Genomic DNA, 63,634 nt, shown 5'->3' on the forward strand with positions numbered 1-63,634 from the left:
CTTTCTCTTGGGACTAGTGATATAATGCAGAAAAAGAGAGAAATATGAGATCTATGCTTTTTTTTAGGAGAAGACAAGAAAAGAAAATAAGGAGGTGGCTGAGCAGATTTAGATGTTTGATTGATAGGTAGTACAAAACAAAAGTTCAATCAGTATCAGCTGCCTGAGGCAACCCAACCATCTTCCTCTTTTTATTATTTCACTTTTGAAACTAAGCTTTCCTTGTTTCCCTTTTCTCAATCCTTTTGCTTTCCTCTTATTTTCGTTTTCTCAATCAAATCTTGTTACATGGTTCTAATATAGTGTTCTATAACTAAGAGACACATTCAAGATTTTTTTTAGATAGATGGTGTCTGAATCAACTTGCACGTACTTTTATTTTCGAGTAGTCCATCGAGTAGTTGCTAATCTAGACCAACACACATATCTCAGATAACTATGTCGTAAAAGCTGAGAATAACAATAAGGGGATACTAGGGACATCACTACAAGCAATTCACTTTTGAGCACTTCCCAGTAAATTTTGAGGTAACACAAGCTTTATGTTTCAAACAAAAGTTAGTTATACAAATTTCTTATGACACTGTATAGTCATTCACAAAATAATAATCAAAAATATATATTTTTTGTGTATGTATACATTTCTAAATGTTATATATAAAAATATATAATTTTTATATATTTTTGCGGCTACCGGATATAAATAATTTCAATTGCAGGCTAAAAGTGAATTCATCAGTAACGTATTTCCAACAACATATTATAACTAATGCACACTGATGAACATTGAGCAACAGATGGGAAAAAAAAACATTTAGCAATAAATACAACAACATTAAGAGACAACAATGAGAGGTGAAATAGAGGCAGAATCTTAAACTCAGTAGTATTATTTCCCATGATAAGAAGATATATGAACAAAAGAAAATTGGTAATCTCAAGGAAGCCATAGCCTTTCTTAACCTATACACTTTTGCTATTACATTCTTATTGAATGAAAATATAGATGCTCAAAAAGGTCTGCAAAAAAAAGAGTCCAAAAACTTTGACTAGACTTCCATTGAATACTGAGTAGTAAACCAGGGGCAAAATTGATCATCTTCCATTATACCACATGTACTCCAGTTTGAACATTAATATTTAAGGGCTTCCCTCTTCCCATAGTGAAACCTTTGGTCCCATCTGGCATTCTTGGTCCTTTTGTAGCCTGTTTCATAGGTGCTTCAAATGGACCAGAGTTGCTGCTTTGTGGAGACGAGGCAAGTAGGCCGCGACCATTGAACATTTGATTTCTTTGTCGTGCTCTCACACGGCCTTTACCCCATGTTTTCTTTGTTGCTAAAGTCTCTTCGACCTAACAACAAGGGGATGAAGCGAGAGAAATTTGTATATTTTAGCATGAACAAAGATGCATGTTTTAGTATATGGTTGTCAATAACAGGATATTGAACACTCCAAAACCAAATGTTTGGTTTAGTCATGACCATACTTACATTGCTATCCGCTATTTCTGACTGATTAGTGTGATTTGAGTCATCTGTCAGTTCAGAAGCTAACCAATCTTCATCGTCGAAACAGCCATCAAATGCAGACTTCCTGCTCTTTAGAACAGACTTTGGCTGCAAATTTAGCAACATTTTTAAGAATAATATACCAAAAAATGAAACAGGAGCTTATAGAAGCACAAGTACGAACGTGAAGTAGTTGGGGGAGATATTAAATGGTCACATTCATAGAAATCTTTAAGTAACATCGTTTTAATGATTTTAAGATCACAAATTCTAAATGAATCAAACATATTCGGATCAAATTAGTTATTGTGAATGAAAACAACAAAATGTACTTAGTGGACTGAGATCCGAATGATTCAGATTCAGATCTCCATTAAGTGAAATTAGACTTACTGAACGCCTGAGCAGCAACTTCACTTGTAGGCCTTTTCTCCAGTTCCTCTCATCATTTAGTTTCTCCACCTGATTAGGTTAAGGTAAAGAATAGATTTAGGTGATCCAAATTAGTTTTAACTAAAACAATATAATGAAGTTAAAGAAAAAGAAAAGAACTTCAAAGGAAGCACAAAAATAATGACATACTGCTTTCTCAGCTGCTTCTGGATGCTCGAACTCGATCAGTGCATGGAGCTTTCGATCAAAAAGCAATAAGAAAGTAAAACAGAAGGAATTAGATCCTGATATAAAGAGGGAATATCGGCTTTTTAAAACACAGAACAATTCAGGTTTGTACTCAATACCTTACTGCTGATGCCCAAGTCTCCTCTAGTTCGTGTGTTAGGATCTTGAGGATGGCATACTCGGATGGTTTTGACACTTACAATAAGAACCATAATATGTGAGTTGGAAACAAATAAATGTAGCAGAGATAAAATGTGTCGAGAAGATTCAAGAATATCACCTTCCTGCAACATTAAATATTTTCTCAATGTTGTGATGAGAGTGATCATCTGGTAAATTTTCAGCCACCACAGTGCGCAACTGAAAGGAAGCAAACCAAATAGAGTAGTAGTATTAGTACTATGAACATATCAAAACCATAGATCAATATATATATGAGAAAAGAAATGTACCATCAATTCCTCTTTATCCTTGTCAGTAAATGGGATTTTTCGTTTGACCTTCTTCCCATCATCGCTTACAATCTTCAGAAAACAATCAAGTATATATACAAAATCATAGTTGTCAATAGATACTCAATAAGGAAATTAAACACAGCGACTAGAATTCAAAACGTACCAGCTTTGTAGAGGAAAGGAGGGCATGAGAAAGAGTTAATTGGTTGTTGGTGATGAGGGACTTGATTTTCTTTGTAGCCGAAACAGAAGAAATGGGAACTGTACATAGTAATTAAACATATTTCTCAAGAATTTGTCAAACTGATGAATTGAAAATCTGTAGACTATTTCTTTAACTATGTATCAATAGTACTTACCAAAGCCTTTAGGATCCTTATTCATTTGTTTCAACAAGCTCTCATTTGCGAGCAAGCTCATGTCACTAAGTTGGTATTCAACCTATCAAACATATAAACTATCACATTTTAGTTACAAATCCTCAAAATGTAGTAAAAAGGCAATAAAGATTGCAGTGATAAACCATGCTAGAAAAAAATTAGAGCAGAATGTTACTATTCTTATAGCAGTGTTTATGAAGAGTTATGTAACAGAACAAAATCTGCAGTTGTATTTATGAGATTTAGGCTCTTATTACATACGCAAACATCCCTCATTTAGCGATTAACTGTCAAGCAATAGCGAACAAGTAAAGAAGGAATGATAGGACGAAGTTGCTCAGGCTGCAACGCCCTTTCTGCTTTAAATAGATTACATTACATATGTTTTTCATACTCCTTTTGAGCCCGATTTTCTCCCCACATCAAAAACTAATTAAAATCCATATTTGTTATCATAACCTTATTTTTCTATTTTATCAAAGCGTCCATCTGAATCAGACATGTTGATCAATATAAAAAATGACCGGTCAATAAGGACATAAATTGGAATACAGTCAAACTTCTCTATAACAATCTCGTTTATTCAGATATTTTTTGGCCGTTATAGTGAATGTCTGTTATATGAGGATGCTATTATAGAGAGGTTTGACTGTATAAAGAATGATAACCAATGACCAGAACTCAATGGCAATTTGATCCAAACACCATTAGAAGGGAAAACAAAGAACGTTAACAAGATCAAATTGTTGAGAGCTTAATATCTTAATGACATGATCACGCACTTCAACATGGTATCGAAGCATACAAGAGGTCTTAGATTCAAATCTCACTATCTATTTGGTGCATGAAAAAAAAATATGCTCAAAACTCGTGTAGGGACATAATAAAATTAAGTATATATGAGACCACTTTACACAAATGAGAAGAATTCAACTCAACAAAAGAGAAAAGAAGAATAGATGACCTGTTTGATGACTTTTAGCCTGAGTTCTTCAGGAAGGATATCCTTCTGAGACAAAGTTGAAACAAAACTTGGTTCTTGAACAAAGGAGATAGTAAGATCACCCCCAGATATCCAATCATTAGTAGTAGTTGTTATTGTTGTATTAACATACTGAAAATAGGGATAAATATATCCTGAAATGGGGATTGTGGCATGTGATTTCGGCACGAATTCGGGGGCTTGAACATTGAACTTGAAAGATCCACCATTAGTATTGTAGGCAGCAGCATTGATCTGCTGCTGCTTATTATTATTGTTCTTGGCCAGCTTCTTGTTATAATAAACTTTAGCAACAAATTTTTCTGGAGTAGATTCTTGGACACTAGAAGCAACTTTTTCAGGTTGCATTTGTGCCATTATTATGAAATAAAAAATGGGGTGCTGATCAATTCAACTCCTTGTATTCTGCCTCTTTCTTGTTTTTTTTTTTATTTTATTTTATTTTATTCCCCTAATTACAAGTCGATGTTCTTTTGAACATGCACACAACATCATTTGTGTTATTATTTCATACCTTTGTGTTTTTTTGGAGTTCTTTTTCTCTCTCTCTCCTTTGATTTTGTCTAATGGTAGAGCGAAGGAAGTTGCTTAAGTCACTCCTAAAGTTTAATAATAAACAGTATTTGTAAAGGTTGAGATTGAAAAGAGTGAATGAATGGTTTACTGCAATCCGTGTACAAAACTAGTTTAGTTATTATATACACCTCATGTCTTTGGAATTTTGACCAATTAGTCATAGGAATGCACTAAAATATTGAAAATATAAGAGTTGCCTCGTAATTATGTAATACATTTATGGGAAAATAAAAGATTAAATAGGGTATTAAAATGCAATATTATAGGGATATTTTGATCTGTCAATATTTTACTTGTGGTCTTCATGTTTTATTAATAAATTAAATGTACTAGCTAGATATAGGTAAATAGACATAGCTTATTCTGTTTAGAAAGAATGACCGAATTCAGAATACTATAGTCAATTTCTTTTTCTTAAAATAAATCTTCTCAATGTTTTTGAAATAAAATAAAATTATTCAAAAATATATTGAAGTATGGAGAAATGTTTGAATTTTTAAAAAAATAGTTATTTGGTTCTCTGATTATTAGTAGTCTTGTACAAATAAGAGAAAGCCAGTATTGTATTTATTCTAACATTTGCTCATTAGACAATCTTTAACCAAGACTGTGTTGGATTTACTATTTACTTTTCTAGCTGGTATACATAGATTATACATTAATTATATATTATTATACACATATTATATATAAATCGGCTATTTTTTGTTTAAGTAGTTAAGTGGACGATCATTTAGGTAAATTCTTCAAATTTTAGTACTCTATTTTGGGCTTTGAGGTTAAACTTCGAGTTTGCTTTATTCCATCCAAATTCTTGGCTGTCAATTTCAAAATCATCTATACATTTAGAGAAAATAACCAAGTAGCAGACTCTTTAACAAACTTCAGTTGTGAATCTCTATTTGACCATACGTTTTCCTCTATGATTGCAACAACAACGACAACAGTAACAATCCAGTGTAATTTCATAAGTGGGGTCTAGAGATGGTAGTGTGTACGCACCACTACCTTGTAAAAATAAAAAGGCTATTTTCGAAAGACCCTCTATGACTGATCTTCTTTAATAAATTTAGATTTTTTTCTCTAAAAAAAAACTGGGCTCATTGGATATCGTATTGGTTAGGCTTTGCGCCTATTAATGGGAGACCTTCTTTACCGGGTTGGGTACTTCTCGGGCTAGCTCTTTCATGAAATGGGCTCATTATTGCAAATTCACCTTTAAAAAATAAGTTTGTTATCTTGCAAGCTCCTTTTGTTTGAGCCCAAAATATTATGGCTACATTTGTCATCCTAGCCTTTCAAAGGAAAAATTGGCATCCTATAACAACACATAATAGAAATTGGTAATTTTTTAGCCTTGTATTAGGTTTGATAAAGATAGCCCCAAACAATTGGCATTATATAGTCAAATCATAAAAAATAAAAATAAAAACTATTCTTTTATACTTCTCTAAAAAAACTACACGCTTATTTTGGCTTCCCTCCCCCTTTCTCTCCTTGTATTTCTTCTTCTATCTCTTCTCTTTTGCTCTCATAGTTTAGCAAAAATTCTTGTAAATTATGCAAAAAAAAGTCAGTAGGATGAAAAGGTAAGGTTGATCTCACATCAGAGAAAATCATAAGCAAAAACTAAGAGAGAAAAAATGTATTTCAACATTGTTTTTCTTCTCTCTCTTTTTTTTTTTTTTTTGGTTGGATTGAATGAGTGGGTGTGAATGAAATTGGTTGAAAATAGCTAACGAGTCTATATACAAAATTTGAGCAAGATTAGCAAAAACTAAGAGAGTAAAAATATATTTCAGCTTTATTTTCTTCTCTCTTCCTTTTTAAGTTGGATTGAATGAGTGAGTGTGATTGAAATTGGTTGAAAATACCTAAACGGGGCTATATACAAAATTTGAGCAAGATTAGAAGTGATTTAAACTGGTTTCAGGTAAAAAATCAGACCTAAAAATCCAACTACGATATGTGTATATAACGTTATATATCGTGTACACCAGTGTATATCACACACAAGTTTTTAAGGATGTCTGTGTATAATACCTTTTATGGACGCCCATGTATATCATATACAACAAAATTCTTTTATATCATATTGTATATCATATATGTAACACAAATTTTCATGGATATACACAGATACACATAATATACATGAGATATTACTGATATACATAAAGATACAAACGAATTACAATAGGGGATACACATGTGGAATCGTCTTGAACTTGAGTTTTCAATCTGAAATGTGTTACACAAAGAAGGAAAATAAAATTTTAATAATTTTTTTATATACACATTATTATTATGTTATACACTGTGATATAAAAATAATATAATTATTAATTATTGATCAAAAAAGAAAAATAAATTTTTGATATAGCATGTTTAAGCAAGTTCTAAAATATAAAAATAATAAATATAATTGTGGGAGTAAATAATATTTTGGTATACAAAGAAAATTATTTTTAATATATATAAAGAAGAAAAATAAATTTATGATATCTATTTTGGTATACATATGTCCGATGTGCTATACACTGTGATATACAAATAATACAATATTTTTATTGTGATATACATTGATATAAAGGCAGCAATAACTATATATATAATTTTATATTATTGATATACAAAGAATAATATTATTTATATACAAAGAATGAAAATAAAATTTTAATATACATGTTGATATAGACAAAGAAGAAGAAAAAAGTTGTGATATGCATATTATTATTGTGATATACATTTATTGGTTATTTGATGTATTATTATTATTATTATTATTATGATATAAGGTAAAAGCTATTAGATGTCAATATCTATAACTAGGGCCATTTTCTGTCAATTATATGGGTATGTTGTTATAGGAATTTTTACCTCCTATAGCAAAGGTTAATACCTTATTTATTTTAAATAAATACCATTTAAAAAAATTATATTCTATAGATACCTTTTAAGGTTTATAGCAAAATATTTAATTTTGGTTACCTCCTAGCCCTAAGCCACTAAATACGCTATTTACTTACACTATTTTCTTTCTCTCTCTACTTTGACACATCTCATTCTCTTCCCCATCCCATTAAAATTTCCGTTCTCCTCCTCCTTCTAACCGCATCTTCTCAACTGAAAAAATCCAACAACTTGAGTGACAACGGTGTGTGGAATCCATCCACTAAAATGTTCCGGAAACTGCCGATTTGTCACGTTAACCCTCCACAAAATCATGGACTGAGAGAGGTTGCAGGGTTGAGCCAAATTTGTGGTGGTTTTGGGTATGATACTTCTGCTAATGATTATAAAGTCGTTAAAATAGCCCAATTTTATCACTTCTCTAGTAGTTCCTTAGTTACTGTTACAATGGTTTATAGTTTTAAGTTGGGTTTGTGGAAGAAGAAGGTTCAGGATTGCCCATACTGGTTGGTTAAGGAAGACAATGGCACGTTTGCAAGTTGAGAGGTTGTTCATTATCGATATCAGAAAGCAATTTCCACAGATCTTTGAGCAAATTCCAATATGGCTACCAAAGAAGAAGCTATTCGACGTCATACGACACTCGCCGACTAAGCTCTATTTCATTGTATTCATTGCCTTTTTCCATTATAATTCAATGGATAGTCAGTTGTATGCTAAGTTTTCGAAGTGTGAGTTCTGGTTGAGTTCAGTTGCATTCCTGGGTCATGTTGTGTCAGCAGAAGGTATTCAAGTTGATCCAAAGAAGATTGCGGCAGTCAAGAACTAGCCTAGACCAGCATCAGCTACAGAGATCCGGAGTTTCTTGGGTTTGGCAGGCTACTATAGTCGGTTTGTGGAGGGGGTTTTGTCCATTTCAGCCCTAATAACCAAGTTGACCCAGAAGGGTGTCCAGTTCAGGTGGTCGGACGAGTGTAAGGCAAGCTTTCAGAAGCTCAAGATAGCTTTGATTATGGCACCGGTGTTGGTTTTACCCATAGGTTCAGGGCCTTATATAGTTTATTGTGATGCATCTCGTATTGGACTTGGTGCGGTGTTGATGCAGGATGACAAGGTCATTGCCTAGGCTTCACGACAGTTGAAGATTCATGAGAAAAACTATCTGGTTCATGATTTGGAGTTGACAGTCATTGTTCACGCGTTGAAGATTTGGAGGCATTATCTCTATGGCGTGGTATGTGAGGTATTCACGGATCAGAACAGTCTGCAGTATTTGTTCAAGCAGAAGGAGCTAAATTTGAGGCAGAGAAGGTGGTTGGAGCTATTAAAGGACTATGACGTCACCATCTTATATCATCCGGGAAAGGCAAATGTGGTGGCCGGTGCTTTGAGTAGGAAGTCAGCCAGTATGGGCATCTTGGTTATATTTTGGTCGATGAGAGACCGCTTGCTTTGGATTTTCAGGCTTTCGCGAATTAATTCGTGAGGTTGGATGTTTCTGAGCCCAACCGTGTGTTAGCTTGCACGGTTGCTCGTTCTTCTTTATTGGAGCGTATCCGTGATCGGCAATATGATGATCCCCATTTGTGTGTCCTTAGAGATACGATGTAGCACGGAGGTGCCAAGCAGGTTACCTTAGGTAATGATGGAGTTTTGAGATTACAGGGTCGAATTTGTGTGCCTAATGTGGATGGACTCCGGGAGTTGATTTTAGAGGAGGCCCATAGTTCTTGGTACTCTATTCACCCGGGTGCCGCAAAGATGTATCAGGATTTGCGGCAGCATTATTGGTGGAGGAGAATGAAGAAGGATATCATTGCATATGTGGCTCGGTATTTGAATTGTCAGCAGGTTAAGTACGAGCATCAGAGGCTCGGTGGTTTGTTCCAGAAGATTGAGATTCCTGAGTGGAAGTGGGAGCGTATCACTATGGACTTCGTTGTTGGACTCCCACGGACTCAGAGGCAGTTTGACGCAGTGTGGGTTATTGTTGATAGGCTGACCAAGTCAGCACATTTCATTCCTGTGGCAGTCTCCTATTCTTCCGATAGGTTAGCTGAGATCTATATCCGGGAGATTGTTCGTCTTCATGGTGTGCCCGTGTCTATCATTTAGGATCGAGGTACGCAGTTTACCTCACATTTCTGGAGAGCAGTTCAGTGGGAGTTGGGCACACAGGTTGAGTTGAGCACATCGTTTCATCCTTAGACGGACGGGCAATCCGAGCGGACTATTCAAATTTTGGAGGATATTCTCTGAGCTTGTTCATTGACTTTGGAGGCTCGTGGCACCAGTTTTTGCCCTTAGCAGAGTTTTCCTACAACAACAGCTACCAGTCAAGTATCCAGATGGCTCTGTATGAGGCTTTGTATATTAGGCGGCGTCGGTCGCTGGTTGGATGGATTGAACCGGGGGAGGCTCAGTTGTTGGGTACGGATCTGGTTCAGGATGCCTTGGACAAAGTCAGGATTATTCAGGATAGGTTTCGTACAACTCAGTCCAGGCAAAAGAGTTATGCCGACCGTAAGGTTCGTGATTTGACATTCATGGTCGGGGAGCAGGTATTGCTTCGAGTGTCGCCTATGAAGGGCATGATGAGATTTGGGAAGAAGGACAAGCTTAGCCCTAGGTTCATTGGTCCGTTTGAGATTCTTGATCGAGTGGGAGAGGTGGTTAGACTTGCGTTGCCGCCGAGCTTGTCAGTCGTGCATCCAGTGTTTCATGTATCCATGCTTCGGAAGTATCACGGCGATCCATCCCACGTGCTAGATTTTAATACTGTCCAATTGGACAAGGACTTGTCTTATGAGGAGGAGCCGGTAGCTATTCTAGACCGGCAGGTTCGTCAGTTAAGATCGAAGAGTTTTCTTTCTGTTCGTGTTTAGTAGAGAGGTCAGCCTGCTGAGGCATCAACCTGGGAGTCCGAGTCCGATATGCAGAGCCGTTATCCCCATCTTTTCCCCGACTCAAGTACTTCCTTCTTTTGTCCATTTGAGGACGAACGATTGTTTTAGAGGTTGAGAATGTGATGACCCTTCACTTGTTTTAAAAGTAAATTCTACGTTCCGAGGCCTTAAAAATCTCTTTTTGTCTCACCTCGATTGGTGTGCGCAGTCCGGGCGCGTAGCCAGAAAGCCAATATGTGAAATCTGTGAAAAATGATAAATTTTTGCTATAAAATAAATTAAGTTGACTTCGGTCAATATTTTGGGTAAACGGACCCAGACCCGGATCCGTGATTTAACGGTCACAGAAGGTTCGTAGAAAAATATGGGACTTGGGCGCATGCTCGGAATCGAATTCCGAGGTCCCAAACCCGAGAAATGAATTATTAAAGAAAATTATTTTCTGAAATTATTTATGAGATTTGGAAATGAATTGTGATTAAAACTTGATGGTATCGGGACCGTATTTTGGTTTCGGTGCCCGATACAGGTCTTATATGTGATTTAAGATAAGTCGTGAAATTTGGTAAGAAACAGACTTGAAACGACGTGCATCGGATCATTTTTGAGAAAATTTGAAAATTTCATGATTTTGATGCTAAATTCATAGTTGTTGATGTTGTTTTAGTGATTTGAATACACAAGCGAGTCCGTATGATGTTTTTAGGTTGGTGTGCATGTTTGGTTTGGAGCCCTGAGGGCTCGGGGTGAGTTTTGGATAGGCCACGGGGTGGATTTTGAACTTGGTGAATTGCAGGTTTTAAGCTAGTGTGATCAGGTCTGCAGGCTTCGCATTTGCGATACTTGGCTCGCAAATGCGAGTTCGAAAATGCGAAGGCTGAGTCGCAAATGCGAAACAACCCAGTCCTGCTTTTCCTCGCAAATGCGATACAACCCTTTTGGGCCTGTTATCGCAAATGCGATCCTTTGTTCGCATTTGCCAACTCACAAATGCGAACATAGCAGAGGTCGGGTTCGCAATTCCGAACCCTGATCGCAATTCCCATATCTGCAACCTGCAATTTTATAACTTAGCTAAAAATCTTTCATTTTTCACACTCCTTCAAAATCAAAACACTCTTGGGCGATTTTTCAAAGATAACTCTTCTTCAAAATCGATTGTAAGACAATTTTAACTCGTTTTCTTCAATCATTAACATCTTTTCACATGATTTCAACTCAAAATCAATGATTTTCATGGGGGAAAATTGGGTGTTTTGGGTAGAACCTAGTTTTTTTCAAAAATTGGGGATTTGGACCTCGATTTGAGGTCCGATTTCAAAACAAATTATATATTTGGGTTCGTAGGAAAATGGGTAATCGAGTTTTGGTTCGAACCTCGGGTTTTGACCTTGTGGGCCCGGGGACGATTTTTGACTTTTTGGGTAAAACTTTAGAAAACCCATTTTCATGCATTAGAATTGATTCATTTAGTATTTATTGATGTAATTAAGTAACTTGTGGCTAGATACGAGCGAATTGGTGGTGAAATCAAGAGGTAAAACGGTATTAGAGGCTTGAATTGTGTTCGTGGCACCGAAGTAAGTGTTTGGTCTAACCTTATCTTGAGGGATTAGGAGTTTCCTATTTGCTATATATTATTTGTTGAGTACGATGTATATGCATGGTGGCGAGTATCTATACGTTGGTGTCAAGCATGCCCATGAGTCTTATACTATGATTAATGCGACTCCGTTTGTATTGTTCATGCCTTTGTGAGGATTTCTATTGTTGAACAAGTCTCGTGGAAGTAATATTAGAATTTGAATATTGAAGAGCGTTGACTCAAGTTGTAAAATGAATTGTGGAAGTATAATTGATAATTGAACCCTATAGAGCATTGGCTCAAGTTGTGAAGTGAGTTGTGAAGTAAATGTGAAAAGGAAAAGAGAAGAGGATTGTTGATATTGTTCTCTTGCCGGGATTTTATTGTGATTTCATTTATTTCCTTGCCCTTATTTCTTGTGATTATTGTTTTGGTAATAGAGTGTTAAAGTACGAAGGGTGATGTCGTGCACTTGTCCTTGATTTTCTTGAATCTTGTTGATAATTGAGTTATGTTGTCCTTTACGTTTATTTACTGATTTCCTGTTGTTACTTGATTCTATTATGTTGTTATTGATTCCCTTGCCGGGATTTTGTTGTTCCCTTGTCGGGGCTCCATTGTGATTGGTGTTGGATTGCATATTTGGATCGGGTTGCACGTCGCAACAATGTTATATTTGGATCGGGTTGCACGTCGCAACAATATTATATTTGGATCGGGTTGCGCGCTGCAACAATATCATATTTGGATCGGGTTGCACGCCGCAACAATATCATATTTGGATCGGGTTGCACGTCGCAACAATATTATATTTGAATCGGGTTGCACGCCGCAACAATATTATATTTGGATCGGGTTGCACGCCGCAACAATAATATAATTGGATCGGGTTGCACGCCTCAACAGTGATAAATGATATGAATCGGGTTGCACGCCGCAACATAGTTATTATATTTTGGGATCGGGTTGCGCGCCGCAACAATTGATAATACGAAGGGTTTATAGATTGGTTACGAGTTCCTTATTGTTTTGCCGTAAATTCTAATTTGTTCTTATGCTTTTCTCTTAATTTACTGTTGGTATTGATATTCCCCCACATCATGTACCCCCTCCCATCTTTACTCGTTATTCCTGTTTTATTTTTCCGCTGCCTATTATATAACTGCACAGGTTTATTTGGTAGTCTGGTCCTAGCCTCGTCACTACTTCGCCGGGATTAGGCCAGACACTTACCAACACATGGGGTCGGTTGTGCTGATACTACACTCTGCACTATGTGCAGATCCCGGAGCGGCAGCTTTTGGACCGTAGCATTGGGTGGTTACCTTCAGTTAAGTTAGAGATCCCGAGGTAGTCGTGCAGGCGTCCGCAGGCCCGACGTTCTCTTCTATCTCTATCTCTATGTGTATTCTGTTTTCATTTGCTTCCTAGACAGGTTTTACTTTCTTTTCAGACATTTGTATGTAGTATTCATAGACAGTCTGTGATATTGTGACACCGGATTCCGGGTAAAGATGTATGTTGGCATTGTTGTATTGTTTATGGTTAATTTACCATATTAAGTCTTCCGCTTGTATCTATTTATCGTTAATATTTCACTGTTAATCACATGTTAGTTTAAATTATTAAAAAGGCTAAATAAAAGAGTTAGAGATTCTATATTACGCGGCTTGCCTAGCTTTCACGAGTAGGCACCATCACGACTCCCGAGGGTGGGAAATCCGGGTCGTGACACAACTGATTAACTGGACTTCCCTAATTCACGCTTATTTTTGCTACTGTATTAATGAATACAATAGCTTAAATACATCAAATACATTTTATAACCATAGAAAATGTATCTATAATCCGTATATAGCAAATGGTATTTATAGATGACTAATAACTACTAAAAGATAGTGATTTATGAAAATTTTCCGTTGTTATACCATGCCAATAAATGTAGTGAGTGACTATTGAGTTCATTAAAGGGATTCTTTCATAACTAACCAGCTGTCCAAAAATATTATGTTTGGCTATTCCATTACAATATTGCAAACCAACGTCAAAAAATAATTTCACCATATAGTCAATTTTTTTTTTTTTGAAAAAAAACTCAACTTTTACTTACAACATGGTATATCTTTTTTTAATACTTTTGATTGCAATTTTTCACATCATGTGTCTTGGATTACATTTATTGGTATTTGATTTAAAAAATTATATAATATGATCTGACTTTTGGTGAAGACAATATAATTTGATTAAAAAAATTCTATAATATAAGAAGTCTTATTTTTTTTTCCCTTCATACTCTATCTCTCTAAATTTATGATTACACTTAAACAATGTCTTAGTCTGAAATATGGACCTTGTGGCCGTGAATTAATCTTTACAAAATGGAGCAACAAATTCAACATAATTTTTCTTCTTAAAATTGTCATAGTTTGGTATCGAAACCATCAACATAGTGCGAATAAAAATTGAATTCAAATTAATTGTTTGGAGAACTCGCATTGCTACTTCGTGGTACCCAAACTCCCTACTAAATGTTATTCCATTCCTAAGGTTACAACCCAAAATATCAAATTAAAGATGCATTAGTGTTTATTAGTGGTCTTAAGGTCTGTTTTTTTTTTTTTATAAAAAAAAAATCCTGTCCAATTCATATATGTATATTGGGGCCCTATTATTAATAGAAAAACTTACACAAATGTCCTAAATAAGTCTCAACTTACCAACCTCTAGTCATTAGTCATGGTCTTAAAAAATTATATAAAAATTAAAAAACCAAATAAAAATAATTGTTTCTCTCAAAGAATCGCATGCAAAAATCTCCTTCCATATTTTTAAGCGTGATTAACAACTTTACATGCAAGACGGAAATCATGGATGAGGTAACAAATAAGGTGATGAAATATAAAAACAATATACAATATTCCAAAAATCTAAGCAAAAAAGGAACTTTTTTAATGGGTATATTTAAAATTCATTGAAAACATATAGATAAGTCAATACAAAATTTGAAGAAGATTGGAGGTGATTTGGACTGGTTTTGTATAAAAATTCTTAATTAAATCGAGTTCAAAAAATTCTTCTGCGACACATGTATCAAACATATATCGCGCATATATCTCACACACATGTATACATGGATATACATGTGATACACAATTGATACTAATATAATACATATGTGATACATAAATGATACATAGTATGACACACATATCTTTTTTTTTTCATGTTTAGTTTTTACTTCGAATTTTCAATTCAAACCACCTCAAAACTTCACCAAATCATTCCGAAACTGAGATTCAAGCCCCTTAAGATGTACCCAATCTATCTAATAACACCCACTCAAAAGAAAGCAAAAAATTGATATTTTTTTGCTACAAACAACTAATTGGTTAATATTAGTAATATTTGGCTAGTATTAATAATATTTTATGAATTGACCAATTTTTATAATGAGCTATTTATAAATGGACATAATTGGTACTTTCCCTTATTAACATGAATAAGCATGAAAAATTATACTTTAAAGTAAATGATCCTACCAAAGGCGACCTATATCCCATACACTTGGATTACTTAGCTAGCGTTTGCATATAAATTTAGTTAAAATTTAATTACTTTTTTGAAGTTGTATTGATAAATTATTTTTGGAGGTTTGAAGTTGTGTTTGGATATGCATTGAGTTTTTTTCACTTTTAGCCCCCCGCCGAAAATTATTTACATTCCGTAGCCGAAAAAGTGTATAAAATTTGTATATAACATGTATAATGTATATACAAAAATATATATTTTTTCGGCTATTATTTTAAAGAAAAAATAACATTGTATAGCCGCTCTCAAAATAATAGCAAATAAAATAAAATAATGTTTTTTGTATATTTTTTTATATATACATTCTGTATGTTATATATAAAATTATATATTTTTTCGGCTACGAAATATAACTAGTTTCTGGCACGAGCTAAAAGCGAAAAAAGTCCTATTTTAAAAGCGGCTATACAGGGTCATTTTCTCAAAAATTTTAACCCAAAATTAGCACAAATTAGTTTTGGAACTGAATTTTTTTTTAAAAGATGATCAAATTTCAGGAAACAAATACTATTTTTAATATTTACGTGGAAAAAAAAAAAAATCTATGTCCAAAATTCCAAATAGAAGTTTGATAATTTGTCTGTCACCGGAGCTTACACTACTTCGGCAAACAAAAGGAAAACAGAAAAAAGCAGCAACTAAACTGGAAACCTATAGGCGCTAATATTGGTTTGCTACCAAATTCCCCAATTGAAACCTGTCAACGGCTAAACTCCGGCGTAGGCTCGACGAGTTTTTGTCACATCGACATTGCTGTTAAGAATCAATTTCTGCTTCTTTTTTACTGGATAATTACTCTCTTGAATTTCTATGAATTAATGTTATTTTTTGTTTTATTTGCAGATTCTAGGGTTGTGTCAAGATTGAACTGGGTAATTATCAAATTTACCAAAGGCTGAATTTTTATTGTAATGCCAATATGAACGGTGTTGTTTAGATATGAAAATTTGTTTTATTAGCAGATTCTTACCAAAGGTTGGATTTTTATTGGAGAATGAAACAGTAGATAAAAATCTATGACGGAAAAGTATAATGTTGAAGCTGCAGAAATTCTTGCTAACGAGGCACTGGTAACTGTTTAATCAACATAATTAATTAGGTTTAGGGGAGGGTTTAATTGTATGCATTCTTATTACAATTTGGTGTGTTCTTTGTATATAGCGCTTGCAAATTTCAGAAGCAGTGCCGATATATGAGCAACTTCTGTCCACGTTTCCCACTGCGGTGAGTCCTATATTAAGTACTGCTCGCTTGCTCGATTTATAGTTGAACAAGAAAGCTTTTGTTGCCAGTAATCCTCTCCATCTCTTAATTCTGTTTATGTTATTATCAACATTATTATTAATCCTTTTTTTTTAAGAAAACATATTAATTTATCTTGGTGTGGGGTGGAATGCAGTTGCTAGTTAGTCTGCTAATATAGAAAACAGAAGCTAATTGATATTTGATCTCGACGCAATTACTGAATAAAAGGAAAAGAAAAACAAAGTTAAATAACCCCGCTTCACTTGTTCGTCGTGGCTGTGCTCTTAGCTGGAAAAACGGCCACTTCACTTGTTCAAACCCATGACACACGCCTAACCCACACATCATGCACTGGGTTCTTACTACTAGAGCTAGACCAAAGCTTACATGTTTTCAAGTGAAATCTTTTCTTCATTCTACATGAATGTTTTGTTTCTCTTGCTGTAGCATATAGAAGGCTGGATTTATTGCATCCTTGTGTATCCAACCTCCATCGTTGGTGAAATGTGGGCAATTTTTTTGACAAAATTCAGTGGCAGAATTTGGATTAACTTAGAACCATGACAAGATATGTAGAATGTCTGTTAGGCTCTTCCTAATTGCCCAACTTTACCCTCTCAATCTGCTAGGTCAATGACCATTGGATAACGAATGCTCAAGAGGGGGATACCAAATGATCATTAAGAATTACACCGGTACAGATCAAATACATTAGGAATAGGAAACATTATGGTAATTTAGAATATTCCGTTCAGCGTAAAACATGTGAGTTAAGTCACTCACCTATTTTGATTTGGGAGTGAAAAGAGTGTACTCTAGGAGCTGGATGTGCCAAACTTTATTTAGGTAGTGCAATGGTGTTAGAATGTTCGACAACTTGGACGAGGTCCAAATATTTCCTTTGTTCAGTGGTTCTTCTCGTTCTCTATCTCTGCACGAGAAGGACAATTTGTTGACCATTTTTGTGCATGTCCTTGCCGAAGGGCAACACTAATCTGTTATGTATTGTTCCAATTTATCTGATGTCCCCAAAGGGACCTCACTCTATCTCTGTCTCAGACTAATATATCTATTTCCAATAAGCGTCAAACATAATATATCTAATTTGCTCAAGCTTTAATGAAGAATCTAGATTAACTGACTTTCTCAGTTTCATTACATGTGCTCGTCAATGAACTGAGTTTTTGCTTTTTTGTAACTGCACCTGTTTGCACTGGCTGGTACCTTCTGATGAAATAAAACTTTACGTTACCTGATCCAACAAAAAAGAAATGCCAAGCTTTAAGTTCTCAGATTTGCATATTCACGTGAAGTTGATTTCCTCCTAAGTGCTAGGAAAAGAAGTTATGCAATGCGAAATGTATGATTAGAAAGAGGTTTTTTGGTGCTTGAAGACGCCATCCCTTGCTGATGTTATCTTTACTTTTATCTAGGCAAAATACTGGAAGCAATATGTAGAGGCACACATGGCGGTAAATAATGATGATGCAACAAAGCAAATATTTAGTCGCTGTCTCTTGAACTGTCTACAGATTCCTCTTTGGTATGTTTATTCTGATGATATTTTATTTTCTTGGAGTTTCTCTTTTCCATGTTTCTTCTCGTTAGTGAATCTTTTTGCTCTCACATTTTGGTGTGGAATGGGGTTGGAAACCTGGGAGTTTCCATGGCTGTTCAACCCTTTGCACTTTCATGTCAATTAGTTAGGATTTAAAGTAACATGAATGATATTGATGGTGCGGGAAACTGCTTTGCTGGTTTAAAAGCCGTTCTAATTTTTTATTGCTGAAGTTCTAAAAGTTATTCCAACTTATACTGACTGGTGGTTTTACCTTTTCTCCTTGCCAAGAAAAACATGGACTACAGTGTCAAAATGTATCCATATTTATGTGGTTTGGCTGTCTGATGCTTCACATTTTAAGCTGAAGATCCTGTTATTTATTCACCATGACAAGATCATTATTCTTTCGTTGAATTTTCTTTGTCATGCATCAGCTCAAGAGTTTTCTTGGTGATTATTCAGGCGCTGTTACATCCGCTTTATCAGGAAAGTCAATGACAAGAGGGGGAATGAGGGTCAAGAAGAGACAAGAAAGGCTTTTGATTTCATGCTTAACTATGTTGGTATGTTATCTTTAAGAAATATTCCAAGAATGAAGAGACCAAATTGATGCGTCTAATTTTGCATGCTTATCCAATCTATTATGCTATATACTGCGTACATTCTTTCCCTTTACCCTCTTATTCCTTGCCAATAGTTAGACTGGTAGTATGGAATTCTGCTTTTAGTATTGGACTTACGTTGATATATTTCATCAATTTGAATGAAACTAGGTGAACTCTCCAATTTGCTTAATGTTGTGGAGAAGAAGGGACATGAAAAGAAAGTTGAACTGCCATTGTTTAGTTTACGAGGATAAGAAAAGTAAATAAAATGGAGTAGACTTCTCTTTCCTGTTTTTTTTCTCCTACCAACCATGGTTAGAAACTTTCTTTCACTTTCCCCTATATTTCCTCTTCATTTTTCTTTCTCTTTTCATTCTCGTTAGTCTCCAAAAAGATCCATAAAAAAATAAAAGCCCTTTAGATTAAGCATTTGACTTGACAAAAAATGAAGGATGGTATTAGCAATATCGAACTTTTGACCTTAATTGCTTCTCATCAGCAAGAGAAAATCATGGCAGTTTGATATTGTTGCAATCGGAAGGAGAAGCGAAGCTACTGTCATTATGCTGTACCTCAGTTAGTCTTCCCTCTACAGCTTCAAATATCTTGGACTTAATGACAACACATTTTTCGAGTTTATAACAGCATATTTAGACGACATCATGTTGATTAAATTGATGTTTGTTTATTAACTCAGGATTGCATTGGCAATTAAAGTATGAGATGTTGCATTTTTGAGATAGGGGTTACAGATATAAAGGTGTGATTTGGGTTTGGAACTCGTAATTTCTATTTTTACTTCTTCGCTACTCGTGCACTTCATATTTCCTATGGCATGATGTCTCTAGAAGCTTTACTTGCTAACACATGCATTATGGCTTTGTGATATTTCTGTTGTTTTTGCCAAGTGCTTCATTTTCCTAACCTACGTTTTAACAGGAGCAGACATTGTATCTGGTCCAGTGTGGATGGAGTACATTGCATTTTTAAGGTCTTCGCCTGTATGGGACACACTTTCTCAATAAACAATACTTTGTACATATAAACAATACTTCATATCTCTTATATATTGTTGTTATTTTTATTACGCATTTTTATGGTACTAATATATCATCTCCTATTGCTTTTTTAGCCGAGGGTCTCCTGGAAACAGCCTCTCTACCCTTCGGGGTAGGGGTAAGGTCTGCGTACATATTACCCTCCCCAGACCCCACTTGTGGGATTATACTGGGTCGTTGTTGTTGTTGTTGTTGTACAGACACACAAGCACAATTTATAAAAGTTGTTTTGTTAGTTATGTAGCCTTAAGGTTAAAGCTGTATGATGATGATGTAGGCTCAAACCACGCAAGAAGAATCACAACGAATGACCTCAGTGAGGAAAGCATACCAAAGAGCTATTGTCACCCCAACCCATCACGTGGAACAGCTTTGGAGGGACTATGAGAATTTTGAAAATTCAATTAGTCGAGCCTTGGTAGGCCTCTCCTCTCTGCACAAGTTCTCAGACTACTGTTAGTTGATTTTATATTGTTGGCCAGCAATGTAATGGGTCTCACTTTCAACGGAAAACTGTTATTATTACTTTTCGAAGGAAAAGACACTAATATTCACTTGATAAAAAAAGGAACATCCTCGTATTTTCAGTTACAATAATACATGTATGTGTTTGTGAAAATTGTGTGTAAACTCTAGTGAAAAATTTATTGGACTTTTGTGAATGAGTATTACTTTTTTGTGTATGCTATTTTAGGTGTGTTATTGGTTGATACCAAAAAAAAAGAAGTAAAGAAAAAGAAAAAACCTAAAAGAAAGAAGAACAAAAAAGCAGACCTGGAGACCATACATGCATGTGTTTTTTCCGACTATTTGGAAGGAGAGGACCCAGAGATGTTTCAAGGAGGGCATCATCAATACATGCCCTAAAGCATAGATATTTATGTAATTTAGCGTTTTGGTGTAACTTGTCTGATGCATATGATGTCGAAAAAATGTTAAGAGTACATTAATGCTTACAGAACCATTGACGTTGTAATCATTGAAATAGCTGTTTCATAATGCCTAGCACTATCTTAATATCCTTTGCTTCTGATAAAAAAATAACAAGAAACCAGTTGGAATATATTCTGTAAGTGTTGCTGATTGATTTTCTATTTGTCAAAATTAGATGGACTTACCTTCAAACTCATGGGCTGATTAGAATTTTCTCTCAGTGCACTTTATGATCAGCTTACTAGGCTATGTACCTTTTTCTTTATTTTAGTAAAACCCAAACCCCTCAAACCCGTCTCGCCAGGGGCAACAATATTTTCCCACTTCTGTCCTGGTTGACTGGAACTCCCAATCATTTGATTGAAAGTTTAGTGCTCTTATCCCTATAACAGCTTAACTTGTCTTTCTAGACGATTTACCTACTCTCTATGTGTGTTAGCATAAGATCCTAAATGGTTATTATTACACAATTTGTTGCTCCGTATTCTCAACTTTTTTTTTGAATTCTTATATTTATTGACTTGAAATATTAGGTTTTTACTTAAATACCGGAAGTAATTAATAAAGTAGCCAATCAAATACTTAACATAACATGTTTTGAGGTGAATGAAGTGGGAGGGGAATCATGAGCTCTCAAGTTCTAATCCCAATGGTCAGCAGAGACCAAAAAGACTAGGTAATTTTTTTCCATCTGCCTATGCCTTAGTGGCCGGAGACCTGGTACCTATGCTAATGGAAGCCACTGGTACCTGATGAAACAGTGGAGTGCACATAAGTTGGTCCAGGCACCACCGTCATAAAAATAAAAAAAGCAAAAAAGACACAACATAGTTTGAGGTTCTCAAAGGCTAAAGAGGTTGATGCTTGACTTGATGTGCTGGAGGCCTTGATTCGCACATGGATTATACTTTCTCTTGCTTTGTCATGCATTCTCCAACATTATTTTCTAAATTAGCTAGAAGAATAGCAGATGATCTTAGGAAATGACCATGTAGACTTTCTCGTAAAGCCATCTGAAGGTGATTTTTTTTCTTAGGCAAGAAGAGAAAATAGAGAAAGAGCTTCATATGTAACATTTTTAGTAAATCAAGCTGCAATCAAGCCAAATATCATGAGAATAGGATCAAAATATGTTGATTTATCAAAATAATAAAAGTCCATGCTGGAACTTTTCTTTTTTGATAAGATAAATAATTTTATTAACAATTATAATCCATATATCAAAAGAAGAGAACCTATACTATAATATGGTTCTCAACAAGGAAGGTCCAATCCTCTGTACAAATAGGGACCTCATGAGTCCAACAAAAAGAAATTAGAGACAAAAGGCTTCTTTGCAAGTTTACAAAATCTTGTTCCACCCCTTCAAATGCCCTCCTATTTCGCTCTTTCCAAATAACCCACATGATAGCTAAGGGGGCAACACTCCATGCCCTTGGACTTCTCTGTCCCCTCATGTGGGTCCAACTATGCACCGCCTCCTTCATGTGCCTGACATCACCCGTTGCACCCAAACAAATTAAGGACCACCCTCCACAAATGATTAGCCACTTGACAATTGCGGTAAAAGATGATCTACATCTACACCCGAGTTTTTGCACATGAAGCACCAACTAACATAGGTGATCCTCCTCTTTTTCAGATTTTTCGCCGTCAAAATCACTCCCCTTGCTGCCAACCACACGAAGAAACAGACCTTTCTCGAAGCTCTGGGGATCCAAATAGAGCAATGAGGGAAATTTCGTTCCTCTCTCACTAATAACCTCTTATAGTAAGATTTAACAGATGGACCTGTACTCTCCCGCCATCTCCATACATCCGATATATTGTTTGGTGTGTCCAATCCGTGCAAAATCTCAACCAAACTGTGAAATTCTTCCATCTCCCAATCTTGTAGGTTCCTCCTGAATCTCAAATCTCAATGAACTACCCCTTCATGAGACCTACAAATTTGTTGGATCATCATCCCTCTCTAGCAAGATACACTATATAGTTAGGAAAAACTTCCCTCAACTTGTTCTCCCCACACCATTATGATGGAACTTAATTTGGTTAATCTAATAAGTTATTTGGAATAATGCTTTAAGTTTCTGTACTTTTTCTTGTTCCTGAACTCTTCGTAGGAGGATAGATCTACCTTTTGTTTAGGCATATTCCACTTGGTTATCTGTAGAAGTCATCTACTTGCTCATATTAACTTTCAGAAGGTGGCATTGACATTACTTTAACCTTCTTTAAATTCTTTCAAAATGTGGCAATCTTTCTGGTATAAATGTTTGGCATGTATGCTGATAGTAGTAACTGGTATTTTGAGATATTCTCTGTTGATTAAATTGCAGGCAAAAGGGCTGGTCTCTGAATACCAACCAAAATATAACAGTGCGAGGGCTGTATACAGAGAAAGGAAGAAGTACATTGATGAAATTGATTGGAATATGCTAGCGATTCCACCTTCCGGCTCTTCCAAGGCATTTCCTTAAGTATCTTTAGTAAACTTTTAAGTTACACTTGAATCAGGCCAATTAGATTGCACATTTCACCACCCCATTAATTGGGCATGTTCAACATCGTCATGCATGCGAGATAGATGTTTAATGGAAATGTGTCATACTCACCTCAACTAGTTTCATGTTGAGACTCTCATGTAATGTAAAAGTGATGACATAGAAGTTTTACAGGATAGTTCTGTGTCTCTGCAAGTTGCACTTATACTTCTGCATGTTTGCTTACATCAATCACTTTTCATGTGTCTGCAGGAGGAAATGCAATGGATGGCATGGAAAAGACTTCTAGCCTTTGAGAAGTAAGGGACGGTCCTGTAACATCAGTCAGTCGGCTAGATTGTAATTTTGGCCTCATGGCTAGTTAAAAGACATTAGTTTAGTCGAAATTAGTTAGTTCCTCTCTGATTGTCTTTTTAGTCCCTAACATAATGCATAAGTCTGTAATTTCTTTTGCTTATTGATATTTCACTTGCTAATGCTTTAACCATGTAACTTGGAGTTATAACAGAGGCCCATATAAATTTTGTGTAGTTCCTTATTCCCGATGTTCACATCAACTGCTGAATTCACCTATTATACTTCTTTCTATTCTGGAACTAATGTACTTGTTTGGCGTGAAGACCTACCTGATTTCCGAGTATATAGATACTTCTAATATTTTTTTATTATAAAAGCAAGAGTTTATACTTTTCACACATGTTGCTGCTTTGTTACTCTCCTTTTCCTTTTTAAAAGTCAGTTCTTATCGTGGATTCTTTTCTTTTGAAAGTAAAATCGAAAATAGTTTCATCTAATTATTCTGGTCTTCATGTCAGAGCAAACCCCCAGAGGATAGACAGTGCTTCTGCTAATAAAAGAATTGTGTTCACATATGAGCAGGTATAGGAGACAAACATTAAAATATCATTGCCTCTTTACTTAGATTTTCATTCTTTCCCTTTCTCTGGCTGATGGCAATGTATAGTTTTATGTGTGTGGTTCCCATATGTTATATTCTTCTATGACTTATATAGTATCTTGAAGTACTTGCCTTTTTGATATGTGCTTTCAATAAAAAATTGAGAGACCTTTTGCTTAGCTACTGACCTTACTTTCATTTAGCAAATCTCTTCCTATTGGACGGGAAGCTCAATACTTGCAACCTGAGGCCTGAGGGTTCCTGGCTGGCTAGCTGTGGATTTTTTCTTAACTTTTCTGATACACGTTTTCTATGTGGTCGTGCACACATGTTTAATATGGCATAAGCACCTGACAAGAGGATCTGTAAAAACTTGTGGCTACTATTCGGTCGTGCCTGCATATGTTTAGTGGTAACATAAGCACGTAACAAATGGATCTGTAAAGATTTGCAGTGGTAGTAGCACAACCTTTTAAACTTTTGTTACCTATCAAAATAAATCATCTAAACATTTATTGTTAAGAGTAATGTTTTTAAAATAAACTTCTAAAAGTTCAGAGATTCTTCTTTGGATTAATCTAAAAGTTAATGATAATGTGACTTTTTCTTATGTATCTTTACTAGCATCCTTGAATTAGATAATCGGCTCCCAAATGTTCCATAGGGTCTATCACCCCCATTGAGTAGAAAAGCTCTGAATGCATTTACTTTATTTTTAAATTACAAGTTTGAAATCGCCTTGATGTGCTGAAGCGAGATAAAGAATCATATTGAAGACTATCATTAGCTCTCAGACAAAGGATTACCTTGATATCGGTGGAGTCTTAGTAAATTGTTGGTTCTGCATTCACACACAGTGTCAGGAGCTGCTTTAGTTTGTTTAAGGACTACTTTGTACTTCATAACTATGTCATCACATTAGTTTTATTTAGTTCTTTCTAGAATGGTGATTAGCCTCATAAAAAGCTTGTTTTTTCGGAGTCCTTTAACCGGATTAAAGACTTGTATCCGGTGCAGTGATAAGCGAATCAGAGAACTGCAAGTTTTAGCTCCTAAAGTTGCTGTAAAAGTCAAATTATTTTGTATTGGAATGAAATGGAACTCTGAAAGCGGAATGGATACATAAGATTTTCATACAGTCAACCCCAATTAATATAACATTGAGGTATAGTTGATTGATACATATGATATTCTTGTTTTTTTTTTTATTGAAGTGGTTTTGGGGTTTGGTGGCTATTAGTCTATGTTTGATTTCTATGCTCAAACAAGATTTACTGATCTGGATGTTCTATGACAGTGCCTCATGTATTTGTATCATTATCCTGACATATGGTATGAATATGCCACATGGCATGCAAAAGCTGGTTCAATAGACTCTGCTATCAAGGTTTTCCAGCGAGCTCTAAAAGCTCTTCCTGGTATTTTCCTTTTTTCTTTTCATGCTTGATGACAAGATGATACTTGTCTTTTCTTTTTGATGTTATTTTCTTCTGATTTTAGATAATTTTTTGCCTCTTATGCTTAGACTCCGAAATGCTCAGATATGCTTATGCTGAACTTGAGGAATCACGTGGAGCCCTTCAGGTAATTATGCATCCATTTACTTTCCCTCAATATACAGTTTTCTGTATTTCATTTTTCCTATGCTGCACGGTCTGGTGCAGGCTGCTAAAAAAGTATACGAAAATCTTCTGGGGGATGGATCCAATGCCTCAGCACTGTCTCATATCCAGGTAAGACCATGAATCTCATATGAGAATCATATGCATATTTACTTCTTTCTCTTTGAGATGAAAATTTACTATCTTTGGTTCCCATAAAGATGAAATGCAATCACATTCATTGTAAACGTGATTGAGAAAGTAAGTCCTTAAAGTTGAGTTCTTTTCTTATGCTTATAACACCTAAAACGTGGGAAGTAATGATTATTACGTAATGTTTAGATGCTCTTGTTCCCAAGGCTGGGGGGGGGGGGATCGGCACCATAGAGATCAATCAAAATTCAGTGTTCAGTATTGTCCTAATGTGCTATGACACCATATACAGCAGGCACCATACTATTCTGCATCTGGATAATTCGCTGGTCTCTGCTATCATTATCATCAATGATCGTAATCCTGGTCTTTATAGCTCCTATAATTGTCAGTTTATCCACACCCCCCCCCCCCCAAAAAAAAAAAAAAAAGAAAAAGAAAAGAAGCTCTTCTAGTTGTCAGTCTTCGTGCTAGCCATTTACTTCCAGTAGAGAAATTAAAAAGTTAATAGACTAGAACACGTATAAATTCTCACCGAACAATCATTTTGCAGAGTAGCATTCTCCAATGTATACAGTATATACTCTTAGATGAGCTACGGAACTTATCAAGCTTAATAAACTGAGAAATTAAAGGAACATTAAAAGTTGTTCCATTTTGGTTGAACTAAACGGAATAGAAGGACAATATTTCTCTTCAGTGCCATTCCAAAAAGGCTGGTAAACCAAAGCATCTTCTCCCTTGTTCCTTTGGAGAAACAGAAGGCAAGATGGAGATCAGACCATGGAATGTATGGTTTAGCTAAAACAATAGTACAAGAGAGTTGCACTTGGAGAGTACAACTGTAATAGCACACGGCTAGCGGTTGAGCTCGAAAGGGGGTTCGTGCTGTAACTTGCCTCAGGTAAATCACACATATGAATGGGAGGGGAAGTTAGAGGCCATATGAGGGTGAGTCAGGATTCAATTGTTGAGACACTTTTGGGTCCAAAAGGACAAAATCATGAGGTGCAAAAACCTTTCAGGTGGCCCAAAGGGGTCAGGCCAAAGCGGACGATACCTTGGCAGTTGGGCTTGGGTCGTGAATGGTGGTATTAGAGCTGGTACCTCCCCTAGTACGATGGTGGAGTGAACCTCTGAAAGGACGTTGAGTCCCTAAGAGGGGTGAGTGTAACAGCTCGACGATCGCTAGTGGTTGAACTCGAAAGGGGGTTCGCAGCGAATTTGCCATGGCAAATTCTACATCGGAACGGGAGAGGAAAGTTAGGAACCATATGAGTGCGAGTCTAGATACAACTATTGAACCGCCTTTGGGGTTAAAGCCCAAGGGGACAAATCGTGATGCTCAAAATCCTTGAGGCGGCCCAAAGATTTTGGGCCTAAGGGAACAATACCTTGGCAGTTAGCCCTGGACGTGACAACAACTTTGTGATGGATCAATAGTATGTTTACCTTATGTGTGCATTATGTTCATGGGACGTGGGAAATAACAAAGCAATTCGCCTTGTAGCTTCTATGATAATTAGATAGGACGATTTTGTGTTTGATCACTCAAATGTTCTTGACTAAGATAGTAGTTTTTTAGATTATGAGCAATTTTTTTGACGAGTAAATTTTGTAATATTTCAGAAGAAATTATCTTGTTTGGAAATAAGTTCAAAAGTCAAGTGCAAGAAATTCTTTTTGGACTATTTTGAAATTACATTGAAGAAATTAGGTCGTATTTAAGAAAAAGTTGTTAATAAATCCTTACACAAAATAGTTTTGAATTAATTAAGGTACACCCCAATTAGTAGCTAACATGTCAGTAGACAGGTATCAATTTGCAACTCTCTTATGGACTAGCAGTGAATTTCATTTAATTGTTCTATTCCTTGATACCGCAGTTTATAAGGTTTTTAAGAAGAAGTGAAGGAGTTGAAGCAGCTCGCAAATACTTTCTTGATGCACGGAAATCTCCAAATTGCACTTACCATGTCTATGTAGCTCACGCGATGATGGCTTTTTGTCTTGACAAGGATGCAAAGGTGATTAGGACTATCTTAATTTCAAATGTTCCAAGCATGGGATAGGTGCATGGAACTTGATAGGGAATTCTGTATCTCAGAGAATATGTCTGGAATTCTAAAGCCATTGCCCACAAATTCGTGTATAATAATTTCATTATCTGTTGGATCGTACATGTTGAATTTTTTGTTATTTTAAACCAAATTATGCAATCCTAACTGTTTCATTTCAAAATTAATTGGTCTATGATTGTTGAATTTCTTTTATTTCTAGAGGTTCCTGTGTGTTTCTTTTACCTGTCTTATCCTTTGGATGATATGCATTCAGTTTTGTGCATTCATGCAGATGGCACACAATGTTTTCGAAGCAGGGTTGAAACGCTTTATGCATGAGCCTGGATATATCCTTGAGTGAGTCTCCTTTTCTTCTAATTAATAAATGCTACTGTGGAGGGGTGGTTGCATGATGTTCCCGTGAAATCAGGAAATTAGGATTTCTGTCGTAAAAGTTTTGCCATCATTTTGAGAAGAGGTAAAGGGTTAATTAGTCATAGCCCTTATTTAATAAAATGCTATCAAACATTTTTCTTAATGCGTGTGCCAAAACATTAAACGACCTTAAAATAACCGGAGGGAGTTTTTTTAAAACATGTAACACAGGTATTGACGACTATTCTGCCTGGGAACAAGTAGCAAGGTTTGCTTTCCGTTCTGCTCTGAGCACAAATAACCAGGAGCTAATTAAATTTTGCAGGTATGCAGATTTCCTTTATCGTTTGAATGACGATAGAAACATCAGAGCATTATTTGAACGAGCATTGAGCTCACTCCCCCCAGAGGAATCTGTTGAGGTGTTTTTTCTATTATTTTCTTAATTGTCCAATTTTGCAGTTCTTGCTTGTTTTCAGAGTGTCTTTGGACGAGTAATCCCTGTTTAGAAATTGAACAATTCTTCCCTTTATGTGTGCTCATTGATGTGATTCGTTGGTTGTACTTACTTTTAAGTGGATGAGCTTGACTGCATCTCTCATATGTTTGGTGATTTCTTTCTGCTAATGATTCAAAAGATGTGGAAGGTCGCATCTCTAAGTATCCTTTGTGTTTTTACTGTACATAGCTCATATATTTCATGGGGATTTCCTTGTCTTATCCGCCTGATAGCATGTAACTGATGAAGCAGTGTTCAAATGTTAGTGTAGAGGTTGTGCTGCTCCAAAATTAAGACACAGACTGCTAAGTGCTTCTCAGCATCTTTGTATACCGGACTAATTTCTTCCCTCTATTGGTGTAATATAACCAGTTAAAACTCCAATAAAATAAGCTAGGTGTCATCCTGGTTCTTAGGTTTGTTGGAGTCTTTTTGATCATGTGGTGTCAGGACTCCTGAAGTTGGAAAGTTAAAAATTCTAATTTAAATATCTTGTACACTACCACTCTTCTCTGTTTTCAAAATCTAACATTCTTGTGACCGCTCTTGCTTAAATGACATCGTACTGAAATAATATACCTACTCTTTATGTAGGTTTGGAAAAAATTCACTCAATTTGAGCAAACGTATGGAGATCTTGCCAGCATGTTGAAGGTAAATTTATTTAACATCCAGAAAATTTGATGCTGCTATACATTCTCTTGGTTTTTCTTTTGAACTTTGTGGACTATTTTCAAGTGCAATTACAAATTAAACTAGTTTGTTTTGAACTATTGGTATGTCCAGGTAGCATATCCTCTAGATCGTATTCCTTTTTGCATTTAACAAGTGTTGGTATCCACCAACACAAGAACTCTAACTACTTGTTTACTTTCTTTGTCCATTAAAGTAATATGCAAATGAAATGAACTTAGAATCAGTTTCAGTCAATCTGTTCAACTAAACACCAACAGGGAAGTTATATTCAGAATATCCCTCTTTGGAGGGCATATCATTATATACATTTATTACATCTGCGTTCACCCTATTGTTTGTATTGGCAGGTTGAGCAGAGAAGGAAAGAAGCTCTTTCCAGAACAGGTGATGATGGAACATCAGAGTTAGAGAGTTCGTTACAAGATGTTGTATCACGCTACAGTTTCATGGATCTGTGGCCTTGCTCTTCAAATGACTTGGATCATTTAGCACGCCAAGAGGTTGTCAGCATATGTTTTTGTGTGTGTGTGTGTCACTCACAGTTTTACTTTCCAGATTTTGATCTAGCAATCAGAAGAGTCTGATATTCAGTTATTGTTACAAGGGCACTATTATCATTTTTCAAACGTTATCTTAACTTGCACTTTTTGCCTATTTGCAATTTTACCCTCCTTTCAGTGGCTCGCGAGGAACATCAACAAAAAAACTGACAAACCTACTCTTGGTATTGAGGCAGGTTCTGCAGGTATCATTGTTTGGTTGATTTAATACAGAATTAAACTCATGTTTTGAATTGTGACTCTCTAACTCCTGGTCTCCTCATCTTAGATAAGACTTCTTCTGGTGTTTTGTCCAACACAAATCCCCCTGCCAAGGTTGTGTATCCAGATACTTCAAAAATGACAATTTATGACCCAAGGCAAATGTCAGGTATGCCTTTGGAGCTTCTTATTCTATTGGGCAGTTCTTTGCTTAACAAGCTCCCAAACAGATATACTGTTTTTTCAAGTTCTGTGAACAATTGTTTGACTCTGAAGTTTTAGGTGTGATTAACAAACTTAGGAATAAATGGTGCAATATGTTCTGACTTCTTATTCAATAAATTATGCTTCTTAATGTCATCAACAGATTCTCTTTTTCTACTAAAAGGATAATTTCTAACCTTTTCGAAGACTTTTATTTTTTTAAAAGAGTTGCACATGATTGAGATTTCGATCACACCTTCAGGTCACAGTTGCCTAAACTATATCCAGATCTGAATAGTAGGGTATAGCGAATAACCTTTTCTCAAGTTTCATTGAGAATCATTTGAAATTTTATTATAAACTAGAAGAGTTGCATCTCTTTATGTTTGTTGGATGATCCTTGTTTTCCAGGTCCTGCTGCTCTTGCGGTTCCATCTGCTTCAGGCACCTTACCTTGTTCTGGTAGCAGTGGTGGACCACCAAATGCTCTTAATGATATTCTGAAATCGTTGCCCCCTGCATTTGCAGCGTTCATGGCAAATTTGCCAGCTGTTGAAGGTATAGTTCCAAGTTTTCCTCTTCCTTTCTATCAAATCTAACAGTCACTTAACCTTTGAAATCTTAATCAAGTGCTTTATAAAGGTTATTAAAATCGCTTTTACTCTGTTGTTAGCTTTCTTTTCTATTAAATTACTACTTTACACTTGCATGCCAATAGTGGTCTACCGATTGAAGAAGGCGCAACACCTTTCATGGAAAGATTCTGGAGCTTCCTTTCTTTTTTTTTTTTAAATGTTGGAATTGCCATGTGTGATTTTAGTTCAATTCTTTTCTTCCATTCTACTTCCTGTATATTATGTCTGCTACGTTTGTGGGATCCAATAGGTCGTCAATTGAATCTGCTGCAGGTGGGCATAGATCTGGAGAGAAGATTTTTTATGTGAATGTTATAAGTATTTTAATCTCAACTTTAAATGAAAATCAGCAGTCAAATGAAACAGCAACATAGATAGCACGTGCAAATGATTGGACTGGAGCTAAATTAGTAGTTGTCTAATAAGGAGATTATACCTAAAACTATTGAAGAACAGTAAAAGGTGAAAAAAGAACTAATTTGTTTATTAAACATCATTTAATTGTACCTAGTCTTTTCGTAGATGCATAAAAAAAACAGGGGAATCGGTAACTTGAGTACATGCTGTTAAAAGTGCTTTTTACAGAATTTCCCACATTGCAAATTATCCTACAATGCTATCTAAATATCAAACTTTCACAAACAGCAATTATCTCTCCTGGAGGATAAGGCTGCTAATTCCTTCCTCTATCAGAAAGTATGTGTTGCTCTTTAATAACTTGAGTTTTCCCTGGAACTGCTAGGTCCTACTCCTGATGCTGATTTCGTGATATCCGTATGTTTGCAAAGCAACATTCCTTTAGCAACCGGAAAATCAGGAACCGCCTCTTTTCCGTTGCAGTCAGGCCCTGCTCCATCTACGAGTGACATCTCTGATTCAAGCAAATTCAGGTCGAGAGACAGACAGACTGGAAAGAGGAAAGACATGGATAGTATGTAAACCTTTTCCTATGATATGATTTATGTTCTTGCTCATGCAATGCCTGGGAATGTGTCTCTTCTCACAGCCTCACTGTTGCACCAAATCATTGTCTGTTTTCATCTTTCGCTCTTCGCATGTAGGCCTGTTTAATTCCTATTATTCGCTTCATGTAATCCACAAATACTTATTCCCTACTGTTGTTTTGGAAGTTTGCATTATGTTGCCATGCCCATATATGCCTTCGCATAATGATGCTAAATATAATGTGTCGTTTATAACATACAAAGACCTGGTTAATTTGTTGCAGGGCAAAAGGATGATGAATCGTCGACTGTACAAAGCCAGCCCCTTCCTAGAGATGTTTTCAAGATTCGCCAATTACAAAAAACCCGTGTTGCTAGTTCGTCTCGAGTTACTAGTTCATACACTGGATCAGCGTCTTATGGTAGTGCTCTTTCTGGAGACCTCTCGGGCAGCACTGGTTGATACATTCCAAATTCCTGCTATTTGCTTCTGGCCATTCTCTACTGTAATTTACTTGCAAAGATGGAGTAATATTTATCATTACATGTCAGTATCAAGAACTGTTACATGTTCAAGAAATCTATAGCAGCAAAGAACGCTCTTCGTCTCTGCGTTTCCTTTCACAACAAGAGAACCGCGTCCGCATCAGTCAGTGGTGGAAGGTTTCCGAGAAGGCATCGGCCTCTAGCCCAACAATGGAGCTAGGTGTATACAACATGTCGATATTTCTTTCAAAAGTGAGATACCGGCTTTCATAAAAGCGATATATTATGTAAAGTAACTGACTGAGAAACATAACAGGAAATTGTTCTGGTGGTTACTTTATCTACAGTATAGCTAGGGATGATAATCTTATTTCAGTGTGATGGAAATATTTATTTTTGTTTATGTTGCTTTCTGGAATTATGAATTTCCTCCCTTGTATTTAAAGACCTTTTATTGAAGTTGGACTTTGTGAAGACTAGTGAGAAGCATTTGATATTTGTACTAGTTAGGATCCTGTTGTAATGATTTCCACATAACGTCTCAATGTCTTTAAAAAAATGAAAATTAGGAAGATTTAATATCTCAATAAAAATTCTACTATTTAAAAGGTACTCCCTATGTTCCATTTACGTGATTCATTTTTCTTTTTAATAATTTGTCTAAAAAGGGATGATATCTTTCTCTATTAAAAAAACGACTTCTTGTATTGATTAACATCCCGAGCTAATAATGAACGATTCTTGATTACATATTATTTATTTTTTGATAAAAAGTAGTGGTCAAATCAATTTACTGCACCTTGACTAATTCGGCTAACTTTAACATTGGAAGATAAAAAAAAAACAGATGGCTGTGTACAATAATAACAACATACTTAGGGGTCGTTTGGAAGGATGCATTAGATAAAATAATGCATGCATTAGCTTTGTGTATTAATAATACCTTGTTTGGTAGATATTTTGAATCTATGCATTAGTTATGCAAGCATTAGTTATGCATTCTATTTGGTATTATCCTATGCATAACTAATGCATAGAAAACCATGGTATTAGCAACACAATGGATTTTAATGCATGTATTAGCTTAGTTAAAGACAAAATTGTTCTTCAAAATTTATGCTTTATTAAAATATGCTTGTTATTATATTAATGCAAGTTTAAATAATCCAAATTGTGAAAAATAAAATTATTCCCTAGTAAATAAATAAATACTTAGCATATTTTCTTTTTTATAAATAAATATTTAGTTCTATATTACAATATAGGTAGACAAATCAAATAATTTTTTTAAAACTTTTTCATATAAAAACATTTCTCAACATATGTTTCTTTTAAAAAGTTAGAGTGATGGACTGGTTTTGAGGGCATTTTTGTAAACAAATAATTTTTTTAGAAATTGTGCAATGCTTTAATACATCAAACCAAACAATAGATAAGAAATATGTCAGCATAACTAATGCAAACATAACTAATACCAGCATTACTAATACACCGTATTCAGCATTATTCTTATGCACCCTACCAAACGACCCCTTAATGTGATCATATAAACGTGGTCTGAGTGAAATTCAAAAATAACCAGATTTATAAGTGATAATTGCAAAATAGCCACAATTTCAAAAGTAATCGAAAGTTAGTCACTTTTCATGTAAAGATAAATTTGAACAAAAACACTGTTCGAAATTCAAAAAATATTCCAGCATAATATACCGGAGTTCCAGCATAATATACCGGAGTTCCAGCATAATATACTGGAGTTCCAACATAATATGCTGGAAGTTCATACACAAGTGCTCCAATCTCCAGTATATTATGCTGAAACTTTCTGTGTTGCAACAAAATAGTGGCTATTTTTCAATGATGTCGCAAACGCTGGCTATTTTTCAATTACCAATTTGAAAACTGGCTAGCCCGTGCTATTTTTACCTCTTGGGAAGGTAGGGTACACACAACCTGATCCCTACCTTGTATATTGTACAGAGGCTATTTTCAATAAATACTCGGCTAAAAAAAGCGTTTTCAAAACAGAATTATAAATAGAGGTTGTGTAATTAATTAAAATGAATAGGCTGAACTTGTTCAAGAATCTCATCAAAATCTGAGAGAAATAAGTAAATATCCTACCTTTTGATTGGTTGGACGGCAGCAAGAAGTCATAAGCACGCAGATCACATGTTCAAGTTTTTGCCAAATACAATCAAGTTAAGTAAAGATTAAAGAAAGGCTTAATAATTAACAAAAAAATAGTATGCTAATCATATTATTATTAGAAGTTGATAGAGCATATAATAAAATAAATGAGCACATCAAATTTATATTTCAGATTATCCCGTCGCCTCTGATTAAAATGCAAAGCTCATATATGGAGTAAAATAATGCACAAAGAAATTATTATTAACATAATGCAAATTATAGAGCTTAACGTGTATCATTTTGTTCCAATCATTTTCCTCTTGAAAATTGTGGACATTTTTTTTTTGTCCTCAAATTTGTGGATTGGAGATTACCTATTCCGTTAAAGAAGGGAAACACGAATCAAGCTGATGTTTACTTAAGTAATCTTTTAATTTCCTACAATTTTGGACGACTTTCCTACGAGCTATTTTTTCTAATCTCCGCGTATTAATTCTTTTAGTATTATAAACAGACTTTTCTCGTTATATATAATTACAAGAAGTACTCCTCCAACCACCAAATGATGTGATGGAGTAAATAAGACTGCTCTTCCGTTTCCCTTTGAATAGGCCTTACGCTGAACTAATTCGGATATAATCGGCTCTAATGCGGGTACCGGGATATCATGGAGAAAAATGCGGGTACCGGATATCGGGGAGAAATAAAATAATAAAAAAAGTACTCCTAAATCTGGCCTTTGGAAGATCCCAAAGGACGTGAAAAAGATCGTTTTTGTTTTGCTTTGGTTGCTTTTGTTTTTTGGGAGCTAGGGGGCTGGGTTTAGAGTACTAGAGAAAAAAAGGGTAGGTCGTTGGAATTATGAATGACATTACTGCATGCCTAACAAATCGTCCTGCATTTTAGAGCAATATTATTGGAAGTAATTGAATCTTTAATTAAAAAAGGAAAAGGAAAAAAAAGAGAAAGGCGATTTTTCTTCTTCTTTTTTTCTTTCTTCCTTTTCCCGGAGCTATATATGTAGTTTCTACTATTGATTACCATTCCAAAATTGATAACGAAGAATTCTTCCCTTTTATTTTTTTCAATAAAAATAATGTTTGAACTCACTTAAGCGCTTCTCGATTAATGTACCAGATACTATATATTGAGTTGTCATATATCCGTAGAATTTGAGGTCCTTGGTCTTGGGCGATCCTAATTTGATAAGTTAACTTTTAGTTGAGTTAGATCTAACGTCCAATTCTTTATCGATCTATCCCACATGGTAGGGGTAAGATCTGTGTACACACTATCCTTCCTAGACCCACTTGTGGGATCATACTGGGTTGTTGTTGTTGGTATATATTATGTTATCCACGCTCCAGTTTGCTGAACGTGTGGGGAGGGGTGAGGGGCGGGGGAGGTTGAGTTTTCCTACACCGGTGGAATTTAAGGTATTTGGTCTCCTTATATATGGTCTTATGCAATAATCCTCAACACATGAATTAGCTTTTGGGATTGAGTTGTTCAAGAATTCCACCACCAAATTAGGGAATATATAAATACCCCACATTTTGATTGGTAGGAATATTGCTTCAAGAAGTAGTAAACATGCATATCACATGTTCAAGTTTTTACCAAATTAAATGGAAATCAGTATGAATTAAATCTGGCTAACTATGCTACATAATGTACAAGCTTTAACAAGAAATCTTAGCTCATTTATAATGGAAATCTCAAGGGTAGCTGTACCAAAAGTTAAGCTCCCATACAATGTTCTATATTATACCCCAAGAGTCCCGGACGAATCCCAATTCTACCTTTTAAAACAGAGCTCCCATGCAAACTGACGCATCTAAATAAAAGAAGACGAAAAAGAAACTAAAGCTATACCCCAAGAAAGTTCTTTACAGATAAGTATACAAACAGTGTGGTTACGAGATCTTTTTGGAAAAATCATGCAGCGTATCCCAAAACGGCCGATATGATACCATATCAAGAACATCATTAGGTCGTTTTACCTCAACACTATTTTTGGCAAATTATTTAAGGAAGAAGTCCAATGTAGGGTGTGGGAAGAATGGATTGTGTTGACGAGGAAGAATTGTTTTTAGAGATGACAGTAACCACAGCATCTATAAAACTTGTCAAAAACTCTATCGCCATTTTCATCATCTCCATGCATGTTTCCAACCTCTGAATCACCATTATGATAATAAGAACAATACTATACTAATAATTATATTGATAAATGACGTATAAATCTCTCAGCTTTAAATTTATGTTCTCCACGTATTCTTATATATATAGTTAAAAGAAACTTAACTCCTCCATTGGTTAAGCAAAGCAAAGAAAGTTGTAGCTAAATCTGGCCTTTGGAAGACCCCAAGGGACGCAAAAAAAATAAAAATGGGATTGTTACACAAATAGCCGCTAGTGTTTACTTTTTCTAGCCGGTATATATAGATTATACATAGTTATATATATATATATTATACATAAATCTTATATATATTATACATCATCCGTCTATTTTTAGTTTAAGAAATTAGGTGGGCGGCTATTTGGGTTAATTTCTTAAAAAAAAAAATTGCTTGCTATTATCACATATCTTGGACTGTTATTACTTGCCATCGATACTCCCTTAGTTTGTTATCACTATATATTTTGCATTGTTATTACTTGCTTCGATACTTCTTTCATATTCTCCTTTGCTATCTTGGATTTAGTTTTCTAAATATCTTGTATTGCTATTACTTGCTATCAATGCTTCTTCCATTTTTTTAGCCGAGGGTCTATTGAAATAGTCTCTCTTTCCTTCCAGGATAGGGGTAAAACTGCATATATCCGGCCCTCTTTAGATCTCATTTGTGAAATTACACTGGGTGATTGTTATTGTTGTTGGTTTCGTGGGAGTAGACAAGTGGGTCATAAATATATATATTTTATTAGCTCTTAAAAATAATAGTAGAAAAATTGTATATTTTTTATATATATATATATGTATATTATATACATATTTTATATACTTTTAGGTTAGTGAATATAATTAATTTCGACCGACCGATCAATTTTATATTTTTCCATAAATATTTCGTTCAAAGGTATACAGAAACCCAGTTGGAAGCACATAAAAGGAAGAGCAAATCTAGAATCTTCGAAATTGAGACTACAAAAAAAAGATGTTTTAAATTTTTAATAGGCAAAATATGTGGAACTAAAAATGTCCGCGTTAGGCTCGATATTTTGCATGACTATAATTAATTTAGTAGTGTATCATTTCACTCCCCCATTTTATATTTGATCTTTCCTTCATTTATTACGTCGGTTGTATTTGCCAAACCTCTTATGATCAATTGTTCCACGTGGCTTTGATCAAGAATAATCTTCTTATTGTTGTGCATCAATTCAGTCAGTCGGATTCAGAATTTAAATTTATTGGGTTCGGCTTTATAATTTTTAGCGTTGAATGTATTGTCCTGCTAAAATTATAAGTTCAAATTTAATACTTGTTGAGATTTTAGTATGTTTTTACATATAAATTCATATTTTATGTCGAAAATTATGGGTTCAGATGAACCGTAGCCGAAAGGCTACATCTGCCCCTATAGCTTATACAAATAGAATAGTAAAATGTAAGGGCATAGTTTGGCAAACCCGAAATCCAAACCAGATTCGATTTTTTTTTTGATTTTAGATTTGGATTTTCGGATTACGGACTAGATTTTGGATTTAATTTTTAAAATTTTAATTTGTATTTCAAATTTGGATATTGGATTTGGTACTTCAGATTTTTGAATATCCGAAAATTCAAAATATTATACTTTATATTTAGTCCATTATCCATATACCAATAATAATAAGTTCACTACCCTAGCTCATTAGATATTATCTTATATATTCAATATTAATTACTAGTTAATGTCAGAATACTTTCTATTTGGACTTGTTTTTACTATTGTAACTTCTTATCGGCTGCATTAATATTTCTGTTATATTTCTTTGATAATAATTTCATTACTTGAATACTTTATTTGGATTATTGTGGTGAGAATATGAGGAACTTTTCAGGCAATTTAACATGAGTACTTTGTTTGGATATTCATTTTTGTAAAAAGAAAAAATATCTCAACTTACAAGTTCAAAACCGAAAATTCAAAATATCCAAACCGATTAATCTGAAGCCGAACTTAAAAAATCCAACACAATTCGAGCTTATTTGGATGAGATTTGAATTATCATTTCTTCAATCCGAAAATCGAAAATCCAAACCGAAATTTTTATATTCAATCTGAACTGTCCGAACGCCCACTCCTAATAGGTAAGAGGTCGAAAATTTAGTCCAAGCTCGGCCATTATGCTGGTCTTATAAGCGAAGAAATATGGTTTAATTAGTACTAATTAAAACGAATGGTGTGAAGTTGTTCAAGAATCTTACCAGCATCTAACGGGAATATGTAAATACCCCTTCTTTTGATTGGTTGGAGTGAACAATAAGTCATAAACACGCAGATCACGAGTTCAAGTTTTAGCCAATTACAATCAAATTAAATAAACAAAGATTTGATTTAAGAAGGTGGATGCTTATTTTATCTACCATATATTCATATAATACAAGGAATAGAAATAATTCACTACTAATTTACAAATTATAATACAAAGTATAGATCTAAGTGGACCGTTTTGTTCCAATCATTCTCCTGATGGATATTATAAATGTTGATTATTTGTCATCAAGATTTGCATGAACAAATCAAATAGTCTATTTGGTAATCATATGATTATAATATCCTCAAATGGGTTACTTATATTTTAGGATATCTTAGTCAAAAAGATGGATATACATTAAATGCTACTACTATTTCAATAAAAATAATACTTTTTCCGTTTTAATTTATATTTAACACTCATTCTTTTTAATCTGTTTCAGAAAAGAACGAAACACTTCTAAATTTAAAATAATTAACTTTACACGTCCTATTTTACTCACAATGAGAATATTTATGGCTGCAAATATTATGCTATGTTTAAGATTATACCTTTCAAAATTTTTATAGCCACACAAATGCTATGACGTAGTATTTTATACCATAATAATTAAAAATTTTCAGTTCTTTCTTAAACTTTATGTCAATTCAAATTATGCTACATAAATTGAAATGAATAAAATAGTACTCCCACTGTCTCAATTTATGTAACATTTTTCATTTTTCGAGATTTAAACTTCTTAATTTTGACCATGCATTTGGATATACAATTTTTCAGTTTCTTGAAATAAAGTTTATATATTTTAAAACTACGTAAAAAGTACTATAATTTAAAATAAATAAAAAATCAAAATTCTTAAAAAAAAATAAATTACAGTCAAAGGATAATTTATTTGATTCCGGAAATCAGAACACCTTGGAGGGAGTACTTAGTTGGGAGAAAACGAAAAATGTCACTTCAATAGGTGAAAATGGTACAAAACAATGTGGTAGTGTAGGTGACAAATGAGAGTAGCTCATTATTTTTCTTCACCTCTCCCTATTTAGAGATACACCAAAAATAAAAAATGAGAACAAAAGAATGTAATAAAATTACCTTTTTTTTCCGAAAGGTAAACACATCCCAATTAATTAAATCCAAAAAGTTGGGAATTTGTCTAATGTAAGAAATAATTCAGGATTTGATATTTAAAATTGAACAAAATTATCCCTTTTAATATCTAATCTCAAATTAAATTAATCCCATTATTAATAACTCATCTAGATCATTATCGTCCAATTCATATTTTTAATTAACCCTGGATATAGAAAATTTTAGAGAACAGTTAGAACAACAAAAAAGAAAACAAGATAGAAGCCGACAAGCTAGCAATATGAGTTGAATTTCACCTACCATGCTATAAATTAAGTACAAACTTTAATAAGATATCTTAGCCCATCTATATATCATGTCGTCGTTTTACAATACATGCACAAAAAATAAGAAGAATAAACTTATCAAAAAAAGAAAATATGATACAATTATAGAGTTATTATATAAAAAGTAAGATAAAGTATAAAATATAATTATTTAATACTCCCTCCGTTTCATATTAAATGAGGTACTTTCCTTTTTAATCTGTTCCAAAATAAATGACACATTTCTAAATTTAGAAATAATTCAACTTTAAACTCTTTCATTTTTACCTATTTACCCTTAATGAGAAGCTTTTATAGCCACACAAATGTCACGGCCCCACAAACTTTTTACCCCTTAAGCTTTTAAGACCACAAGTTTTAAAAGTTTTCTTCTTTTTTTCTTAAACTCCGTGCCGAGTCAAACTACCTCATATAATATGAAACGGAGGGAGTAATAAGGAAGGGCAAGATGGGAGAAAAAAGCAAAATAACGACTGCACTATACCAAATTCGTCGTTATATAAAATAACACTTTTCGTCATTAACAATCAAAACAAATATTGTATTTAAAAAAAAAAACAATACACTACAACGTAATAGATAACAACCATCCAAACAAGCTATTAAGATCCCATACAAACTAGTGCATCTAAAATAAAGAAAGACGAAATGGAGAAAAGTACAGAAAATCAAAAGCTTTATTCCCAAGAAATCTCTTTACAACTTAGTTTACATTTCAAAGTGTGGGCCATGGCCCAGGGTACAACAACAACAAATTCGATATAATTTGACGAGTGATGTCTGAGGAGAGTAGTGTATATGCAAACCTTAATTATCCCTACCTTGAGAAGCTAGACGGGCCAGGAAAACATCATTTATGTGGAGCGCACGCTCGGTCTTTAGATAAATTTTATGGGAGAAGACCAACGTAGGGAATTGGAAGAATATTGGACTCAAGTGTTGACGAAGAAGACGAGGAAGAATTGTCTTTACAAATAACAGTACCAACTGCTTCCACAAATACAGTCACAAACTCTATCGCCATTTTCACCATCTCTATACATATCTCTAACCTTTGAATCGCCATAATAATAATAAAAATAATAATAATAACAGTAATACTAATTAAGTAATTAGTAATGATAAATCTCTCAGCTCCTCTTTTCAAGTCTCCGCGTATTTATAATTATGAATGTGTTATAAACAAACTTTTCTATATATAGAGCTACAAAAAAACTCCTCCAATGGTTGTAAAATCAAAGAAATTTTAGCTAAATCTGGCCTTTGGAAGACACCAAGGAACGCAAAAAAATAGTCATTGTTTTGTTTGTTGGGGGTCCGACCAATAATAACGTACGACAAGTAATCAGACACGTGTTGTAGGATAGTTGGTCACACATTATATAAATATTATCTAACTAGCTAGCGTCTCAACGTAAATTTAGTTGAAACTTGAAAAAAAAGTTTTGAAAAATAATTTTTGAAGTTGAAGTTGTTTGAACATGCATTTTACTTGAAAAATAATTAAGATTTTGCAACTTGTAAGTGGAAGAAAAAATTTTAACCAAAAATTGACCGAAACTTGAAATTTTTTGACAAAAGTTGATCAAATTTCATGAACAAATAATATTTTTAACTATTTTATAAAAAGTAAAAAAGAAAATATATGTACAAACGGCCAACAAATGTAATAAGGGAAGAGAAAATCTAGAATCTTTAATATTGAAACTACGTACAAACAAAACGATTTTTTCTTATTTTCAACAGGCATATGGTAGGAACTAAAAAGATCCGCGTTAGGCTGAGAAATTTTATGATGTGTGAGATATGCCATGTCATACTTGTGTTAATGATTAACATCTGGAATTACGGGACCCACCTTATATTACTTTGCCATATAATTAGGATAAATTCGGCGAGGAGAGAGTAATAGGCAATAGCTTTAGATATAAAAGAAAGAAATATTACTGAATGTGGGATCCAAAGTCCACTTGGCGGAAGATGAAAGGATACTCATACAATTTATATCAGTCATGTAATAGTTGTATCTCGTACACAATAAAACTTCTCGCGTTAGGCTCTATATTTTGGATGCCTATTATTAGTTTAGCAGTGTATCATTATATCTCCCTATTTTTTATATTACTAATAATCTTTTCTTCATTTTGACATGTTGGTCGTATTTGGCAGACATTTTTTCGACAATAAGTCAATTTCGGTGTTGGTCGCCAGTTTTTTTTGATTTAACAAAAACATTTTTTAAGAACAATTCTCTCCTTTATAAATGATCTACAATAGTTGACGATACATGAACTGTATAAACTATTTCACCTTTCACTTGTGAGTTTTTTCTTATTTATATTCTATTGGAGTGATAATTTGATAAAAATATAATTATCGAAAGAGATTCAGATTTTGTATGTACGTAATCTATTCATTACCTTCCATCTAGGGGCGGATTTAGGGCGGCGGAAGGGGTTCACTCAATCCTCTTTCGCCGAAAAATTACACTGTATATAAGGTAAAATCTGATTTTTAACTTTATATATTATGTTTTGAATTTCCTAAATGAAGTCCAAAAGCATAACTTGATGGTCAAGGGGGTTCAAAACTTTTGTGAGGTCACTAGTTCAATTCCCATTACTCACGATTCCTTTTATTTTTTTTTAACTTTTTTCTTTTTTGAACGCCTCAGCTTAAATTAAGGAAGAAGCTATCAATTTTCAAAAGCACAAGTGAAAAAAGCTCTATTGTATTCCTTTAGTTTAGTTTAAGGTTCTGTTCTTTTTATAAAAAAAATGTTTAATTATTTGAAATTTTCCTGATTCTTTCTAAATTTTTCAGGCTCGAGCTGAATTTTGGGACCAACTCTTAAGCTCAAATCTCATAAAACTAAGCGAGCTTTCTAATAGTTGAAATTCATAAAAGGAGTAAAATACTGCAAAACTACTAATATAATTCAAACTATAGAGCCTATTAAGTGGATCATTTGTTCCAATTATTTCCTGTTGAATATTATAAAACTTTAATTTGTCATTGTTGGACTCAATCCGTCCAAAGATACTCTTAACATAGTGTGATATTGTTCGCTTTAGACCAAGTTCGTACGGTATTTCCCAAAAGGATTCAATTTTTTCAGCTACCAATGTGAGACTTTATTCACACACCAACAATTTTCCCTTTGAACTCTACCATCGCCATACTCGTCCCACTGAATTTGGGCTCTGATACCAGTTGTTGGATTCAACCACTCTAAATATACTCTTAATATGGTGTGATATTGTCCGTTTTGGATAAGCTCACGGTTTTCTTCAAAAGGTCTCACACCATTAAAAGATTTTACACCTTATATGCAGACTCCCAATATTTTCAGCTATCAATGTAAGATTTTGTTCACACAACCAAGAATCAGTTTGCATGAGTATTTGGTAATCTTATGACTGTAATATCCTCAAATTATGTGTGAATAATTTTAATCTTTTGATTTTGGTACGATATGGTTGTGTGTGTGTATATATATATATATATATATATATATATATATATATATATATATATATATATATATTCTTTCTTTTTAAATAAAAATAATTGCTGGGAAAACAAAAAATATCACCTTCGATGAGAAAATGGTGAAGACCGAAGGTTATTATTTAGTTAACTATTGAAATTAGCTCATTTCTTTCTTCCCTCTCCCTATTTAGGGATACATCCAAAAAAAGATAATAAAAAAAAATAAAAATCCTTTCTTTTGAAAAATAAACACACATCCAAATTAGATCCTAAAAGTTGGGAATATGTCTTATGTAAGGAGTAAAGATTTCATATTTAAGTCATGCTTTTTCCTTTCTCTATTTTCTAATTCGCTTTTGTAGCCATCACATTCAAAATTTTAAAAAGATAAAACTTCGAATTCCCAATTCTCTGTTACGTCTTGACCATGAAATATTTTTAGGAATTTTTTCTTTTCTGTATGCATTTATTTTTTAGGTATGAGATTGCAGTATGATTTCATCAAAAAATTGTTTATCAACATATCATAGTCCTCAGCATCTTTGATTAGTTTGCTGCTCACTTTTATATATGAACCAATAAAATATCTAATTCGATAAAAATTATTCGTTAAATTTTTTTTTTTATATAACTCGTCTGGTCTTGCATATAAAAAATTTAATTAAATAATTAGGAACACAATAACAGTAAATTGAAGAACACGAAGAAGAAGAAGCCAATAAGCAATATGAGCTGAATTTTGTATACCATGCTACAAACTACAATAATAACTACGTCTCAATTCTAAATGTATTGGACCAGCCGTTTATATGAATTCTCACAGTTTCATGATACTTAATCTAAAAAAATAAAAATAAAAATAAAATAAAAGGTTAGCCGGTCAATAAGATCTTTGAGATTGATCACAGTTTCTATTGAAAAGAAGTCATGTGTTTGCGCGAGTCACCTTCTTCTAGGCTCCGTTGGACGACAACTTTTATCCCAAGAAAACTCTTTACATCTTAAAATCCAACGTAAGGAGTTGGAAGATTGGATTGTGACGAAGAAGAAGAAGAAGAAGAATTAGAATTGTCTTTAGAAATAACAATACCAACTGCATCTACAACCACTGCCACAAACTCTATTGCCATTTTCACCATCTCTCTACATATTTCAAACTTCTGAATCACCATATTGATAATAACAAACAACGAACAATACTACTAATTATAATGATAAAATCTCTCAAGTTTCTTTCTCTAGTTTCCGCGTATTAATTCCTCTTTGTATGAGTAAACACATTCACAATTGTCTATTTATATATATAGTTACAAGAAAGTACTCCAATGGCTATAGAAATGAAAGAAGCTTTAGCTAATTAATTTGGCCTTTGGAAAACCCCAAGGGACACAAAAAGAAAAAGGTGTTTGTTATTCATGGGTTGGGGTTGGGGTTGGGGTTGGGGTGGGGGTGGGGTTGGGTGGGTGTGGGGGTTTCTCTCAAATAATAATACTCCATCTGTTTAAGAAAAAAGAGAATGATTTTTGAACTGGTAATGTAATATGAAACACATATATTTTATAGTTACATAAATTATTGCATAAAGGTAAATTATTTCTAAATATGAAAAGAGATAATTCTTTTTAGCACGGACTAAAAGAAAATAGATTCATGTAAATTGAGACAGCGGGAATAATAGTAATGCAAATTAAAGATAAGTGAGAAAGAGGGGTTGGAATGGTTTCAAATTTGTGAATGAGACACTTTGCTAAAGTATTGTTGGCAACCTTATCCATTTGTTGCATGGCCATTAAAATAAGAAATTAATTGACCAATGTGGCTATTGCAAGGACACAAGACAAGTGGCCTTTTTTTATTTTATTTTATTGCATGTAGTAGCCATACACGCATCAACGTTTTGGGATTTCTTAATATGCATTAAATAACTTAATATGCCTTTGATTTGTGATTAATTAGGAAATGGAACGTTCACTATGTGGAATATTCCATTAGTTTGAATTTGATTAGAAGAATAATTCCTACCTAATCTTAAACTTTAATCTGATTGTTGCCATTTATTATTATTTATTGATTGATGAATTTTCCAGGTAAAGAGGAATTTTCTCAGGACAAGTGTTTGGAACAAAAAAAATCCGCGTTAAGCAATATATTTTACATGCTTACTATCAATATATTAATTAATATATCGTCTTTGTACTGTCATCTTAATCTATTTTCATTATTTTTATATATTAAAAAAAAATCTTCATTTGATATGTTGATTGTGCATGTTTAGCAAACACTTCAACGCGTGATCTACGTGTTTATACTTTTCCAGTTTTCCTTGAACAATTCCCGTTTTAATTAAGTAACAATCTTATTTTTCTTTTGATCTTTTAAATGTTAAAAACCAGTACTTCATCCGATCCACAATAAATGATCAATTTGCTTTTTTATTTTGGTCCAAAATAAGTATCCATTTATATAATCAAGAAAAAATTCAATTTGTTTTTCCAAAATTAATCTTATGTACATATCCCTAAAAAGTCCTTTACTTCTCATATTTGAGAAGAGAACTAAGTGCTGCTATAACTATGCTGCAATATTTAATTAAGGATAGTTTAGTCAAATTAACTATTTTTGTCTAGAATTTAATATTTCCTTAATAAATGTATCCAAAGTAAATTGGTCACTTATTGTGGATCAGAGAGAGTATAGTGCAAGTGTGTATACATTCATTTATGTTTCTATTTGTATGAGTTGCTATCAATTTTCCACAGAAAGAAGCGGTACTTATTTCATGGATAGTCATTCAACTTCAAATTTATTACACTAAAGTCATCAAATTAATTTTTATAATAAAAAAAATTCAAATATGTAAAATTGAGTTTGTATAAAATGGCTTTTAAGTATTGTGTCATGCCACCAATTTATCTTACATAATATTCACATCGCATCACTTAGAAATATAAAAAACTCATTTCTAGCCCTCTCAAAAAATAAAAAAAAAATGATGTGCCACTTGGTGAAAAATATGGTGTACTAATTAAGTTGGCTTTATAACATTTTAAACTTGTGTCACGTGAACTATACAAGATAATTAAGTTGTTGAAGTGGCAACCTACTTGTATTTCTAATATCAGATTTCGCATTGTTTAATTTTTTTTTATTTTTTCTGACATAAAAGCAGAGTTGAATTGTTTTCCGTTATAGAAACTAGTGTTACGGCTTTGGTGCGAAAAATTAAAGGGATTTTTACCTATCTATACCATATATCAAACCTTATTACCCTCAATGTTTAAGGTTTGTGTTATTACATTTAAGCATACCAAATTACCATTTCTATACCATAATTTAAATTAGGGATATAATTAAGGGTTCATTTATATTAGGCATAATTATAGGATTGTATCTTCCCACTTTCTCTTTCCTTTCATCTCAACTATTCACAACACACACACAACTCACGATGCTCCTATGCTTCCTCTCGTTGATCATCCCCAACTGTCCACCACCGTCGAAGAATATCATATTTTCAGATTCACAAGAAAATTTTAAATTCTTTGATCGAACCGCTTGAATTCCCACTGGAAATAATAATGGCAGAGAGTTCGAAATTCTTTGACCTATTTTTTTTTTTGGCAGTGGTTGAAGGTTACTGGTTAACACAGTCGATTGAAACTCGTCGAAGAAGAAGAAGACATATTTCCAGAATTTGTAGATATTTTGTAGTCAAATTGTAGTCAAATTAGAAAAATTGTAGATAAATTGTAGACTGTTTTTTGCAGAAGATTTTGTAGAAGCTTTAGTCGTTTTGGATTTGTGAAAACAGAAAATAATGCATCTACAATCAGAATACAAATAATCTACAATTTATCTACAAGATATCTACAAAATAGATACATTGAATTTTAATATCCAAATTCTCATTTCAATTGTAGCATAATTGGCATTTTCGACATAATTGTAGAAGATTTGTAGAAGTTTTAGTCTTCCCAATCTACAATTCATCTACAATTTATCTACAATTTATCTACAATATATCTACAATTCTACAATTTAACTACAATTTATCTACTTCTTCTTCTTCTTCTTCTTCTTCTTCTTCTTCTTCTTCTTCTTCTTCTTCGAGTTTCAATCTAAAATTCAGTCAAAACCAAGTCTAGTCTTTACCAAAACACCTCAAAATTGAGATATAAACTCCTAAACATATTCCGAATTATTTACAACAACACCCAATCCAAACAAATATTGATTTTTGAAAACCCAAATTTGAATTCAAAGCTTTCAAGCTTTTTAATGGCTATCAATGATGGAAAATATATGGAAGAACAAATGAAGATGAAGATGAAGATGAAGAACAAAAATCTCCTTTCCGTTTGATTACTGGAGCTTCAGTAGCTTGCGTTTTTTGAGAATTGTAGTTGAGTGAGAGAAGAGAGATCTCTTTCCGTTGAGGAAGGAGAGAATTGCACAACAATTCGAATTTAATGTTGACAGAATCACACGCAGATCTGGTGCCTTCATTTTAGCGCGTTTTTATGGCAAAATCTACCTATTTTTGGATTGGTATATAATTTGTAGTAAAAGTGTGGGCTACACGGGTAAATAATAAATTATGAACATTTTTGGTAATAAGGTTTGATATATGGTATAGATAGGTAAAAATCCCAAAATGAAAAGTTGAAAGTCCATATGTGAAAGTGGGGAGAAATTCAAAAATAGCCAGATTTACAAGTAGTCATTTAAAAATAGCCACAGTTTTAAAAGTAATCGAAATTTAGTCACTTTTTATGTAAAGATAAATCTGAACGAAAATACTGTTCAAAATCCGAAAAATACTCCAGCATAATATACTAGAGTTCCAGCATAAGTATACTGGAACTCCAGCATAATATACTGGAGTTCCAGTATAATATACCGGTCCAACATAATATGCTGGAAGTTCATACACAGGTATTCTAATCTCCAGTATATTATGCTGGAACTTTTCGCGTGTTAGAGTTCCAGCATAATATGCTGGAAGTTCATACACAGATACACCGATCTCTAGTATATTATGCTGGACCGGTCCCTGTTGCATAAAAAATAGTACCTATTTTTCAATGACTTTGCAAACACTGACTATTTTTGAATGACAAACCGCTCTATTTTAACGTGAAAATGATTATACATATAGATTGGAGGACCTAATCGTTTAAGGCATTGATTATTGTGTTATTTGGCTTTAGTTATTTATTTTTCTTCACTGTATGAGAAATGTGAGCTTAGACAAATACATAAACACCATTGGCTCTACCATGTTTAGCTGTCTTAGCAATACATTTAATATTTTCTATGAACCTATATAAAAAAGTATTTTATTGAATGATTGTTAGTTTTACAGTTGATGTAATAGCTATGATGTATTGTGACACCCTAGACGAATTTCACATCGACAAAATATAGGAGAGATATTGGATATATAAGTAGACAGACCATAGATCATAGTGACGCATTTTAAAGCCGTACGGGCCTAGGCCAAATTCGGACAATAGCACTAGTGCGCTGAGCTGTTACATATGATATCGGAGTCACTCCGCGTGCAACCTTGAACGAACACAATAGCACTAGTAGATTGGGCTGTTACTTAGTATTTCTCAGCAATGTGCAGAAGATGAATAAAAAGCTCAACAGGTTTTGACATCATAACCATATGATCTGATCCTTCAATCTCTTTCACTTCATCTGTTGGATTCATTTCAATCATCCATTCTTGAATTTCCCTTGTTACTACCTTATCTTCATTAGATATAATAAACACTCGATTAACCGATCCATAATTATTCTGTGACAAGATTAGTTCCTTTGACATGTCTTCATCAGTGTACAAATATAATGGTCTCACTAATGTTGTTGCCAGTGCCAAATCCTGAAACAAACAAGACTTAAATTTTTGGTTAAGTACTTAAGTACAATTTTTGATCTATAATTGTTTGAGTAAAGCTTGATGCGTTTTCTTACCTCTACAGGGCTCAGCTGATAGACATAGGTTGCTAGGTGTTTTTGGCCAAAGTTGAATGTGGTTGGAGGATTATTAGGTCCATTATCATATGTGTAATGATTATCAAGCTGTGGATTCTGTTTCCTAAGTAACTTTTAACAGCAGATAAAAGATATTAATCCATAGAAAAACCACAATAATATCAGAATTGCTCCAATAGTAATCAATCAAATTACTGATACTTAACAAAAAATACTTCCCAAAATCAATGTCCATAACATCTAAGTATAGTATACGTAAGGGCTGTAAGGACTCAGTGTCATTATTTGCAAGTTGAAGTTTGGCGATGGTCTTGCAAATTTTCACAGTCCAGCCCACTAGTGATACGGTATGTTTTGGGCCTAGGCCCGCACGCTTTAAAATGTATCACTAAGATCTAATGCTTGTTTACTTATATACCCAACATCTCTTATGTGTTTTGTCGATGTAGAATTCGCCTAGAGTGTCATATACACCCCCCCTTAGAGACTCAGCATCCTCGCTGAGGTTTGCCCTACTATTATTTAAGGTTGCACGCGGATTGGATCCGATAACATATGTAACAGTTCAACCCACTACTCATACAGTCTGCTTTGGGTCTAGGCCTCACGGCTTTAAAACACGCCACTAGAGTCTAAGACTTATTTTCTTATATACCCAACATTTTTCCCGTATTTTGTCGATGTGGAATTTGGCTAGGGTGTCATATAAATACTAGTAAAATATTGAAATACTTATTTGAAGAGTATTCAAAGTGACTATATTGGTTTTCCACTTTCTTTCAAAGGGAAACTCACATCTAAACACAATTGCAACTTCCAAGCACTATTTTTTCAACTCCAACTAAAGATTATCCAAAAGACTACTAAACAAAATTGGGACTAAAAGAAAAAAAAGAAGCAAAGACCTAAACTTAAGTCAGAGAATTCCAAGCAGTTTCAACTAAAACATATCCTGTCATATAAGATAACCTGTGCCAATCCAAAACAGCAAAAGGGCATACCTCTTTTATGAGTGTAGAAATGTTGAGAGTTGGACCAGGCATTACAGCAGTGACAAAAACAGCAGCAGAGATCTTCTTTGGAAACGTTTCCATGGCTCGCGAAACAGCCAATCCACCAAGACTATGACCAACAAGGACCACCTTATTATTTGGAGAAAGAGATACCATGAAGTTCATCAGTGGATTAAAGTACTGAGAAATAGATGGAATATCAAGTGGCTGCTGAGGATTAATCCCAGAAGCAGCTAAGTCAATAGCTGTTACATTGTGTCCTGAAGATGTTATTAAGGCTATTAACTTGTACCAAGACCAAGCTCCATGACATGAACCATGAACTAGCACAAAGTGTTTGTTAAGTTTACGCGATTCCTTCTCCAACCTTTCTGCTTAGCCAAATTGGATAGAGAAGAGCAGAACAAAGCATAGTACTACCATGTTCATCTTCTCCATCATTTCTTTTCTTCTTTTGACTAGTGTGGACATAATAATGAACTTATATTCACTTTCAAGCTTAAGAAGATTTGACAAGCAAAGCAGTTATATCATCTTTTACTTTATCACCTTGACTACAAGATTGTTTAATCGGATGTTGTTTCTTTGATATTGCACCAAGTCAAAGATAAGGACTATTTTGTACATTGTCTAGGAAAAGAGAGTACCTTGTGGTAAGTATATGGTAAGTTTAGGCCTGAGTTCAACATTTGGATGAAACCTTGTCCTGTTCTATTATGGTAAGTGTAGGCCTGTGTTTTCGCCTGAGTTCCCTATAAGCACTCCTTTTGCTAATTATTACTAGCAAAGGGAAGAAATTGGACTTATTTAGGAGCTATATTATTCCAAGCTATGTCTACAACAATCAAATAGAAAAGGATATGGACTAGATGAATAAAAATGAGAATAACTTGAAAGGTATGTAGCATATTCATATGCCGGATACTAACATGTAAATTATTCAATTAACAATAGACATATTTCTTCCCTTCAGGAGAAAAATAAAACAGTAGGAAAGGTGGACTGCGCTAAGAGTAGATGGTCACATCAACGAATTAGCCGACTTTTCCTCACAATTCGAAGAGCGTGTGAGGATAAAAAGGTGTTGAGTAAACTAACATAAGTTATTTACACCGTGGGGAAAAAAAAAATAAGAAACTAAAAACAAGCTGCAAATTTGCATCAAGAAATTCAAGCAGGAGGCATTGAGGTTGAGATGAATCTTGCCCATCCTGAAGCCCATCCTGAATCTTGCCCACGGCTGTGCTATGATCTGCATGAAGATTCTCGGAATACATATTGGCTTTCTCCTGGATGGATTTCTGAGAAACTTGTGAACCAGAAGAAGCACCTTTGGTTGCGGCTAAATATGCTTCAGCTACATCTGATATGCCTGCAAAAGCATAAACATAAAGTTCATCATGCATCACATCTTACTTATTTACACCCGAGAGATCAATAGGCAAACATTTTCCATGACAACAGAAATGAGATGCCTCTTTGTTCTTTTAAAAGCCTTCTTCAAAGCAGAGGCAAAAAAATACTAGTACTTATGTTATAATAGGGGCAAACCACATGCTTTCCCCAAACATGGTAACCTCATTCTTACAAAACATTATTCAGACTTGTATTGTGGAGTTTAGCATAACCAGACATCACACAATTGAAATAAATCAATCGATCAGTTTTAGAGAGAACGCCAACCATCCACTACTACACTGCCAATTTATTTCGCAAACTGCAGAACGACATACTTGATGCAAGTTTACATGTAACAAAACTGGAAGAAACTGCTTCAACACATCTGATCATTGATTGTGCCTTTGCTCGGATAACATTTGCTCTTTCAATAGAATCCTCAGGCCAATCAATTTTCCAAGATTCCTCCTTGACATCTTGGTCCGCAACTTTATTTGCATTGGAAATGATTGACTTCCCAAGCATCAGAAGTTGAGTCACAGCAAAACAGCTCAGTTCTGAAAGCCTCTGTTTTGGTAAAGAGAATCAATTACAAGTCAAATAGACCCATGCTAAAAAGGGGATACCGTTTTCATAAGAAAATTGCAGACAAACTGAATGTGCATACATACATGAACACCCTCTGAATGAAGGGTATCCAGTCTCCCATTTGTCCTTTGAATCATGTCATTGGGAGCTAGTCCAGCCAAAACATTTACAAATCTGCAATGAATTTAAACAAGACATCAACACCACTAACCTAGTTATTAGAACTAGTTGCACAATTTTCAGTTAACCAGTCATTCATTATTATGCAACTCAGTGTTCGGATTCAAAAAGCTATCCAATTTCTCCATCAGATTACTCCTTTCATTCATTTCATCAGAACTACAAAAGTTCACTAGTGTCATCCTTCATCTGCCTGACGGGCATAACCAAGCTTGCTTTTTCTTTCTTTTAAATAAGGCAAACAATTTTATTAATGTTGGGGAATCCCCGTATACAAGCAGTATAATTAAAAAGATCATACATAAATCATCATTACATGAATGTAAGTCAAACACGTCAATTGAGCCCAAACCCATTTAATCCACCCAACCTGCCCAAGGTTGGGACGGTCATTGACCCGTCCATTTGTTGAATTCAGTCCATATTGACCCAACGCATCTAAAGTTAGGCTGATTTTTAGCCCAACTTGATCCATGGGTAATTGTCACGCCCCAAGCCTACGGGTGAGACCGGCACTCAGTGCCTCAACTATCCTTGCGTATCACTTGCGACTAAGAGACTCTGAACATGTAATGTCATATTTTGGTCATGGGCCACATTGCAAGATAATGTGCGATGCAAAATATAAAACTGAATAGAGACTAACGCTGACTAAACGGCAACATAAAGTTGGGCCGGCAAGGCCGTATATTTTTACTATAACTGACAAGCCAACAAAATATACATACAGGGTCTACAAGCCCAACATACTGTACTAACTGACAGAATATATCTACAAGCCTCTACTGATAGATGTACTGTGATCGGAACAGGACCCCGACGTACCCTTAACCCATCTACATATATGCACAAGGTGTACTCCAAACTGCTAGACCCGGCAACTCCGAAAGAGGGGGAGCTTACCGATAAGGCTGAACTCGGACATACACCTACTGAGAAGGTCTACTCGTCTGTCTGTCTGAACCTGCACGCATGAAATGCAGTTCCCCCAGAAAGGGACGTCGGTACGAAATAATATACCGAGTATGTAAGGCAATATACTAAAGCTGAAACTTAACTGATAATATAATAACTGAAAACAACTGGGAGTCAAGAAAATCTGAAGATATGCTCATCTGCTGATACTGACTCAACTCTCTCAATATAGTGAGTAAAATAGCTGTCCGACCCTATAAGGCTCAGTATACATATATATCTGCTCTTCCGTAGTAAGCTCGGCTCGCTCATAAGCGCTCGGCCATACTAGGCTCTGTATCTCGACCAGCTGGGCTCACTCATAAGCGCTCGACCACAGTAGGCTCGGTATATAACTTACCATCTTATTAGAGGTTGCCCGATAGAGGTCTGCCCATCGATTATAGCTCGATGGTAATGAAAATACTTTTAATACTATATATATGTAAACTCTCTGCTCTTTTGACCGGAAGAAGGAAATATTCAACTGAATACGCAATCCCGATAAGAAGAATATGGTAACTTACAAAACTAGGAAAACATATGTAATTTGCAAGACTAGCAAAATATACGTAAATTCCGGGATACGAATTTTTCTTTATGCCTCGTTATCAAACTTGTGTAATTACGATATTATGCTAAAATGAAGGAAAAGCTTAGCCTTTGTTAGATATGTACATAATGTAGTCTTGTCCCACATTGGAATAGGAGTAGTATGTCCTTGTATAGTATAACTATAAATAAGGACCTCTTGTATTGTATTGAACACACAATATCAATATATCATATTTTCTCCCGTGCCTTCTCACATGGTATCAGAGCTATCGTGAGAGATTTATCGCTGTGCATAAATTCCAGCGATTCCGGGAAGTGAAATCAGTCATCGGAACCCTTTTTGCGGCGATTATTCAAAGTTGTTTTGCGTCTGCTTTGTCTCGGTCAATGTTGTGCAAAATCCAACACTACTACAAGAGTAGTCACTGTCCGATGACCAAACCCCAGTGAATCTCCGGCAATACTGTAGCTGCCGGAAGAAACTTTTTCGGCGAAGTTTCGACATCGCGTGGGCCACCTTGCGGCCATTTTTGGCGACGACTCTTCAGGACAGATTGTTCCCCTTGCAATTCCGAGCCTACCCATCCAGGTTACACCAAATTACGACCACTTTTATATTTTTCTGACGTGAACAGTGATTTCAGAAGTGGACTGCCGGCCATTTTTTGAAAAAGTTTCTTCAGAACAGTTGGGTCGTCTGGTAATTCCGATCCTACCCCTATTGTTTTTATTTCATTCCAATCACTTTGAATTTTTTCGGCTGCTACAGTATTTCTGGCGTGAACATTGCTTTCCACGCAGAACAATGTTAAGTTTCCGGCGCAGAAACAGTGTTTTCTTAGCGCTTTCTTCAGTTTTTCCAAAAGAGTTACTAATTTTCACTATTTCAAGTTAATCCTACTACTATTAATTGTAGCGACATGGGAACCGATACTTCGAATAGTCGGATGGTTTCTTTAGCGGATTATTTTGAGTTTCTTCAATACAAAGCAGGTAAGCAGACATCTTCTGAGATAGCTTCCGTTGTTCAAACAGGTAATAGCGTGACTTGTGTCTCTCAATCTTCATCTTTTGAGTCTTGGGTCATTGATTCAGGTGCATCGGATCATATTTCTGGTAACAAATCTCTTTTCACTACTATTTCGTATTCTCAATCTCTCCAAGAGTCACAATGGCCAATGGGTCTCAAACCATGGCAACTGCAATAGGTCAAGCAAGCCCAATTCTTTCCTTACCTTTAGATTCAGTTCTTTATGTCCCTAATAGTCCTTTTAATCTCATAGCTGTTAGTCGCCTAGCCAAATCACTTAAATGTGTCGTTTTATTTCTTGATGATCATGTTTTTATACAGGAACGCAGTACAGGGAGGATCATTGGTACCAGACGTGAATCAAATGAACTTTATTACCTTATCCTTGCTAAATCACATGGACTCACATCTTGTCTTCCATCACCAACTTGTCCTGTTACTGATTCACCAGCTTTATTACATAAACGGTTGGGACATCCCAGTTTGTCAAAACTTCAGAAAATGGTAACTGGTTTATCTCACTTGTCAGCTCTAGAGTGTGAGTCATGCCAGCTCGGTAAGCATACTCGCTCTCATTTCCCTCAACGTTGTAAGCACGTGATTTTTGCCCTATATGAGAAATACTCCCAAAAAATGCAAAATAAAATGATTTTCCTTGGTGTGCAATTTTGAGTATTTTTGTGACATTTTTGGATTATTATTTGTATTTGTCTGTGTTTGTTTATTTGCTAAATTAATAAAAAATACAAAAATATGTCGCATTTGCATGTAGGATTTAATTCTATAATTTTTAGTAATTAAATTAGTTTTACAAAAATTAAAAAATTACAAAAAAATATGCATCTTTTGCATTTTTAGCATTTAATGTCCAAATGAACAATTTTATGCTTAATTATTACTTAATTGTGCGTTAATTGTTAGTGGTAGTTAATTTGCGCTTTTATAACTTAATTTAGTTCTTAATAATAATTTAAGTATTTTTATAATTTAGTTTTAGAAAATAAAAGAAGAAAAGATAACAAAAATACAAATAAAAATCGGATTGGGCCACTTCTTCAATTTTCAACCCCAGGCCCAAACAATCTTCTCCACGACCCAGTCCACTTCAGACCAGGTCGACCCAGTCCGCCCCATGACCCAAATATCCAACACCCCTTTTTCATTTTGTCAAAACACAAAACAAAACAAAAAATAAAAAAACCTAAAAACCCTAAAAACCTAAACTAACCCATCCGCCCCTTCCCTATCTTCTTCTTCCCCAAACTGTAAAAAAAACTCCTCCAAAGCTCCAACCAAGCATCCATGGCTGCCCAGCTTCCCGTCCCAAACACCACCAAATGACACAACCTCCTTCGCATTCAAACGACCCCAGCCCTATCCGCCATTGATGAAGCTCGTTCTGTTTCAAACCAAACAACCTGCTACTCCTGCCTTCTACTTTATCGTCCAAACAACCAAACGACCACAGCCTCGACGAGTCAGCTGTTGTTCGAAGCTCCCATCGCCGCTGCTCGTCACGGCCAAGCTCGCACGCTGCCATCAGGTCCAATACCGTTTCGCCATGGACGTCGTCAGTTGCTTCTGCTTGCTGCGTCGACTAGCTTCACGGCTTCATCTTCCCCATGGCCAAACGACCTCCGTTGCTGCTTCGCTTCTCCGAGCTTGGGCATCACCATGGCCAGGTTGTCGCCGGACTGCTGCTGCTCAATAATATTCAAGTTCTGCTGCTGCTTCACTTCTCCGAGCTGCTGCTATTCATCACTTCTCCTTCGCCCAGCTGCTGTATCTTCAGACGAGCTGCTCGTTTGAGTTTTAGTCGAGATCGTCGAGCGTCGTTTTGAGTTCGTCAAGTTTACAAGGGAGGTGAGTTCGTCGTTGAGTCCGGACAGATTTATTCCCATTTGAGTTTTGTCAAAACAGTTCATACATATGTCGTGTTGATCCGGTTAGTAGTTTTTTAATTTTATGTTTGTCCGTATTTTGTTTTGATATTTTCAAATCTAAAATCGGCAAATGTTTGTTTTGTTTATCGTTTGAATTAATGTTTTGTTCATGTTCATGTGTTGTTTGTTAAATTAATTTTTCAGATTTCAAATGAAGGATTAATTAGTTATTTTTCATGTTTATTTCATGTTTGTATTGTTGTTTAAGTGAATATTTGTTAGTTTTATGTTTGTTAGATTCAAATTGAAATTTAATTAATTATTTCTTCAATTTGTTTCATGTTGTTATGGATTTTCCAGAAAATATTAATGTTGTTTGAATCATTAGAATCCGTCATGTGTGTTGCTTAAAAACAGATTTAATTCATGTTCATCTTTGTTTGAAGTTCATGTTTAAATCCAGCGATTTAATGTGAGTTTATGTTTGTTTTGATTTGTTAGTTTAATTTGAATCATGCATATTGTTGTTTGTATTATTGTCTCTTTGTTCATCCATTAATGATCTAAATTAACCAGGATTGGTTCCCGATATGGTTGATTTATTTCCATTAATTTGGAATTTTGTGTTGTTCATCATGTTCATGTAAATTGTTGTTGAAGATTGTTGAGAAATTTGGTCATCTTGACTATATTTTGGTCAAGTTATGATTAATTGATTGTTTAGAGCAGAGGGGTAATTTGGTAAATTGCATTGCATTCGGGGGTAGATTTGTAATTGCAATAAGGTCGGAGGGGTAGTTTGGTAATTGAACATTATTTTGATTCTTTATGTTAAGCATGGGAGACAAATATAATGGGGTGGGGTTTTTGATGTACTTGTTTAATATAATGGGGGACAAGACAAAACATAATGGGGAGGAATCTTGTACTTGTTTAATATAGGCATGGGGGACAAATTATAATGGGGAGGAATCTTGTACTTTTTTAATATAGGCATGAGGGACAAATTGTAATGGGTTGAGAATGTGTTAGTTATTTAATGTAGGCATGGGGGACAAAATTTAAAATAAAGAAGACATTTAATAGTGCGCCAAAGCATGCCATTGGGGGAATAATTTTGGGGTTGGGAATGGAAGACTTGTCTTGCTATATATAGAGGACTATTCTTGACATTAAAAGGGAGGAGAACTTGAACCTTGAGAGGATTTTTTTGGAGAGAAAAAAGAAGAGAGTTTTTAGAACTTGAATATTAAGAGATACCTGAGAGAGTTTGTGAGAGTAAAAGAGAAATCCAATTTGAACTTTCACTCGAATAATTTCTGTTTGCTTTTCTTCGAGTGTTATTCAAAAATCCGAAGCTACTGCATCTCGTGTCTTTTCTCTCTTCTGCTTTGACTGCGATTGTACTTTTTTCACTGCTGAGTTTTCAATCTGTCACTGGGTTATTCTACTGGTTGTTACTGATTTTGCGGTGTTGCGGAACCTGTTGTTGCTGCGTTATTACTGTTGCTGACTCCTACTTCTTTGTTCTTGTACTGCTGTTTCCAGGTACACATTTGTACACTCTTGGCTTGAAGCGAAAAATGAAATATTAATCAGGCTCCTGTTCCTGTTGAATTCTTTTGTTTGGATCTGTGTTTGAATATTAATTTTCCTCTCTTCGTATAAAAATGTAGTCGATTAATTAATGAGTAATGAGGCTGCATATGTATGATTTCTTCATCTAATAATGCTAGTTTAAATTATTTGAAGAATAGTTAATCGGCTTTGATATTATTGTGTATTTATCTCATGTTCTAGCAAATAATAAAATGTGGAATGAAAGCAGTTTTTCCTTGTACAAACGCGATCGCAATTTACCGTTCACATAAGCCGTAACTTAATAACTAATAAGTTGCGTTTTTCAGCATGTAAATAATTAGGAGATTTTTCTTTTATTTTAGAGACGAACTTAATAGAAAATGTAGTCGCTATAGGTTTATCCTTTTAAAATAAAAATGAGACGAGCCTCGCCAAATAAATCACAAACCGCCGGGGCCCTCAATAAAATACATAACCATTGACTAGACTTTGGATTTGGCCGTTTAATGAACCTTCACGGCCTCTTCCTAAAATAACAATACGTTAGACTCTTTAGGACGCGCCTTAATAAATCTTACCTTCTTAAACTCGGGTGCACATTTATGTGACCCAAATCCAATTCTCAACGGAGTCGAAATGTGTTTCTAATCACGGGTACATTGATTGTGACGTGGTTCGAGATGCGTGTCCATGACGTTGCAAATTCATTTTAAAAAAATAAGAATGAGATGAGCCTCGCCAAATAAAATACAAATTGCGGAGCCCTCAGTAAATATTTGCTTTAAAAATTGTTTAGACTTCGGGATGGACCGTTTAGTAAAATTCCACGGTCCTACCCAAAATAAATACGCTAGTCGCTTTAGGCGCGCCTTTAATAATTTAATTTCCTTAAACTCGGGTGCACATTGATGTGACCCAAATCCAAATCTCAACGGATTCAAAGTGTGTCGACGACCACGGGTACATTGATTGTAACGCGGTTCGAGATACATTTTCACAACGTTACAATTCTTGATAAAAACAATAAATGATAAAAGCGGTTAAAAGTTAAATTTTGCACATAAGTTCACACTTGTATAAAATCAGATAATCAAGCCGAATATAACAGTTGAGCGACCGTGCTAGAACCACGGAACTCGGGAATGCCTAACACCTTCTCCCGGGTTAACAGAATTCCTTATCCGGATTTCTGGTACGTAGACTGTAATATGGAGTCATTCTTTTCCTCGATTCGGGATTAAAATTGGTGACTTGGGACACCCTAAATCTCCCAAGTGGCGACTCTGAAATAATTAAACCAATCCCGTTTCGATTGTCCTTTAATTGGAAAAAACTCCCTTGCGCCCACGCGGGTGCGTAAAAAGGAGGTGTGACAGCTCTAGCGACTCTGCTGGGGAAATTGGCCCAGAACCACTGGTTCAGGGTTAGAAATTCGAGCTTAGATAAATTGTTATATTTGGTTTTATCTGATTTTTACATGTTTGAGCCTAATGTGCTAAATGCTGCTTTTACCGCTTTGATATTATTTGAACTGTACATATAAACTGTGCCGAAACCCTTCTCTTCTTACCTCCGGGGAGAAGCTCGCTGGTCGAGACTCCCTATTCTGTTAGTGTCAATACCTAAAATAAGAAAGAGGCCGGATAAGTTACAAAGCCGGACGACCCCGCGGGTCCCCGGTACGTAGCCCCCTCCTCGACTCGAGTTGTCCGCTCGGGTACACAGTCTAGAACAAATACCCATGTTATGAACCTAGAATAACTCAGCTTCATGCCGGATCCCTAGTAGGAACGTTTGTTTGCATCACGTGCATTTGACTTTGGAGGCTCAACACAGGGGTTGGGTCTGTCTAGGACAGGTGCACCAAAAAATGAAAATGACCATCCTGATGCATCTTACTTGCAACTACTTGCGCATTTATTTGATTCGGACTTGTGTGTTGACTGACTTGTGAATATCAGGAATAATATTTTGAAACTGAAAAAAAAATAGCGGTTAGGGAATTGATTGTTTATTTTTGAAAAGAAAACAAATGCCCAAATACTGTCAAAACTCTACCGAAATTTTAAGAAAATGAAAAAAAAATGTCTTATTAGTTTGTTTTATTAAAAGCTAAAAAAAAAAATCATCATTGTTCTGTTTTGTTTTTCAAAAAAAAATAGAAAAAAAAATAGTTTGTTTTGCCATGAAAATTAAAATGAATAGAGTCTTATTTTTTAAAAAATGTTTTTTTATTTATTTATGAAAATGCAAAAAATAAAAAATAAAAGAGCCTTTCTTTATTTGTCACAAATATATATGTAAATATATAAATCCAAAAAGTTTTTATTTCCCAAAATATATATATGTTTTTATTTGTTGCAAAAAATATTTGCCTTGCCAAAAAGTCTAGAAAAGTTTTTTTAGACCCCCAATTTTCAAAACAAAAAATCCACAAATATTTTCCATTATTGACTTCTTTAGAAAGTCTTTTTAATTATTTAAAATATATATATATATATTGACTTCTTTAGAAAGTCTTTCTAATTGTTTTAAAAAAAATATATATATATAATAAAAAAAATCCGAAAATATTTTGATTCTTCTTTCAAAATTGAAAAGAAAATTCAAAATTCAAAAACATTTTGAGAAGCATTTCTTTTATTAAAAGTAAAATTCCGAAAAATATTTTCTTCTTCTTCTTTAGAATAAAAAAAAACAAATGAAATTCAAAAAATATATCTTAGAAGTATTTCTTTCAAAAAGATGATCAATCAAAAATCCAAAAAAAAAAATACTTCAGTTCTTCTTTTAAAGTAGTTCTTTCACAAATTCACAAAAAAAAGGGAGTTAGTTCATCTACTTATTCCTGATTGCCCGAACTACGCGGGTTTGATTCTCACCGGATGTGAGATACGTAGGCAACCCTTATCGGGTCCAACCCCACCTTCTCAAAAAAGAAGGAATGTTTTATGTTTTTCGTTAATTTGTTTGTTTGTTATGAATGGAAAAATAATAGTCTATTTGATTGTTGTGAAAAAAATAGAAAATGGAAAATGGTCTTCTCAAAAATAGTTTATTTGCCCGAACTACGCGGGTTTGATTCTCACCGGCTGTGAGATACGTAGGCAACCCTCATCGGGTCCAACCCCGCCTTTTGCTAAAAAGCCAAAAAAAAACAAATCAATAATAATAAAAAATATGTCAAATTTTAATTTTGTCATAAAGAAGTCGGATAACGCTGTTTTGTCAAAACATAGCCGAATGTTCTCGAAAGGGACGCCGGAAGGCTGACTTTGCATAAACAGCCACCTTCGGGTCATTTTTCCTGTTGACCCACTCAGCCTTAAAAAATCTTCGTCCCCGAGGCGCTGAAGGGTCGTGTTTGCAACACCAGGTTTTATTGTAACTTGAAAAGAAAAAAAAACAAAGAGTCAGCGGTCAAGTGAATACCGTCTTTTGTCAAAATAAGCCAAGCCAGCCTCGGCCGCGTCTTAAACCGTTCTTGCCGAAATAGCCTTAGAGTATCGTTCAGTTGTCGAAAGGTTGTTTTCGTAAAAGAACGGATAAGTTTGTAAAGTGTCATAAAATAATCCTCCCTGGCCTCAAAATTCATGTGAAATTTGGAAGGGGTCACATTTGCAAAAATAACCATTTGGTTGCATTTGTCGAACAGAGAAAGGGAGCTAGCCTTTTGTTTTTGAGTTTATGAATCTTTAATTAGAATATGTGGTTTGTTTGATTTTTTTTCCAGTTTATTTTAATATGTAAATTGGAAAAAAATGATTAGTATTGTTTATCTTTTATTGGTCCGAACTACGCAAGGTCTGATTCATGCGGGGTCATGATACGTAGGCAACCTCCATAATATTCGACCACAACAAAAAAAAGAAATGAAAAAAAAAGAATGAAAAAAAAAACGAAAAAAGAGAAAAGGAAAAAATCGAAAAAAAAGAAAGAAAAAGAAAGAAAAAAAAGAGAAAGGATGTTGTTAATAATGGGGACCGACTGAGTCCATTCTAACCTCTTTGTTTTGCAAAGAAAGTTAAGGTGGTTGGTTTGTGGTAAGCCAGACAATGACACCCAGAATCCTTTACTTGCATCTCATGATACTCACTCTGCTGGGATCAGGCCTGATAACAGAAGGACTCGAATCCTATTGGGGACATGCTGACGGAGGTTGATGATATTGAAGCTGGTA

The 63,634-nt window shown here is 34.6% G+C and overlaps 3 protein-coding genes across 15 annotated transcripts; 1 reads left to right on the forward strand and 2 right to left on the reverse strand.

The window, feature by feature from the left end:
* Positions 1-849: 849 nt before the first annotated feature.
* Positions 850-4,515, reverse strand: LOC107827035 (la-related protein 6C-like). The gene is made up of 10 exons (XM_016654094.2): positions 3,932-4,515; positions 2,947-3,028; positions 2,751-2,848; positions 2,585-2,656; positions 2,413-2,492; positions 2,252-2,327; positions 2,094-2,141; positions 1,905-1,973; positions 1,494-1,619; positions 850-1,354 (listed from the first exon to the last, which is right to left on the reverse strand). The coding sequence occupies exons 1-10, from the start codon at positions 4,325-4,327 to the stop codon at positions 1,106-1,108; spliced, it is 1,296 nt and encodes a 431-aa protein (XP_016509580.2). The 5' UTR covers positions 4,328-4,515; the 3' UTR covers positions 850-1,105.
* Positions 4,516-16,123: 11,608 nt separating this feature from the next.
* Positions 16,124-33,230, forward strand: LOC107827044 (cleavage stimulation factor subunit 77). Of its 13 annotated transcripts, none has more exons than XM_075254253.1 (24): positions 16,124-16,293; positions 16,382-16,410; positions 16,501-16,608; positions 16,700-16,762; positions 18,217-18,326; positions 18,807-18,907; positions 19,895-19,950; positions 20,285-20,425; positions 23,280-23,408; positions 23,697-23,743; positions 24,260-24,323; positions 25,640-25,760; positions 25,868-25,926; positions 26,007-26,075; positions 27,983-28,123; positions 28,449-28,513; positions 28,857-28,953; positions 29,625-29,684; positions 30,074-30,226; positions 30,405-30,471; positions 30,555-30,656; positions 31,103-31,249; positions 32,069-32,257; positions 32,555-33,230. In XM_075254253.1, exons 3-24 carry the CDS (start codon positions 16,555-16,557, stop codon positions 32,731-32,733), a joined length of 2,214 nt encoding a protein of 737 aa, XP_075110354.1. In that variant the 5' UTR covers positions 16,124-16,293; positions 16,382-16,410; positions 16,501-16,554; the 3' UTR covers positions 32,734-33,230. The 13 variants fall into 13 exon arrangements, with proteins under 13 accessions (XP_075110354.1, XP_075110352.1, XP_075110356.1 ...); XM_075254254.1 differs by having other exon boundaries at positions 16,134-16,293; positions 16,498-16,608; XM_075254259.1 differs by having other exon boundaries at positions 16,137-16,293; positions 16,498-16,608; positions 19,895-19,940.
* Positions 33,231-49,588: 16,358 nt separating this feature from the next.
* On the reverse strand, positions 49,589-52,957 carry LOC107780037 (methyl jasmonate esterase 1-like). The gene is made up of 3 exons (XM_075254261.1): positions 51,274-52,957; positions 50,252-50,383; positions 49,589-50,159 (listed from the first exon to the last, which is right to left on the reverse strand). Exons 1-3 carry the CDS (start codon positions 51,448-51,450, stop codon positions 49,878-49,880), a joined length of 591 nt encoding a protein of 196 aa, XP_075110362.1. The 5' UTR covers positions 51,451-52,957; the 3' UTR covers positions 49,589-49,877.
* Between the last annotated feature and the right edge of the window lie 10,677 nt (positions 52,958-63,634).

Source organism: Nicotiana tabacum, chromosome 5, assembly GCF_000715075.1.
Source record: "Nicotiana tabacum cultivar K326 chromosome 5, ASM71507v2, whole genome shotgun sequence".
In the NCBI taxonomy this organism is placed as follows: domain Eukaryota; kingdom Viridiplantae; phylum Streptophyta; class Magnoliopsida; order Solanales; family Solanaceae; genus Nicotiana; species Nicotiana tabacum.

Excerpts from the sequence above, each read along its gene's own strand:
- LOC107827035 (XM_016654094.2), bottom strand. The coding sequence starts at position 4,327 with ATGGCACAAATGCAACCTGAAAAAGTTGCTTCTAGTGTCCAAGAATCT. Across the intron at positions 3,029-3,931 it reads GGCTAAAAGTCATCAAACAG|GTTGAATACCAACTTAGTGA; the intron begins GTCATCTATTCT and ends TATGTTTGATAG. Across the intron at positions 2,328-2,412 it reads ATATTTAATGTTGCAGGAAG|TGTCAAAACCATCCGAGTAT; the intron begins GTGATATTCTTG and ends TCTTATTGTAAG.
- LOC107827044 (XM_075254251.1), top strand. The coding sequence starts at position 16,555 with ATGACGGAAAAGTATAATGTTGAAGCTGCAGAAATTCTTGCTAACGAG. Across the intron at positions 25,761-25,867 it reads AGCTCTAAAAGCTCTTCCTG|ACTCCGAAATGCTCAGATAT; the intron begins GTATTTTCCTTT and ends TCTTATGCTTAG. Across the intron at positions 30,227-30,404 it reads ATCATTTAGCACGCCAAGAG|TGGCTCGCGAGGAACATCAA; the intron begins GTTGTCAGCATA and ends CCCTCCTTTCAG.
- LOC107780037 (XM_075254261.1), bottom strand. The coding sequence starts at position 51,450 with ATGAACTTCATGGTATCTCTTTCTCCAAATAATAAGGTGGTCCTTGTT. Across the intron at positions 50,384-51,273 it reads TTTCTACACTCATAAAAGAG|TTACTTAGGAAACAGAATCC; the intron begins GTATGCCCTTTT and ends TGCTGTTAAAAG. Across the intron at positions 50,160-50,251 it reads ATCAGCTGAGCCCTGTAGAG|GATTTGGCACTGGCAACAAC; the intron begins GTAAGAAAACGC and ends TGTTTGTTTCAG.